At 46.1% G+C, this 72,089-nt stretch overlaps 1 protein-coding gene across 1 annotated transcript; it reads right to left on the bottom strand.

The window, feature by feature from the left end:
* Positions 1–16,407: 16,407 nt before the first annotated feature.
* On the bottom strand, positions 16,408–68,510 carry MREG (melanoregulin). Its single transcript, XM_045855869.1, has 5 exons — positions 68,089–68,510; positions 54,602–54,761; positions 21,437–21,527; positions 19,724–19,887; positions 16,408–18,523 (listed from the first exon to the last, which is right to left on the bottom strand). Exons 1-5 carry the CDS (start codon positions 68,181–68,183, stop codon positions 18,395–18,397), a joined length of 639 nt encoding a protein of 212 aa, XP_045711825.1. The 5' UTR covers positions 68,184–68,510; the 3' UTR covers positions 16,408–18,394.
* Between the last annotated feature and the right edge of the window lie 3,579 nt (positions 68,511–72,089).

The following is a 72,089-nucleotide window of genomic DNA, read 5'->3' as shown; positions in this document are numbered from 1 at the left end:
AACTGGCTGACTGCAGCGTATTTCCTCCCAAAATATTTAGCAGCGTGGACACAGGGAAAAACGGAGCCCTGAAACAGCAATCTGAAGATTCGGGTCGGTAGGTTTACAATGGAAAGGAGTCTCCTCGAGATGATGACAAAGGTCAAAGTTCAACTGGAAGAAGGAAGCGTGAAATCAAGGCAGCAACTTGGCTCCTCTACCCGGCTGTCCTACAAACACTGCAAATTGCACAAGTTTCAGCAAAAATCTTGACTCTCCACATAAAAGTCTGTACAAAAACGTTCATAGTAGCAATATACATAATAGCCAAAAAGAGGAAACAACCCAATTGCCCATCAACTGATAAATGCATAAATAAAATGTCTGTGCAGTGGAATATTACCCAGCAATGAAGAGGAGTGAAATATTGGTACATGCTACAATGCGAATGAGCCTTGAAAACATCTTAAGTGAAAGAAGTCAGACACAAAAGACTGCACCGTGTGTGGTTCCACTTACGTATGCTAAGTGTCTAGACTACATAAATCTGTAGAGACAGAAACTGCATTAGTGGTTGCCTAAGTTTGGGGTAAGGGGATGGGAGCAGGTGTGAGGAATGAGTGACTGCTAACGGGCACAGAGTTTCTTTTGGAATGATGAAAATATTCTAAAACTGATTCTGGTGACAGTTGCCTAATTCTGCGGACACATGAAAATGCATTGAATTACATACTTCAAATAGGGGATTTGTACTATCCATTACATCTCCAAAATATGTTGCTAATTTTGGCCATTTGGTCTCATCTTCACCAACTCTACCCTAGTTTAAACCGCCACCTTCTCTCCTTCCTAACTGATCATCCTTCCCTTCTTGCAGCCCTCCAGTCTGCTCTCTATAAACTGCAGGAGTGATTGTCTTGACAAAGTGAACTCAGACTGTGGCTCTCCCTGGCGCAAACCCCTTCAGTCGTTTGCCCGTTGCAGGGACACAACAGCCTCCTGCCCCATGGCCTGCATCCCACCCCTTGTGATGCTCCAAGTGCACTGCTATCCTTTTGTCCCCGAACCATGCCACCTCCAGGCCTTCACACTTACTGTTCCCTCTGACCAGACCAGTCTTCCTTCACGTATTTGCATGACCGGCTCTTACTCACCCTCTAGGTCTCGCCTCAAGCGTCCCCCTCAGAGAAGAGGACCCTCACTGCTCTATGTAGAGGGCTCTGGCCCAGTTCCAGTCTCTCTCAGCCCAGGGTTCATTTGTATAGTTCGTGTTGTACAAAAATTTGTAGTTGCTTTGTCTACTCTCACCTTCCCCATTAGGAAGTAGGTTTAATGTTTTCTTTATATTAACTATGAATATAAACATTTGTTTTTCCTGAAATAGTACATGAAAGCCCATCGGAATCCTACATTTTGAGATTTGTTAGAGAGGGATCCAGCAAAGGAGACAGGAAAGGAGCTATGTTTCTGAACATTTCACTAGTTAAAAAAAGAAATTAATGATCATGGGAAAAGCAGGTTTACGGAATCCCAGCGACACTATGAAAGACCTTCCGATTGCGGTAGGCAATCAGACAGGCGTGAGCAGAGCAAGGACGATGGGCCAGGTACGGAGTGTCACCAGGGCGGAAAGCGCTGGGTGTCTAGCAACAGGCAAAACTGGGAGAAGAAGGACCGGCCCCCTTCCGCTCCAGACCCCCCACTTTCGTAACCTTCCTCCCCTAGCACAGTGCTGGTCCTGCAGTTCAGATCCCTGACTTTTCATACGGCTAGCCATGCTGTTCGGACTCCCCTGCCCACCAACAGTTCCTCCCTTGACATGTTGCTAGGCATGCTGTGGAGAGAAAGACCTGAAGCCATTTTTAGAGCATGCGCAGTACAGATTAGACTTAGAGAAACAACCCCGTGGCATGCACATGACAGCATGGCAGACAACATGTGCTTTTTTGAAGGATAACGCTGCCCTTTCCGAGCTTGCGCAGTAGAGCAACACAAACCACACATGCCTCTCAAGGTCACACAAAACGTGTGCAAATCGGAGCCGATGTATACAACACGTGCCTACTGAGACTGAGGAGAAAAACATGTGCTTACCCACATTAAGAAAAGCACATTTACGAGACATCGTGCAAAATCAACATGACTGTGTAATGAAAAGAAGCTTGCAAGCAGAGGACTTCAGACCATGGACGACACATCTGGAGAGCGAGTCACTTTGGAATGTCCCGCACGTTCTGCCTCCAGAGAGAAAGAGCTGCGCTGAGCTTCTGTCCCCCTGACTCTGCCTTGAAAGACGCCAACTGCTCAGCTCCGTTGCCTTCTGAACTCGGACCTGATCAGGACTCTTGGGACTCAAGTAATTATTATTGTTATTAGCTTAGTATGGATTTGGGTGGAATCTGCATTAATAAAAACTGAGTGAATGGCATAGACTGACCTGCATCGACTCCCTGTTATTCCTCAGTGTGGGTGTCACCCATGGCGCTGGAGGTCACACAGGCAGCCCAGCGCTTCTGGTTCCTGAGGCCCAGGTCAGACAACCCGAGCAGGGACCAAAGGCTGACTTATGGGAAAGACTATATTGCAAAACATAAACTCATGACACATGCAGCAGACCCCCTTGGAGGAGGAACAAGGGGCAAAGAGTGGCCTCCTGTTGCTCCCATGTGGGCCCTTGCGTGACCACTCCCTTCAGCCTGAAGCCGTAGGGATAACATCTAGGTCTTCAATGTGTTTCAGCTCCAGGCCCAGAAAAGCAGCAAAACCAGGGGAAATGACACCATGGCTGACATCAGGATCAGCCTGGTGACTCATGGCCCCTCCCCTGGCACCTACCAACCAGTAGAGACCAGAACTCTGAAAGGACACACCTGGAAAGCTGATGAATATTCTATTGAGATCCTCCTGTTTGAATTTCACATAAATACCCTCAAGATGGAGAACCCAGCGCACGCTCTCTAGGGAGCATGCCCAGCCTTCCCCCAGGCCTCCCCCCTCCACCGGCCCAGCCGCCACCCCCCCACCCCCCCACCCCCGCACAATTTCCTTGCCTCTTTCTTCCAAGCTCCAAAGGCCCTTCTTTTATCTTTGTAACTTGTTTCCTGGACCCATTTTTTCTATGCCTCACTCCTTCTACTTCTGTGTCTTTCTAAATAAACTTTCTCTTACAGTTTGAGCATGGGCTCTGAATTCTTTATTAGCCATAACTCAAGAGCTGAGGTTGTTGAACCAAGGTGCAACCGCTGCTCCTACTCTGGTGCCATTTCCTTGCCAACAAAATGATTTTTATATTTACTGAACCAAAACGATAGCATATAAAACAAAAAGATTATCAGTAACATTTCATAGAACTTAAATTCATAATAATGAGTGTGGTGTAATTAATTTCCCCACTTATTATCCTAGTTTGAACTCAACCCTTGGAGACTTCCTTCACACACAAGTTTAGAGACACTTATAAAGTTCCGTTCTTCTTTGCATGCAGATAATACGAATTAAAGAGGCATTTTTCTTGTGGGTGTGGTTCTCCATCCAAAAGTGAGATGGTTTTCTAAAACTGAACATGTCAGAGTCTTTGAGTCACTTTTCCCAAGTTACAACTCAAAAAGGCTAGCAATTCGTGGGTGTTCTTCCAAAACTCTTACTGTTTCGGAAGAAGAATACAGAGCATTACAAAATCCATTGTTTGGAGATATCAATAAGAAGAGTTGCCTATACTTCAGTTAAATGCGGGGCAAGGAATCAACAGTTTGGGGGATGGGGGTGGAGCCGTTGGGTGGATGTCCTGGAGGACTCAGATCTGAGGTGGCCAAGCCCCCACTTTTCGTCCCTCCACCACACCACATCCTGCTGAACTGTGAGCTGTCTCAGGGTTCCAATTCAGGACGTCTTCAGAGAGCTCTAGAGATCCAGAGACACTCTGACCTGATGTCAAATGTGGAAAACACTGCTGTAGGCCAAGCACTGTGAAAAGACTAGGTCACGGGATACAAAGGTAACCACACTTTGGTGTTACCCTACAGAAAGTCTTGTCTGGGAGTAACGGGTAAACATGTATTTCAGTGCAATATGATAAATGCTCGAAGCACATTGCCATGAAAATACAGAAAGAGAGAGTGTTGTCTCCAAGTCAGAAGCACATTTGTTCTGAAAGGATGAGGGAATTTTGAGAACTAAAATGGAACAAGGACTCTCCAATGTTGTTTGCAACTTTCTGTGTTTCCAGACACCTAAGAGAAAGGTATTCCCTTACCCACCCATCAACAGACCACCCACAAACAGACTATACAGAATCTCAAACAGGTCTGAACGGGCCCATGTTCCTTTAGTGCTTGGTTTGCTAAAATACTATTACTACCACCAGTAATAATACCGTACTAATGAAAGAAAGCTTAAAGAACCTGACAAGTTATTTAAAGCCCCCTCTCAGACAGTACGTGAGTTGAAGGGAACTTCAACTTGCCCTGGTGGGCCTGGGGGGCTGCCTGGGGTGGCTGCAGCAGGAACCGGGCACTTGAACAAGACAAAGAAGCGGTACATGGTTTTGAACGTGGAAGCCGACGGACTCTGGAGCATGAGAGTTAGCACAGCGTCTGTTTAAAAACATGCGAGTCCTTGGATGTAGTGAGATGTCTCACAGGGGTGCTTCCTAGTTGGAAGTGCAAGCTGGAGGGGACCTCGTGCTGCCTTTGACCTTTACAAACATGTGCCAGTTTATAGCGTGCAAGGGATCATGAAGACATTCCATTTAGTGCTGAATTCTTTTGTAGAATGAAATGTCTAAATGTACACACACAATATGCACAGCTCTTATAAGTCTAGCTAGAACTAAATCTAACAATAAATTGTTCTCTTTAGAAGATTCCTGCCAACGTATTTTTAAAGCTTTTGAAAATGTATATGTGGAACTGGTATTTAGAAGAGACTATAGCTACTCAGCTACGCACACGGGTTTGGTAGAAATCAAATTGAAAAGTAGTGTCAGGAAAACATTTTAGAGACAAAGAGAATTGGGGTTTGAAGCAGACGGACCCATCCATCAGCTGTGCCAATCTGGGCAGTGACTTAGTCTCTCAGATCCTCCATTTCACTACCTTTAAATAAAGATGGTAAAACCTGCCTGAGAGGAAAATTAAATAGGTGATTACATAAAACATTTGGTCATGTTCAATGTGATAGGATAGGTTTATGGGGTTCACTATACTAGTCTTTATACTGTTGTGTTAAAATTTTCCCAAAGTAAAAAAAAAAATTTTTTTTACATAAAAAGCCAGTAATGGAGACTAAGCTATGGAGACAACAAAAAGTGAGTGGTGGCCAGGGGTTAGCAAAGGGGAAAGGCTCAATTAAGTGAGCACAGGGATTTTTCTTTTTTTGGCAGTGAACCTATTCTGTGGGATAGTGCATAATGGTGACTACATGTCATCATGCATTTGTCCAAACCCATAGAAAACCCAACACCAGCAGTGAATCTAACATGAAATATGGGCTTTGGATGACAGTGACGGGCTGTGTGAGTTCCTTGGCTGTAACAAACGTACCGCTCACAATGCGGGCGCCGGTGCTCGCGTGGGGGCGGGGGACACATGGGAAATCTCAGTACCTTCTGCTCACTTTTCTGGTGAACCTAAATAACTGCTCTAAAAAATAAAGTCTGTGAAAAGAAAAAAGAAAAAAAAAAAACACCAACCACCTGGCCTATTGGGAAATAAAGGCAACCATTAGCATACATTTGTTATAATACTCAAATAGATGCCACAGATGAAAATAACCTGGTATGCCACAGCACTAGGGAAACAAGTAAGCTTGAGGGTAACTTGAATCTTTTCTCGGGCAGAAAGTCAGAGATACAAAAACGATCTTATTTACAAATCTCCAGTGTAAGTTAGTTGACCTTTCTCCTTTAAGAAACATTCATACTACTTCCTCATTTCATTTTCTGCCGATTGTCAAATGCTCTCTAGGAAAAGACCATCTATAAATTTATTTTAAAAATACACACAGAAACCTCTATCACTAAATGAGAGAAAAAAATTAATAAGTCTTTGTACATCCAAGCTTTTTTTTTTTTAAATTGCATTTCCTCACGGAGAGCCAGGGAAAGCTTGATGCTAAAGACAACAGTGAGTCAACAGTGACATCTAGTGTTCAACCAGATCCTTTCCCCTGGATAGAGAGAGGAGGATCCTCCTCCTAATAGAGTATGCAAATATGTTACTCGTGACCAACCAACTGAGATCCTTCAGGCGCACCCACCTGAGACTCATCTGTGGTGCTGCCTCCACAAATAGTCACAGGGAAAGGACGCAGGTTGTCCTAATTCCACAGAGACCCAACATCCCCCAGCCTTGGTGCACACCTGGAGTGAAGGAGTTGGTTCCACCCCCTCCACCTCTCCTCTATCCCAAGGTCAAGACGGGATGATAAACCCTACAGGACAAGAGCTCTGGATGATTGTCGAAGAGCCTTCTCCTTGGGGTAAATTGAATAGGTCTTGTTAACGTTGGAAAATAACCCTGGTTTTGCATTAACCTTTTATTGACATCCTCAATAAATAGTGAATTCTGGGAGAAACTTAACTTACCGCCTTCTATAATCAAGGGGCTATCTTTTATCTATATATGCCAGTAATTTTCAACATTTCTTTGCTAGAGTTTACAGTGGAACTCTTTAGGGAGGAAATGAAATAGTGCTTGGACTGACAATGTTACAAAGCATGGAATAATTTAGATAAAAAGAGAGTAGATATAGCTGCTCTATTTAAAGCACAGCTAGGTAGAATAACTGCAGACTCATCTCTCAGACTTCCTGAACCCTGACTTTCTCTCACCCCTCTTCATCTCACTCCCCACCTGCGGTGCCCCCCTAAATCATTATCCCAGCCCCGCCCTGTTTCTGAGACTTCTGCGGAGCCCTAGCTCCTCCCAACACAAGCCTTTCAAACTTGCATCTATTTTCTTCAGGTGATCATTGGCAGAAAGGCAGCCGCAGACCTAACTAAGCAAAGGAGAGAGGAGCTTTAATATAAGTGAAGATGTAATTTATTTAACACAGGAAGCCACAAAAAGCAGGAGGCTGGGCAGCATTTTTGCAGGTGGAAAAACAAGTGTCCCTTTCTCTCTATATCCACGAAGGTGCCCCCCCACCCTTCACATCTCCTTGCTGATGGCATCACATCTGTGGATGAGGATGCCATCACATCCGTGAGGAATCCTCTTTGCCATTCTTCCAGGAAATGTTATGCCCTCCTGCTCCCTCCCTGGGGCTCTCCACCTGTCTTCTCACAGGCAATGCCAGCACAGATCTGAAGGCTTGCTGCACGTCCAATCAGTGGTCAGGGTCCCAAGGTTGATTTCGCAGGGCCGCATCCCACTAACAGTCCCATGTTTCAGACCTGCCTGCAACATGTTGCCAAAACTGTGCCTTTGAGCTGATTTCCTCTATAATTCAACATTTATTTACGTCTTTAGCCACAAAGAGAACATAAATGAGCATCTTCCAAACCATCCAAACCCAAAAAAGAGGCATTTGTATGCTTAGAAGTCACTTATTGTTCTTGATTGTAAAATTAAAAGCATCTTCTAAGCAATCAACTGGTAGCTATAGCTCACAGCTGACACGTCATGGGTGTGCTTCCGTCAGAAAATGAGAAAAACTCCTCTCGGTCCCCTTCACTTGGTCAAAACAGGCATGAGCACTCGGTCAACTGTACGTGACAAATGCACTGTCTCTCCTCCTTGCAATTTATTACTGAACATTCGCACTGAGCAATTGCCATGAGACATCACTTCTTCTTCCTACCACATCTTAGGAATTCTTGGGCTCAGCACTGTTGACGTTTTGGACGAATCTTCGCTATGGGGCTGTCCTGCGCATTGTAAGACATTCAGGGGCATCCTTGGCCTCTGTCCACTAGGTGCCAGCAGCATACCCCGTTAACCTTTTGTTGACATCCTCAATAAATAGTGAATTCAAAAAGAGAAACAAAAAATGCCCCCAGAGCCCTGTCTGGCGTAGCTCAGTGGACTGAGTGCGGGCTGCGAACCACAGTGTCGCAGGTTTGATTCCCAGTCAGGGCACATGCCTGGATTGCAGGCCACGGCCTCCAGCAACCGCACTTGATGTTTCTCTCTTTCTCTCTCTTTCTCCCTCCCTTCCCTCTCTAAAAATAAATAAATAAAATATTTTAAAAAAATAAAAAGAAAATGCCCCCAAGACATGGCCAAATATTCCTTGGAGGGCAAAACTGCCTTCATCCCCACAGAGAACGCCACCTGATACGAATTTATTATGTAATCCTCACAAAAATCCCTGTGGATGAGATGATCTTTCTTCTCCTATTTTACAGGTGAAGAAACCAAAGATCAGCTAAATCCCCCAATTTCACACAGCTAAACTCAGCTGACGGCTGGATTGCCCCAGAGGGCGTGCTCTCAACCACTCTGCTAACACATCCGCCTCTAAATCCCTCCCCCAGGGCTGCCCGGGAGCAGTGGGATTCTCGGAAAAGCTGATGGTGTTCTGGGCCCTACCTCAGTCTCAGGAGGACTGGCCGCCTCTCCCAGGGGCCCGTGCAGTCAAATTAGATCCCCTTCAGGTCTGCCCTTCTGGGCGACGCTGTTATTTCTCAGGCCCTGCCAGCTTAGAGGTTACTGCAAAGTTTCGAGAGCAGTCACAAAACAAGATTTCTTTACCTTCATCTCAACTCACGGTGGAATTCCACCCTCCACCTTTAAATTCTTTTCAAATTCTTCAAGTTCCTGAGTGACTCTGGGGTCTCAGCTGGAGCCACCACCAGCGGGATCTTAGTGGGGGTCGTTCTAACTTGCCCAAGGTCACCTTGTTACAGGCTGAGATCTAAATGTTGAAACCTGTGCTTTTGGCGGGGGGGAGAAAGAGAGAGAAACATTGACGTGAGAAACATTGGTCGCTTGCCTCTTGCATGCACCCCAATTGACCAGGGACCAAACCTGAAATCTAGATATACGCCCTGACCGAGAATCAAACTGGTGACCTTTTACTTTGCAAGATGATGCCTGCTTTGCCAGATGATGTCCAATCAACTGAGCCACACCAGTCACAGCAAAATCTGTGCTTTTAACCTCTAAGCTAAACTGCCCCCTATGGTCACCAGTCTTTGTGGTGAAATTATAGCTCCTCATCCCCGGAGCACCCACCACTCAGCTAAGACTTTGGCCATTGCTGTAGAGGGCACCCACGTGGCACAGATGATTCATTCTAATGCCACTGTCAATGCCACTGGTGCCAACACTGCAAGCAACTCCCAGGGTCCAAGGAGGGACACAGGACATAGCTTGTTTAGTCTTTTCCTTTTCCATGTGTCTTCTCACTTTGAAAGTCAGGTGTGAGCCCATAGTGGCAAAGGAAAAGGAAACTCAGTGATGGACATAGGTAGACTCAGAAAGTCTCCTGTCCGTCACTGATCCTTTGTTCTACAACCAAGCCACGCCACCCGACTCTGGCTTCCCTCAGGACACAGGCTTTCCTCATTCATTCTCTCAGCCAGTGTTTATTTCCTCTCTTCCATACACGAGCCATTCCCCTAGGCCCTGGGAACAGAGTAATGAGTGGAGAGACATGCGGTGCCTGCCTGCTTCATGGAGCTTGCCATGTACAGAGCAGACAACCATTCATCTAATAATCACATAAACACATTCGAGGTGATGGCTGCATTAAGAGCCATGCAGAAAAAGTGCACGGTGCTGCAAGATTATGTCTATTCTAGTGGGCCCTAAGCCAGTCTGTGGAGTTGGGGAAGGTTTTGTTGCTGAACATATATTGAACTGAAACATAAAGGCCTGAAGAATGACTGGGAGGGAGGGGCAGAAACCAGGTAGGAGGGAGAGGGCGTGCAAGTACCTGGAGTGTGTTGCAAATAAAGAACCAGCTGACCACTGTGGCTCCGTTGGTTGGGCCTCGTGAGAGTAAGTCCGGCAGAGTGAGTCAGAGGAGACAAGCAAGGTCCAAAGTTGGAGGATCCCATAGGATATTTTTATTTTCTTCCTAAAAAATATTGCTTTAAGCAGGAGGGGACATGAACCTATTTGCATGTTTTAGAAGACCACTTTCATGTGAAAGAACAGACAGGGGAAGGAGGCAGAGAGATAGGGACCTATTTGCAGAATATAAATTCGTCCCTGGTGGCAGCTCCCCGGAAGCACATACTGCGGGTTGCCTACCCAACAGCCTCACGCCCCTACTTGCTGCCTCACAGGATTGTGCCTCACAGGATTGTTCAAGGTGATTACGTGCCCAGTTCAAGGTACTCACCTTCTCAGACTCCCTTGTGTTCATGGTTGGCCCAGTGACCCAGCTCTGAACCAAAATATTTTGTAAATAGAACTCGTTTTTGAAAGCGACAGGCACAGCCAACTTGCTCTTTGTTCCTTTGGCCACACACTTTCTCTTTCCCCGGACGTGGATGCTCAGTATGGAGGGAGCATGCTCTTGTGGGGCCAAGCCACCGGCTGAGGACGAGGAACAGGATGCAAACCTCAGCATACACGACTGCTGGAGGGAATGTCCGTCGCCACACTTCTCACTGGGCAAGGCAGATAAGACCTGGCATGCCGCGCTGTTAGTCACAGCTGAGCCCAACCCTTCCTTCACTCACCAATCCCTCGGGCATCTGCAGACACGTTTGAATTGCAGAGTGAGCACACATCCTGTCTTCCTCCTAACGTGCTCCAGACACTGCCTGCTTCAAAATATCCTTATGTGGGGAGAGTTAAAACTGCAGAGTCTCTCAGCCAGGTGATGAACATCGTCATAGTAAGTCATGTTGATTTATGCACGCTTCGTAGGATGGGATGAAAATGGCGCTTTGCCTCTGTGTTCTTCTTCTCGGTCTAATCATAAGAAAAATCAGACACATGCCAACCGAGGTACATTTTATGGAACCGTGTACTTGATTCTCAAAAACAAGGGAAGTCCGAGAAACTGTTGTGGCCAAAAGAAGCCAAAGACATGACAGCTAATGTAACCTGGCAGCCTGGCGGGGGTCCCAGAACAGAAGAGAAGCATCAGGTAAAAATCTAACTAAGGACATGTGATTAGAGTATGGACTTGAGTTAATGATAACATATTGATATTGATTCACTAGATGTGATAAACGGATCACACTCAACATAAGACGTAAGAACATGGGAAGCTGGGAGTAGGGTATATGGAATTTTCTGTGCCATCTTGACAATTTTTCTATAAACCTAAAGCTATTTGGAAATAAAAAGTCTATGAAAATGAATATCCCCAGTCTCCACGCCGGTCCCACAGACGTACACTGTCTTGAGTGAGACCCAGGCACCCGCATATCTAACAAGACCCTCAAGCTTCAAAACCACTACTTTAGACCTAGCCCGGACATCTGCAGCACTGGAAAGGCAAGGCTCTCCGGGCCGCCTGCTGAGCCGCCACAAAGACCCATGCAGACCCTTCCACAGAGAGGGATGCTCAGGGTGTCTGAGAGTGCAGGCTCAGCTTCTAGAACAAAGCAGGCCATTCCTTTGTTGTATTTTATTCACATCAAATGCCTTTGGATAGAAAGCACCAGTTTAATGTTTTGCCCCCAAGTTGAATTTGAACCTCTGTAGTAACGATGCTAATGGAGTTACCTCTAATAAAATAACTGGACTGCATTTTTGTACTTCTTTCACGAACAAGGTTAAATATTTGGTGATTTTTTTTGTTTGTTTTACTTCTTGGCTCCATTACCACATCTCTTGAAATAAAAGAGCAAGAAAACCAATATTTATAAAGGTTTTCTATGGCTCTATGGAAATTTTTCACCAGGCTTGAAAGAGCAAAGTAATTATTTTCTGTAATGGATTTCAGACATAAATATACATAAATGCAGTCAGCCATTCATTAGCTGAATTCAGATATATCAGGACCCAATTCCATCGAAAATGTAACCATACACGCAGCTCCACAGGAAGGCACCATGATGAAATAGAAAAAAAAAATTAAACTAGAAATCAGAGGCCCAGGTATTAGACCGTGATGCAGTTACTTGCCAACCTAAGCGACTTTGAAGAAGTAACCAAAACTCAATTTCCACATTTGCAAAATGAGCAGTTTGGAATATAGCTTTGAACACCCCTCTGAGCTCTGCAGTTCTGAGTATGGAATCTCAAAGTCTAGACCTAATTCTTGCCCCTAGTATCACAGTAACAGACTTGGGTTCATACACTCAAAATATGTTATAACTAGTTATTTAAAGACTAATCATAAAATGCAAGTATAAAATTTCAGCAGTCTTATTGCTTGAGAATTGTAGACCACAAAATGAATAAAGGTGTCAAAGGCTCTTTAAGCATGCCTTTTTCCCTGGCTGGCATAGCTCAGTGGATTGAGCTCAGGCTGCGAACCAAAGCATCACAGGTTCGATTCCCAGTCAGGGTACATGCCTGGGTTGCAGGCCAAGGCCCCCAGCAACCGCACATTGATGTTTCTTTCTCTCTCTCTCTCTTTTTCTCCCTCCCTTCCCTCTCTAAAAATAAGTAAGTAAAATCTTTTAAAAAATACATATTTAAAAATAAAAAATAAATAAAGCAGAAACTTGTGGTTACTGCAACAATTCTTTAAAAAAACAAGATGCCTTTCAATCCATTTTGTCTCTGCTATGGACGCTGCCATGTGAGACAGTGAGAGACCCGTGGACCAAAGCTGACAATGAGCCAAGAAAAGAAAAGCCCCATAAAACAGATGTTTAAAACATGAAGCAGGTGTTGATGTTTATTTCTATCTGACTGCTACATAGATTGACATTGTTAAAATTTCATAGTAGTTCTCCCCACACATAAAGAACACGGGAAATAGACAAATCACAAAAGAAATGAAAATGGTAAACAAGCATATGAAAAACAGTTCACCCAAACGAGTAAAAAGACGAGTTGCCTTTTTTTTCTTTTCCAATTTTTTTTCCTGGTATATATACCTCAGCGATGACAGAGATAGGATGAAAGTATGCTTTCATCCATCACTGCTAGAGAGAACATAAACTGATACAAACCTTTTGGAAAATACCTGATGTCATTAAACAATGATGTCAGTATTCACGCACTTTGGTTCTGTAATTCCATTAAGAACAGAGGACATAGCAATATGCATGGAGATGTTCATTGCACAGAAGAATGGAAAACTACCTCTAAATGTCCAGCACAGACGAAAGATTGCAAGATGTGTAACATCTACTCAACTTTGTATCATGCAGCTTTGCAAAACAGACGCTCCAGAGGCTGCTTACTAACAGAAAACGTCTATGACCTGTGCAATGTGGGAAACTGTCAGTTCACGTATATATCTTGGGCTTACACAATGTTTTAAAAACTTTTAGCCAACATTTATAAATTGTTAAAAACTTACATAAAAACCGTGTTTGTTTGGCACTTGTCAAAAACTCAGAATAACTGGCAAAACTAGACCTTTTGCATAACAATAATTTGGAGCTAAGTAGTAATTGTTCCCTTTAGTGTGAGGACCACACAATACCCTTGGATCAGCAGTCCTGACTCAGTGACCCTTGAAGACATTTGAATTCATGACCCCTGACCTACATTTAATAGGCTATAAAACTGTACATATAATTTTAAATATACACATGAAAAAGAAGTAATCCCCCAAAATGTTACGACTTGGTTGTATTAGAGTTCTAGTATTATGGTTAGTTGTCTTTTTCCTATTTTAAAATCGCCTGCATGATTTTTATATTATAAAGATGTAAAGTGTGTGACCTTTCAACCAAGTCCCAGTATTTTAGTAAATATCAAGGATTTTCAGCCATTAAAAGAGAAACGGGAGGGCCCTACGTCTCCTCCCCCATAATCTTGCCACCAGGTGCTGCATTACAGAACAATGAAAATGAGTCCTGACACAGATTCTAAGCAAACACCACTTGTTAGCCAGGAATGACACAGTTGCTCCCTGTGATCCCAGAGAAGTCCCCCTTGCTTTTCTCAGGACTCACAATATTGAAATAAACATGTGAAGGATACTTGAGTGACAGTTTCACTCTAAGGCAGACGCAACTATATTGCAATAGCAGAATCGGACAACACAGTGCCGGGTGTGTGAAGCAGGGAAGGGAAAGAGGAGCTGCAGGCCGTGGGCACTGCCCTGCCGGGTGGAACGCGTTCTCAAGCCTCCCTCCTGCAAAGATGACGGAGGAGAAAGTCGAACCACTTATCTCGACTACTACTTATTTCGCAAATGGAAAATCATTTCTCGCGCCCTTCATGCAGCTTAATGAACCTTCTGGTGTCAATTTTGATAAAGATAATTAAAATGATTAAACAATCATCTCTGTAAAGTGGATTGCTGATTAGGATACTTCAAATCCTGGATGTCTCTAGGATATATGACAAGGTTTACTTATCCATTTCGTACCAATGCTGAAAAAATTTTAAAGTAAATTGCTATTAGAAACCACAGCTGTTGGTTTTTGAAGAAGTAATGAACTATAGGTCTGTGCTTTATCGAGCTATTATGCGTCGTAATTTAATTTTTGTTTTTATAACACTGTTCTTTCCACATTTAATCCCACTAAGTACTTAGAATATAGATGAGTAGCAAAATCAGATAAACCCCATTTAGTTACAAACGATCAGAGGATGAGGCTCGAGCTAAGACCTGCTCCCGTGATTCAGTTCTCTCAAACACAGTCTTCTACGCCTACGTTAAAGGACTTGAAAATTGAAAAATAGAAATGCCAAGTGTCCTTTGTAGTGTGTTAAAACAGAATATGGAATGATACTCTGGACGCAAATGATACCACTTCTTGAGACACTGTAAATAGAAAGTTCAAAGTGGCTGGCCATTTCCACTCTGTACATAGTAGTGATTTGGAAATTAAATATATTCCTCTCAATTCAACTTAAATTTACACACATTTCTGATATTAGTAATAGAAAGAGATCTGAGGAAAAGAATAAAGGTACTAATCTAATGGAAAAGAAGCCAGGCTTGAGCCTTCCAGTTTTCACAGAGGCCAGAGTGGCCAGTCATATGGAATTAGGACCGGGACCCACACTCCTGCGTCCTTTAGATCTCCCTGGGATGCACGCCGCCTCCCTGGGATGCAATGCTGACTTCGGTTTGCTGTCTCAGCCGCGGGTGGAGCCATTTCAGAGGCTTCCGCTTAGCTCTCCCATTAGGACAGTTTTTAACCCACAGGCCAAGAAACAAATGGTGGTGCTGACAAGTCCCAGACACGTTCAGCTCAGCAATGTATTCTGAAAGAGGAGAGATGATCCCTGGGTAGATCCATGGACCCGATGGAGCCACTGTTAGTCCTGAGATATGTCTCCATTTAGTATCTGAATCCCGTATGCCCCCATTCTTAAAGGCACACTGCAATGAGTCTTGTCCCTGAGTATCAGTTTCATCTTGGATCATGTATCCCACGTCCTCAGAAGGCTTGGGTCCACTCTTTCCCCCAAGTCACCCGAGGAAGTAACCACAGGTCCTCTGGAGGAAGGGGCACCACTGCCCTCTCCACTTGCAGTGGGGTTGCAAGGGCCCCCACTTCTTGGACAACCAGCCTTCCCTTCAGTCAGCAGCTTCTGGGTCTGGAGATTCGGCGAGAGAGCGTCACTTTGTATCAGGGTGGCTGTGATATCTCCCATTCACCTCTCCATCCTTGAGATCCGTTGACGGCACAGCTTGAGGAATACTCTCATTAGCTACCTAGCTTGCCCCTAGGGATGCCATGTTCTACTAACCACCTCTAAATCTCTCTGCAGATACCCCTCAGACCCACCCACTCGTCCCTGCATCCACTATACATGTGACAGTAAAACACAGTCACCGGGCCCCTCTTCTTCCACCGCCATTGTTGTCAGCGAGCCCTCTTCTGGAGCAGCATCTGGCCGGCAGGGCCACCACAGAGCCCTCCGTGACGCCGGCGGCCCCTCACCGGTGCGTTCCGCCCCACTGCAGTCGGCGTGCCCACCGAGCCTTCCGAAGCACTCCCTTTGAAAAAGCATAAATACGACAAGTACCATGTGCTTTCCACATATGTGGAATCTAATGAGCAACATAAACTGACAAGCAAAACAGAAACAGGCGCATAGAGGACAAACCGACGGCTGTCAGAGGGGAGGGGGGTGGTGGGGCTGGGAGAAAAAGGTGAAGGGGTTACGCAAAAATAAAAAAACCCAAAACCCTCACAGACACAGACACCAGCATGGTGACGACCAGAGGGAAAGGGGGTGGGGGGAGGTACAAGGGGGTGAAGGGGGGATACACAAGGATGGAAAGAGACTTGGCTTGGGGTGGTGAACACCCAAAACACTATACAGATGGTGTGTTCCAGAAATGTGCACCTGAAACCTGTGTAACTGTATTAACCAATGTCACCTCAATAAATTCAATAAAAAAGTAAAAAATAAGATAAATAGTTTATTATTTGCTGCAATAATTAATAGCCATTCATACGAAACAAGATGCTGAATCTTCTAATTAGAGTTTTCCTCTTGGTGTACATTAAAATAAATAACTATTAATATGAAAATTTCCATCATCTACCACCCAACATGGCCTTGCATTCCCAGATAACCTTTGAGACATACTACAGTAGTCAACGGGGAGACGGCCACGGAGCCTGGCCCGGCTGAGCACCTGGTGGCTTCCAAAGTGGCCACTTCAGTCACCCTCGAGCCTCTCCCGTGTTCTGCAGTGGCCACGGAACCTGCACACAGAGCCGCCCCTTCACTGGCTTTCGAACGAGGACAGGTCCTTAAACCCAGCCATCTCTCGGCTTCTTCACCCTTTAATTTAAAGGGTGCATGGAGAGAATATCTGGTCCTTCTTATTTCTTGGAAATATAACACACATCCATACGAAGAGTGAACATGGAAACCTTTGACTTCCTTTCAAGGAAAATTTCCTGGATAATCCCATGGGTTTTTATAACCATAGCGACGATACTATCCTTAGTCATTCGTTACCAAAAATAAAGACTGTGGTTACACTTCCATCTCCGTAGATGCAAACAACCTCATCTATTTTGACACTGAACAGGAAGGAAGACAAAACACAAATTCTGAGGAGAAAAAAAACAATGCTTTTTCTTTTTTTTAATTTATTTTATTGTTTGTTTTTTATTTTGTCTGTTTCACTGTTTGTATGTTTATCTTGCAAGAGCCCAGCGAAGGGAGGGAAAATATCTTCAGGCTAATTTTAAACCACATGAAAGGGATTAGGCACTAAATAATAAAAAAAATAATAGGGCTTTTAGCTTATTGTGAAACTAGGGGAAAATTTTCTAACGGAATCAGTTAAATTAGTCTGCAATTCATTAATAATAGAGAACATGTGTCTCCTCTAACAAATAATTTAAACATTGCATACACCACCAGAGAAACTATTCAGGGTATGGATATTTTCAAGTTGTGATTCCCTGGGTCAGACTACAAACAGTTACATTTTAGCCTACAGTCAGAAGAGCAAACTCTGTAAAAGTGACAGTATTGCCATTGTTCTCAGCAATCTACTCATGAACCCTGCAAGTTCTGAAAGTCTGTTCAATAAAATGAACCCTGATTTCTTGGCAAGCTCCTTGCTTAAAGGGCAAGTCACTTTTGAAGGAAAGAGAGGCCAAATGTTTCTGTTTATAGATATTATCCTGGGTAGAATATCAAGAGCTTTTGGATTGAAAGTGGACAGTATGCAAAGAGGAGGTAACCAGACACCAATCGTGCTGGGGATTTCAGAGGTGTGTACCATAACTGAGGGCAGAGTTTCTTACATGCAGCTGTAGGATGTTCTGCTTGGGATCATTCTGTCTGGAACTCATGTCTGGGAAGCACTTTTAGACACTGCTATTATCTGGTACATCTGTATTTCTAAGTTACCACAACTGATACTTAAAATGATGCCTCTGACACTCTCCCAGGTTCTGTAGGTATTTTTCCAAACTAAAGAATGGCCACACAGTGCCTGGTACTATTTTGGTATTAGCCTATATGTATAACGATTATTTTAAAACTGGTAATCCATATTGGGCTCAGTGAGAGCTCTCTCCACTAATCTTGCCATTTTACTAACCAGAATATCCCATTCTCCCAATAGGATTAACAATTAAGGCTTATCACACAACCCAAACCAGAATGAGGCCAGTGGGTTCTTGGAATCCAACCACGCGTGATGAAATATCCCATTGACCAACTCTTTGATGCAAGAATTGCATCATCAGGGTGTTTTCATGCAACCTGAACATCTCACAGAATAAAGTCCTCATGAAGACCAGATATCCAAATCCTCGGATTTTGGTAGGATTCAGATTTGTTTTTCACTTAGCCCTCTACTTGCCCTCTCTTATCTACACTCATCAGTCCAGCTCTGGTTGGCCATTGGAGTTCCAGTGGAAGAATTCCAGCTCTGCCCCCCAGCCTCTCCTCTAAGGACTTGGAAGGCGGTGCAGTTCTTTCTGGTCATCCGCCAGGCACGGCACCCCAGGCTTCTTGGGGTAAGTTCGGCAGGCGGTTTTGAAGAACTCTTCTGCAGCATCGAGAGCAATGAGACGGTCCTGCCAAAAATTAAATACGAAAATGTCGTCAAGATGAAAACCGAGCCCTATTGATGGGAAAACCAATCTAACAACAAAACCCACCCTAGAAATAATAATGAGGAAACATTTATTAATTTTTTCTCAACAAATTTAGAGGCACACCTTAATCCTTTCATTATCCACGAAACATTCCACCATTCTTAGAATCCTCTCACGTTCTTTTTGTTTTTCTTTCTTTTTTAAAGATTTTATTTCTTTTTAGAGAGAGGGGAAGGGAAGGTGAAAGAAATGGAGAGAAACATTAATGTGTGGTTGCTTCTCATGTACTCTCTCACCAGGGACCTGGCCAGCAACCCAGGCATGTGTCCTGACTGGGAATCGAACTGGCGACCCTTTGGTTTGCAGCCCACGCTCAATCCCCTGGATCAGACCAGCCAGGGCTCAAAATCTGTTTCGATCTTAGGTTATATAAAAAATATTTCTCACATCTCTGACCTAAAAAGCTGACTATACAGCAGAACTGGTTGAAAAACACAGATTCTTGAGCCACAATCCAAGCCTCAATAGGTCTGAGTGCCATCCAGAAATCTGAATTTTTATTTTTGTATTTTTTATGGGTAACTTCTGAGAAAGTGAAGGAGTGTGCCCCTCTTTGTCCCTTCCTGCTTTCTGGTGGCTGGAATGGCAGCCACGTGGCAGCAGCAGCCAGCACAGACCATGGTGGAGCCACAGAAGGAGGGACCTGGGTCACGGACGCCGTGGGGTGCTATTCCAGCCCTGGACGGACTGCCTCTCCACTTCTATGACAGAGAAAATGGATGTCAACTTTATTGAAGCCGCTGCTTATTTTTACTTCTAGTCAAATCTTATCAAAATAAATCCTTCCACCTTATCCATGCAAGGGGGATCGTTTCATTACACCAAACCAATTTATGTGTCAAAAACCCCCTTCTAAAACCCGCTTGCCGCCCTTGGCCTGGGGTCCGGTGAGCTCGAAAGCTCTGCTGCTCCAGACAGAAATTTGGCTTTGCGAGCACCCCCGCCCCCACTGGTGGCTCTGGTGCTGCCGGCCACTGGAAACCAGGGTGCAGGACGCCAGCACTGCCTGCTCCCTCCTGTGGTGGTGGTGCCAGTGGTGCCAGAAGAAAGATACAGAATCACAGAAAAGCAGAAACTGAAAGCAAAACCAGGGCAGATGAAAAGAGTGCATCCACTTACCACAACGAAGAGATACCTCTCCGAGAGCTGCCACCCTGCTGGAAAAATCGTGGTCTCTTCGGCCAGTTTCAACAACATCTCTCGCGCTTTCCTGGTGTTCTCAGAATCACTGATGGTGCTGAGTTTCGTCACCGACAACAAAGAGTCTGCTTCCTTTTGAAAACCTAAGGTAGAAGAAGTGTACCCGTCATGGAGAGAGGTTGCGGGAAGTGACTGCCCCGCAGCAGGGCCCCGGCAGGAGACGAAGGGACCCACACGTGGATTCTGAACCAATACCAGCAAACGGAAGCCACAGGCACCCCTCGCTCTGTGCGCTGCTTCCCAGCTCAGGGGGGCTTGCTGGCACTGTCTTTCATTAAAACTCGTTTGATATTTCTTCTTCTTTTTTTTTTTAACTGAAGTCATGACTATTCTTTTTATTTATTTATTTAAGATTTTATTTATTTATTTTTAGAGCGGGAAGGGAGGGAGAAAGAGAGAGAGAGAGAAACATCAATGTGTGGTTGCCGGGGGCCGTGGCCTGCAACCCAGGCATGTGCCCTAACTGGGAATCGAACCTGTGATGCTTTGGTTCGCAGCCCGCGCTCAATCCACTGAGCTACGCCAGCCAGGGCTTGATGTTTCTTCTTGTTTAACTTTCTTTGCTAACTGTTCCCTCGGAGTTAAGCCTCAGAGACTCATCCATTGCCTGCTTTGCTCTCTTCTGGTTGCAAACACCCCTCGCACTCTCTATTCTCCACCTCCTCCACTGCCCCCAGAATTCCCACCTGCCTCTGAGGCTTGGAAGCCAAAGAGCGGTCCCTTCCAAGTCCCTCCTTCTCCAAGCCCAGGTTCCCTTCACCAGGGCAACACGGGTGGCTGGTTAAAAGTACTTACCCAAAGTGACAAAAGACTCATAGATTCAAACCTGCCGGGAGCAAGTTAGATTTTTAAAAAGATGACTATTAAATAAAGCCCACCAATGCTGGGTGAGTGAAGGGGGCAGAAGTCCACCCCATCCCACTGCGTCCCAAGTAAAGCAACAGGGGCTGGCAACTGGGTGCCCGCTTTCAAAAAGTTACAATGCCACAGTGTCCTGCTCTCTTTCAAAGAGAAGGACTGCAGACTTCAAAGTCATACATTCATTGTTTAAGCATTAAGAGGAGCTTATTTTGTAACAGGAAGGCCGTGTGTATCATATCACAACCTTAGCAGAATTAAGAAAAGTCAATACTCAACATCTACTCTAAGGCCTCAGGGGTTTTCGCCACCTTCGAAGCTTTTCTGCCTCATCATTCTTCTGAAAGTTCACATGAATTTTGTTGTGCTCTTACCAAAAAAAATGCTGCTTACAAAAAAAATCTCTCTCCCAACCTGCCTCATCTCATAAAGCTATTATTCATGGGTCCATTACTCCCAGCTAATTCAATCAATGTACTACACCCCAAAATTAGGTGGCAGTGCCCATATGATCCCACTGCCCTGGGCTACTCGACACTGAGGACAGATGGAGTAACACACGGCCAGACGTGGCCTCAAGACACCAGCCGGTGAAAACAGGTCAGATGTTTGCACTGGAGGAGGCGGGAGGGCAGGCTTGGGGAAATACTTCATACCGGTAGCCCTGAGCAGTCCGTCACTGACACTCCTTTTACAAAAACCACGGCGAAGAACGTGAAGAGGGGTGATCCCAACTGCTTATCTTTACCATCTCATCGTCACTCTCAGACTCACCTAAATCTTCTAAAATGCGTTTCCATTTGTTTCTCACTTTCCGTCGCATCTGTCGCAGGGTGTAGATATCGTAGTTGAGTTTCTGCCATTCCTGTAGGAGAATGAAAACTCAGTTTTATTTTTACCCTTTGGCCTAAACATCTATGCAAATCCCGCGCTTCAGCTCTTTAAACACGTGCTTCTCCTCTTCATTAACCTTCAAGGTGGATCTGGAAGAAAAGAAGGAGATGGAGGAGACAAGAGTCAAGAGGAAGACACAGGCCACCACTTCTGGAGACTCTGCTATGTAGCAGGAGGTGTGACCCATTACAGGAATTATCCTAATTAAACTCTTCAAAGCACCTAGTCTCGCAACTTCAATAATCTCACCTGTAAAGTCGGGTAACAAATGTGAACACCCCATTTCAGACTGTTGTAAAGATTACAGGTCTATAAAGCACAATACCTGCACACAAAGGGCACCAATAAAATCCATGTATTATTAAAGCCATTTTCCAGATGGAGACACTGAGAGCCAAAGAAGTTAACTGGCTCATCCCACATCATCCAGCTCATAAGTATCAGGATTTATACTTGAATCCAGGTCTGACTCCAAAGTTCATGAGAAAAATGACTTAGAAAGAATATATAAGTAGACCTAGGAACCCTGAGTTTCTTGCTTCCCAGCCAATGTTTCCTTCATCATGTCTCAGCGTGGTTTTCTCTCATTCATATTCTCACAACACAAGAAATCTTTCAGACACTGAGCAGAACTACCATAAGGTTATCATTCTGAAAACTTGCCTTTTGGGTCATAGGCCATCATATTGACCCTGAAATAGAACCTGAATCTTTAAGGAGCATTAGACTCTTTACTGAGCTAAAGTATGTCTTTTAAATGTCATAGAAATTGGTTTTCAAGGAGCTCTATCTAGATGGAACAGTCATTTTGCAAAATATACCTTTTTCTCATAGCAAAACCATAACCATCCTAAAGCACAGCTTAAAAGAGTATCATTCTAAAATGCTCAATTTAAGACTCAAGGTATATGATATTTTGACTGCTCTCCCTGAAAATGTTTCAATGATGCTATTATTTTCCTACCAAGCCCCTCTTAAGGTTTGCCTTGCTCACTGCTAATCAACTTGCATGACTGGTTAAGGGGAAATCAATTTAGCTGCCATTCAAAACATTTAAAGATACCACTTAGAAAAAGGAAACTAGCAAAATACAGTGTGTTTTGTTATGACTGCGTGTTGGATCTGTATCTGAGGGTACGCCACAGTGAGGTCAGGGATTTCAGCTATGTCCCAGAAGTTCGGAAGTGGAGTGAGTACTCTTTCTGTTTTGTTTTTGTTTCCAACAAAGGTTTGCACACACATGCAGGTGCTCTCGAGTGTGGTGGCTGGGGTCAGGGATAAAGTCTGTGGCCCAAGAAGAACGTGAAGTTAACTGAGTCATCTCGGAAATACGCGACCCGGACCTTACATGCATCATCATCATGTTAAAGCACACCTGTACCATTCCCCGGAGACTGCGTGAGTCACCAGGGGAAAACCTCAAGCACCGTCGCTTTCACTGCCTGGGCCTTATCATACTAAATTGACCATTCAGCATGTAGCTTCATGGAAAAGAGGGTGGGTGCTAGAGCCAGCTGCCCGGGCTTAGGACCCAGCTCCAATATTTATTAATTAAGAGCTGACTCTGGGCAAGCTCATAACCTCACTTGCCTCAGGGCCTCCCCTGCAATACAGGATTAGTAACACCACCTCACCGCATACATGTATTGAGAGGATCAAATGAGTTCATGTCAGCCCAGAAAATGGGCATTGTCCTCCAAGTACTGTGGACATAATCAGGACACAATCCTGCCAGACTCGGTGGTTTCTACTATGAGGACTGAGGACGTTACACAGTGCAATGTGCCGTGTCTCGTGCGTCCCCCAGAGAAACACCGCTCTGCTCTCGGCATCCAGTACAATGTTCCCTTTCCTGAAAGTTACTTCGTCTTTCTGGACATCGTGAGTTTTGTAAGTGATCCGTTCCCACACTTGCATACAGATGTAAAGCCATTTCATGAAAAACTCAGGGGCACTTTTGAATTAATCACAATCTTTGTTTATGTCCTTATTCATGTTCGTTCTCTCTCTTATCTTCTAGTGTGCGTTATCCCACTGCATTTTCATGGAAGTTGCACTAATTCCTTTTTGATAAAAGGAGGCATGTAAGGAAATAAAATATTTCACAGAGCAGCGCTGTGCTTATTCTCAACGACGCTGACCCTCCTCTTTGCCAGATAAAAGCTGTAGGACTCTTAGTCCCAGTGATGAGAGCCCCACTGTATGTCCTGAGATGCATTCACACAACCTTAAATTCTGTGACAAACCACTAGGTGGCTTCATTAACTTACGATTAGAGGTCTCTGCTAATTTTTCATTCAGCTTCTTAGGCTTATTTACATCTTAGACCTGTTCCCTCAACTAAGTGTAGCCAAATCTCTATTTTTCAGAGACATAGTCATCCTTGGGTGGTCCAGGCTTCTCACGTCTTCTTTTTAATCTTTCTCTTCCTGCTGGTCATCTAGCAGTTATTTCACTACTCCTAGATACCAACACTGAATGTTTTACACATTCAGCATCTGTGACCCTGATACAGTGTTTGATGGAGAAGCAGCAGTGTGACATCTACAGTGACTAAGGATGGACCCACACAGGATGCATTGACTGGCCGGCCCAGCAGACGGGCTTGTTCAGATCAGTGGAAGGAAGCTATGCATTTCTCTCTCTCTCTTTTTTTTCTAAAGATTTTATTTATTTATTTTTAGAGAGGGAAGGGAGGGAGAAAGGGAGAGAGAGAAACATCAATGTGCTGTTGCTGGGGGCCGTGGCCTGCAACTCAGGCATGTGCTCTGACTGTGACACTTTGGTTCGCAGCCCGTGCTCAATCCACTGAGCTACGCCAGCCAGGGCTAGCTATGTGTTTCTTATATCCACATGATTACTGTCTTCTTTTGACAGAACAGACGTGGATAATCATATGAAAGTATCTGGAAGTTTGGTGCAAAATTTAAAGTTCTAATACCAGTAGAAGTTTGGGGAGTATTTTACACCTAAGAATTGGGTTTTGGTAAAATAACTATTAAGAGGGGAATTTTAATTCCCTTTTAATGCTTAACCCCAAAGAACAGAACCTAAAGTGACAAATAAAACATGGTGATTTATGAAATCTGCCTCCAATGTAAGAAACTAACTCACCTTCCCTACTACTAGAGAAAAACAAGTGACATCCTTCTACAATTTTTGAATTGTAACAATTTGTTTTTAGACAAATAATTTGAAAGTAACCATTAAAGACCAGTTAAATCCTCTTCACCAGTGAGGTGAAACTCAAATCTATTAGACATCAAAAGTGAAAGCCTCCTTTTGTAAAATAAACTTTTGTTTTTCTCCTAATTTCTGAAATAATACATCATGGCCCATGTGACGCTGTGGCCCACAACTTTAACAATGAGTACATGATCAAAGGGGAAAGAAAAAGAAAGTGCAGAATTAGTTTCACAAGATAACTGGGAACCAGGACAGAGTGAATAACATGTGATTGAAAATGAATCACTAAAGATGCTTATAGCTGAATTCTTGAGGTTTCTCTCCTCGCCAGTTGGTGGCCAAATCAGATTAGGGCAACTAGATAAGAAGGCTGAGGCAACAACGTGAAAGGCAGAGCGAAACTCCAGTCTCCTGCAACCATCCATATAGCTAGTTGTCCTCCAGCTTTAGATCCCGTGAGCTGGTCTTGACCTTGAGTTCCTATTTAAACTCCTGGGATCATTTTATGCTTGTCTATACTACATTACTGTGAGGTGGAGGGCAAAAGGCACAGAGAAAAAGCACTACTTACTTCTTGTTAAAAAGGTGATTTATACAATTTAAGAAACGTAACTACAGATCACATAACCATCTTAAGTTCTTAGGAACAACTTCAAAAGGAATCTATTTTTAATTACAAAAATAACATAATCACAGAAATAAAAATTCAAAGTGAACAGATAAGTATAAAATGAAAACTAAGTTTACTTTCCTATTTTCTTCTTTCTTGCCTTATTTCTCAGACATAGCCATATATGAATTTTTCTTATTCTCCCTCCCCTTCCCCTTCCCCTTTTTCCCTTCTTCCTCCTTTTCTGGTAGCTTACACTACCAATTCCTCCAGTATTATTTTAAACTGTCTTTGTACTTTTTGCTATATAAAAAGAGTAATTTACCTCTGCCTTTTCTCTACCCCACCTCTCTCCCCAAGGGAGAAGTAGGGAAACAGATTATTAGTGGTATTCATGATCTGTCCCCTACAGCTGCCCCAAACCAAAGCTGGGTTCCGACAGCATGGAAGAAAGGAGGGATCCAGACACTGGGGCAGCTAGCGTGTCTGCAACTACTGTGTCTGCCACCAGGAAGCATTTGATATTTGCTTCCCCCAACACCTACATTCCTCTTCTATCAATCTGGGTGTCAAGTTCACCTAGATTTTCCTTTGGAGAAGTTACTCACATTCTTAGCCCTTAGTGTACACTGATTGACTTAAGCCAACAAAGTCCACTTTGGTTGTATATTAGAATCATCCAGAGAGCATTTTAACATACGAGTGCATGGGATCCACCTCCCAAACCAATGAAATCAAAATCTTTTGAAGGGGTTCCAGATTTGAAACCCAGTAACCCAAGCCAATCGGTCTAATCCCATTGGCTCAAGTGCAGACCCATAACTCAAGCCAAGGAGATGAAACAAAAATCCATGGGGTTTCTGGGTCCAAACAGGAATTGTGTTCTCTCTTTGTGTATGAGGTACAAAATCTAGAGCTATTCCCATCACGTTCACTGCCCTGACAAGAGCCAGCCTGAGAAAGAAGTCAACACTCGGAGGAGGACAAATATGAAAGAATCACAGAGAACACAGTCAAAGGACATACTGGATCAAACCTCTTCCGAAGCCAATCCTACTTCTAGGGGCTCTGTTATCTTAGCCAATTCCACTTAGTTTTAGAGAACTAGAGTTCTTTTGCTCGTCCTCGTCATGTTATAAAGTCTGCTAATTAAGTACATAAATCAAAAAGAAACTATAAATACTGCAGAAAATATTAGTCTTATATTTTCTTACCTCTGGTCCCTAGGGTTAGACAGTATCTACAACTATTTAGCTGGGGATGGATATGGTTTGTAGAGAATACAGTGTTAATGGCTCCGCCTGGGTCCCTGTCTGTCTGTCCCAGGAGGGTCTTAGGCAACACAGACATAGCAGTAGTCCTTTTCTGTATCCAGGAATTGCTTGATGGTGCCCCGCTCCCTGAATTCTGTCCATCAGAGCCAGAGTTTCTGATTCTCACAAGCCTGTTGTTATAACAGGGGAGAGGAGATGACTTATATCCAATCGTCTAATTTCCTATAAAGATCCAGGGGGAAAAGTTCTTTCATTGGCTTAACTACTCAACTCCCTTACTTGCAAAAATATGTTGAATCCACCTAACTGGGTCTAATGACCAGTTCAAAGTTAACTTTGACTCAGTAACTATGAGCCAAAATCTATTCACCACCTGAAACCCAACCATTAGGATGACCTTTCTTGTCTTATATCTTTCTTAAATGGTGAAAAGCCATCTTCAAAGAAAGACATTCTTAGATAGGTTAAAATCTACTTCCTCTTCTTCGTTCCATGCCCAAGATCTCATAACCACAAACTGAACCTTAAGAAATGGTTCTTCATATATCTGATCTGCATAAAAAAAAACAGTCAAGAAGGTCTTTCTGAAATTTTATGTGAAGTTATATAACTTTCCCCATGCTTGACTGCTAATAAATTCAAATCAAGTCCAAAGCAACACACCCTTTACAATAAAAAAGAAAAGAATGACAACTTATTGTTTCCCAACCCAGCTTCTTTTTTCTTATGCATTTATTGTTTGCTTATTTAAGTTAGGTAATATGCTTATGTAATTCACAATTCAAAAATACTAAAGGCTCTTTCCCCCAGGCACATGAACTCTCTGCAAGTAATAAGTGTCACCAACTTCTTCTGTAATCTTCCATTTTTTCTGCATAAGTGGTAGTATACTATATCCTGTACTTTTCACTTAATAATATATTTTAGCAGTCTGTATCAGAAGATGCAGCTCTAAACCCTTAACTTGACTGTGGACCATCTGGTACAGACAGAAGCAGAATAATTATAAACATATATATCTGCTTTATAGAAAATGGTGCCCTAAAAATTACAATATTAAAACTAGAAAATGCCTTAAGACTTTTTGCTTCTTAGTCATCCTTCCTAACAACACCATCAGAAAGTAGGAAGTACCCACATGTGTCATGTGCTATAAACATCACTTTAGAAATTTCCACTTCAACTCCATGCCAACACTAAAAGAAGACACCATTCACCTGTGTCTACGACAACACTGCATTACAAAAATTATCACCTATATCCAGGAACTACGAAGGAAATTGTAGCCAAATAATTTTATTTCGAAGTGACAACGTCTTGGTAAAATGAATTCTCTGAACATTGTAACTGTTATCTCTTTCCTTTTACTTTTTCAGCAATTTACATCATCTTATGCTACTCTCTCCTTAAAAATGAAGAGAGATTTTCTACAAGACAGAAAAATCGTCTTGAATGCTTCTCCAATTTTCTTACATTGGGTATGCAGTGGAAAACACCTGATAAGTAAGAGAAAGACATGCAGCATCTGGAGGGGGACCTGGATTTTAACAAGCCTGTAACGGATTCGCCCGCCTTTGCTTTTCACGGAAAAATGTGAGATGGATAATGCAGAGCAGTGTCGTTTCGCAGCTACTGAAGAATACTCACAGCGGTTGCCGTCAGTCTGGAAAAACGTATCTAGTAAGGCACCAGAGGACTTAGCTTCATCGTTTCTACCTAAGGAAGTCAAAAGTCACAAAAGTAGCAGAGAGCCAATATATGGAATGAGAGAACCATGATATTTGATATTTGACCTGATAAAATTTCAAGATTTGAAACATATAACAAATTAAGACCTATGAAATAAAATCTACATGTCAAAATGATTAGAAATAAATAAAAATACATCCCACCTATTCTTGGTTGAAAAAAATCAACACAGTCCAAGCACCAGATGCCGGGACCGGCCTACACAGCAGTTCATGTGAAAGGCTGGTTCGTTTTAGGGGAAGTCGTGAGAAAGAAGATCAGTGTTAGAAGAAGCTTCCTATTTGGAATGAAATCTTTGTAAGATAATGAGCCCTCCATCACTGGAACTCTGATAATTTATATAATTTATAATTGCTAGAAATACAACGTCTATAGAGGCTCTTTCAACACAATATATTTTTCTTGTATCACCTGACAAAATCCAAAGAGGATTTAAAGACATTTATAAAAAAGAGAGTAAGCCCTGGCTGGCGTAGCTCAGTGGATTGAGCGCAGGCTGCAAACCAAAGTGTTGCAGGTTCAATTTCCAGCCAGGGTACATGCCTGGGTTGCAGGCCATAACCCCCAGCAACTGCACATTGATGTTTCTCTCTCTATCTCCCTCCCTTCCCTCGAAAAACAAATAAATAAAATCTTTAAAAAAAAAGAGCGTAGACAGATAGGTAGACAGGTGCAGACAAACAGGTAGATGGATGATAGGTAGATATAAGATTTTCAGAGTATTACTACTTCCTAGGTTCTACTCTAAGCCCTTTATAGGTCCTTAGTTAATTCTCATAATACGACGTGTTACTCTACACGATGGGTATTATAACATCTTCACAATAAGAAAACTGAGGCTCAGAGAAGTGAAGCAACTTGCCCAAGTGCGCACACCCACAAGCGAGAAGCTGGGACTTCAAACCCAGCCGGCCTGGTTGTGGAGTCACCGGACTGTGCCACTGCCCACGCGCCTCTTCAAACAGGAAGGGAGGGCGGGTGCGCCAGGTGGGGAGGGAGGAAAGGAAGCAGACGGAGGGGAAGAGGACGCAAAAGCAGCTGACTACAGAAGAAGCCAACCTGAAACCACAGTAGCTGTGCCTGAGGAGGAACTAAGAAATCACTATTTGAAATCGTGAGAGAAAAGAAAACTTTTCTACAGGCAAAGGACTCCCAAGCCAAGAATACTGCTGAACCCAAAAACATCCTCAAGGGTTGGCTCTCTGGGACACTGTGTCCAAGCCTTCTCTGGGGGACTTCAGTTCTTCCCTCCTCAAAGCAGGTGAAAGGAGCCCAACCGCTCCCACTTTGCCACACTCCCCCACACTCCCTGCTGTCTAGCTGGCAGCTGCTTCATCCCTGAAGAGTGAGACACGAGCAAAACCATTCCCTTCAACACACGGGGATGATGGGTGGTGAGGAATGGCAGAAGCTGCAACGTTTTGAGACTCTGAGGACCCAGGAGAAGAGATCAGTATTTTGGTCCCCGCTGTGCTTGTCTGCAACAGACAGCTGTGGAACTCCCCGTGCTTTTCTGTAACGATGCTGCAGGCAGCACAGCTGAGCACACCCTGGGTTTCCTACCTTAGCTAAGGCACTTCCTCTGCTCCTCCCTCACCTCTCCTCACCCCCACCGGGGAGCCCCACCTCTCTCTTCAAAAAGACACCAGCAACATTATTTTCCTTTCCTTGGAGGAGTCCCTGGAGGCTCGCAGCCCTCCTCTTCCATGTTTGCAAGATGACAGAGTTCCAAGAAAGCTGAACTGAGAAGCCCAGCCCAGTCCTGCATGGAGCTCACATGACAACCACACTTTCGCTGGCTCACATGATAGGAGCCTTCCTCCTCCCACAGGCAATCAGCCAGCACCTCTGAGCAAACACCAAAGGGTTGGAGCCTCACATGCCAAATCCAACAGAAAAAGCGTTTTCCAAGGAACTAGCTCCCTCTTCTGAAGCGGACAGCGGGTTTCACTGACGCAAGCAGCCATGACGCCCTTGAGTGATGCCTTCTGCTTCCTCAAGCTCCACGCCATTCTCCACCTCTCTCTTCACTGCCCCATGGCTCGGAGGGGGAGCTTCCACTTGCTGTTCTCACTTCCTCCTCACCCTGTACTCACCAGCCCCTGACAATCAGCCCTCCTCACATCCACTACCCACGCGAAGTCCTAAGGTGCTTTCCCCACCTTCCTCGTGCCATTGGTGACCAAATGGGGTGTCTCATAGTCCCTTCTGAGGGCGCTCACCTTTTGTAAAGCACTACATCCTGATGGCCACTTCTTCTGAACATGCCTCTCCAGGTGGAGAGGCATTCTGCTGGAAACGGAACAAGGAATGAGCATCTATTTCGGACGCACTCAGTGCAGCAGGCCTGGACAACTCCACCACCCTGCCAGGCGGTACTAGACTCCCCACGCAGTGGAGGCAAGGTCCAGTATCTCACCCAGGGGCGTCAGCAGCAGGTCCAAGATTCGGGATCTGCCGCGCCCCCCCCCCCACCCGCCCCAAAGTGCATCCTCCAGCTGATCTCCCTCATGCCCCTCCCTACTCTGCAGGCTCCCCTTCTTCTGTTCATACCATCCTCTCCCAAGGCTTTCTCTAGTGTCTTTTCCTCATCTCCACCTCCGTGGATCATTTCCCCTCGTGCTTCACGCTCTGTTGTCACCCTGCAGTCTCCGTTGTTTGCCCTGACCCCCAGCCTCAGCTTCAGGTCTCACTTCCCCCCTTCCTGCTGGGGATCTCCATGTGGACAGGCTGCTACTGGGGCCACTCAACGCAGTCTGACTCCCACACCGGCCTCCACCGGCCCGACGTCTTCTCTCTCTTGTTCCGAACCTGGGCATCTGCGGCTCACTCCCCTTCAATCTCACCTTCTGTATTCGTATCCGTCACTTAACTCCCCCTCCCCCCACCACAAATTCCCCTTTTCTGTATTCCCACGGCCTCAGGCTTCAGTGGCTGAACAGCTACAGTGCAGGTCCCTCTGCCTCACAGGCCAATGTCTCCGCTCTCCTCCCAACCCGCTGTCTTCCTGAAGGTGAAACTGGGCCATTTTTCTACCAGAAATTGTCAGTGGTCCACACCACTTACTGAATACTGAATAAAGTTTCAGTCTGGAACAGGCTCTCTGTGGTCTGGCTTTCCAGTCCCCTTCCGATGAGGTCCCTCCACTCACAGTGCGCCCCTGCCACATGGGACCACCAGCCTGTGCTTGAGCCTGCCTTGAACTTGTGTGCCTTTGACCATGTTCTCCCACTTCCTCATTCCACTGCCACCTGAATCCTATCCACTCCTCAAGGCTCAGCTTACATGCCACCACCTCAAGAAGCCTTCACCTTTCTTACCAGTCGAATGCAAGTGCTTCTTCTTTAAATTCCTCAGCCCCTTTACGAAAATTGGGGCAGAATTATTTACTGTATAGATATTGCTCTGTAACTATTTGCAATGGCTCCTTCACTACTGGATTGTAGGTTCTGTGGATACAAGATTCATCCATGTCTTACACAGTCTTCTGCAGAGAGCAAGTGTTCCAATGGGCTTTCTGAGCTCAAATGAATACGACAATTAACACAAAGGCCACATTCTGCCAATGGTTGCGTGCCTACGTTAAGTCTAGAAAGCAGCACAAAATCTTATTAGAAAAAGCCACTTGGGTTTGAATTCATGTGTATCCCGAACAAGGCATGTTTACATAATCAATATATTTTAATTCCCATATTTTTGGGAAACAATGCATTCAAGAAAGATGGAGTAACACAAAATGACCCACTGAGCCAGCATTTGATATCTGAAAAGCACTTTCCACATGTCTCTTTAAATAGCACTAGAAACTGAGGCTGCACTGCAGCAAGCACGCCACACGTGCCACTCCAGCCATCAGAAAATCAGAGGACATGGGCCCACTGATTTGTTTCTACAGAGACGTTAAGTGTCGTTCTAGGAGGTTAAACAACTCAGCTGAGATCTCAGAGCTATTAAGTGGGAACCTAGAATTTATTTTTGTTTGTTTGTTTTGGGGGGGGACCTAGCATTTAAACTGGGGTCTGTCTGACTCCATGACCCACACTCCTCCCAGCAGCCTGAGCTGCATTCAATTAGGCGCAAATTTAGCCCACTACATTGTCCTTCCCTGTCACCAGTGTGGAAACTGGGACACAAGGAGAGAAATGGAACATAACGGGCAGGGACTTGCATTCTAAAAGTGGCTTCTGGCACAGCCACTCAGGTCCAGAAGACAAAGAGACCCTCTTCTCCGTTCCCCCACTGCCCCTCACTGACACGATCCCCACTCCTGCAGCAGGATGGGACAATGCAAGCACCAGGGCCAGGGGCAGGCCAGTGAGGCTCGTGGCAAAGGGAGGCGAGAGTCCATTACACAGAGGAAGCTCAGAGCTTCCTTTACACACAGCCGATCAGGACACCATCAAGGCCACCTACCCAGGATGGGCATCCTCTTTCAAGACTACAAGAGCCTATTCTCTCCATCCACCAGACATGGCCTACAAGTGGGAAAGATAGGGTTGTGTTTCACTGTTCCTAGACAGCTGGTCCGCTCATTAGCTCTCTGCTTCCACCGAGGCCCAAATGGCACAGGATCCAATGACAGGGCAGAGGAAGTCAGTGTATCAGAGGAGAAACAGCAGACTAAAGAACCTTGGAGGAGGAGCTGGTAGGGAGTAGGGGCTCCAAGACTCAGAGGGCCTGCTTCTGCCCAGACAGCTCATCCCTCTGAAGCACTCGTTCTAAGAATGGTCTGTCTGTTGGTAACTAGGGCCTATGGAACTGAGCCTTTTTAGTTGGGCAGATCAAACTGTGACGTGGTTGTCTCTCTCCTAGCCTCACCAGACCCACCAATTCAGTGAGATCAAAACAAGCGTCAAGGTTACCGACTCACATCTGAGTCTCCTCCCTACTGACCTTTCAGAGCTAGGCATTTGCCCTTTCTTTGAATCCCAGGTAAAGCTAAGTCTCAGCGGGGCTGGCCTGCTGTGCTGACCACTAGGCCCCGAGTCCCCACCCCAGGTGCTCTTATTCTTAACAGATAATAAAAGAATGGGCAACTTTTACCAGGTCTGGCACCTTGGACAGTTGGACTCCACATACCATGCTGAGCCTCAAACCCCAAAGGTCACCTTTTGAGTTCCTGGAGTGTCTTCTTGGAGCACCTTGGAAAGGCACTTCCATACCCTGGCAGCTAATGCAGTCCCATTGCCCTCTGGGATACTCCTGTGTTTTGACCTAGAACTAGAGCAAGAATTTTGACCTAGAACAAGTCAAATGCAAATGCCAAGGAATGCTTTTCCAACTCTCCCTGTTTATTTTTATTCCACAGCTCTGCTGGAGTTCTGGAAGCAGACTGCTTTGCAGCCAGAAGCCCCTGACCTAATTCTTTATTTGGTTTTAACCAGATTAAGCCAAGCGATAGCTCACAGTGGCTCCTGCTGGGAAGTGTGCCAACAAAGCTGCGGAATGGGGCTGCTAAGCAGTGAGATTTCAGATCAGTTTTGTCTAACTTGGGGGGCTCCAGCCCATGAACAGCTTTAGTATCAGGAGAAGGGCCAAATTTTGGATTTGGCTAATGCAGTAGGAAGAATGTGACATTGTTATTCCCAATCAGCTAGTGGGAACCATCTCAGAGTCCTGCCGCTCCAGTCATTGCAGGGAACAAGGACAATTAGTTGCTGTCACTGAAGGCAAAGGATAATACCACTGAATTCCTGGGCACAGGCAGGAAAGGGGGGCTTGAATTTCTGGCAAGGTAGAAATAGCCAGTTCATTCAATTACTCTGTATCGCGGAGGAAGGCTGCTTCTTCAACATACCGAGGCAAGTTCAGATTGAACAATGGGTTGTGTGAATGAGCATGACATCTCAAAGATCCGGCTATCCCTCCGCATCTGGCCCTGTGCTGGGCCAGGCAGCAGCCACTGGTCACACAGGGCTACAGAGCACTTCGAGTGTGGCTACTCCAAATCGAGAAGTGGCTGGGAATGTAAAATACACACTGGATTTTGAAGACAAAATACAAAAAAATAAAATATCTCGTTAACAGCATTTATATTGATTACATGTTTAAAGTGCTACTGTAGGTAGTTAGCTAATTACTAATAAGAAAGGGGGGGGCAAAGGGAATTAGACATGGAGTTTAATAAACTGGGGAGCATAAGCCTGTTTTACCAAGAAGCTACAGCCTCACACACTAGGGGATTGCAGCATTTCTCCACCAAGGGGATTAACACTCCTCCCTTCCCCCCTCTGGTACTGGATAGTTGGTGGGGGAGGGCATGGCACAGGGGGTGGCACTTCACCACAGAGGACTGTCAATCTAACTAGGGGGTAGGGATCCATCCAAAGCTGCGGAAGCTTGGGAAATTAATTGGTTATTTTAAAAAAGTACCTGGTTCGGCCCTGGCTGGCGTAGCTCAGTGGATTGAGTGCGGGCTGCGAACCAAAGCATCGCAGGTTCGATTCCCAGTCAGGGCACATGCCTGGGTTGAAGGCCACAATGTGTGGCAGGCCAGCAACCGCACATTGATGTTTCTCTCTCTCTCTTTCTCCCTCCCATCCCTCTCTAAAAATAAATAAATAAACTCTAAAAAAAAAGTACCTGGTTCATCCCAAACTCAGGTTAATACAACCCCACAAAGACCCTCCCAACCCCCCATCTCTAATACCCTCCCTCCCTCCCTCCCTCGCTCCCTCTGTTTCAGCAATGCACTCGCCCCATGTGTCTGCATCCTCTCCTGCCCAGAGGCACATGTCCATGTGCGTCTAGCAGCTACTGGTGCCCGCAGCAGATGGTAGGGGCTCCGAAGAACTGAGCTTTAATACAAAGCAGAAGCTCCAGACACTGACTTTGGTTCTGGCCTCGCTGAGGACACGGTTGGACTTCTTCCACGTCAGGGTGGAGGGAGAGGAGACACTGGAAATCCAGGGGCAGTTTTCCTCCTGAATAAACCATCTTGCCACCGACAGTCTCCTGTGTGCGGGTTCCTGGAGTGCTTTCCTCGCAACCCTGTGCAAGAGCCTGATTTCCATCGGCAACAAACTGAAACTGCTTTGGATATATTTAGTTACAATGGATTATTAAATTTAATTTCACCTGTTTACTTTTACTTTTTCAATCTGGCTCCTAGAAAATTTGAAGTTACTTATGTGCCTTACATTATGTTCGTACTGGATAGGGCTGATCTAGAGAATACTTATACCTAACTGTTCAACACCCAAGTGGGGCCAGAGCTGCAAAGGGACGCCTGTAGCCAAACCCCACCAGAGCATACTCTGCGGGTCTTTAAGTGCTGCAGGTTCTTTCCAGGTGATAGAGTAATAGTGCTTATATCTCAGGGTCAGATTATGTACAGGTGACTTTTTTTTTCCTCCTATACTATCCAAATCTTCCATAATGGTTATGTATGTACTTCTTCTATAATCAAAGCTGAAACTTTAAAATCCCTAAGAAGGATTATTTGTACAGCTTCCTCTGTTAACATAACCTAGTGTCTAATTACCTCTAAAATGCAAGAGTCTTCTTATGGGTACTATTGTCATTTGAATTTATTTAGACAAGTCGTTCCTGCTTTCTAATTGGCATCACACAGACCTTAGCTCACTTGATTTCAATAAACCCTGTTAACTGAAAATCCTGTTGATAAGTTTGTTTAAGTTCCTGCATGTGTCCCAGTGCTGGGGTGAAAGCACTGTTGCCTGTGCGGGGCGTTTGCTCGGTCTGCATTCCAGGATCCCTGCCAGCCTCACAGGGAAGGAGGAGGAGCAAGGGGACACGGCAAGGACAAAGCGATGACCACAAAGGAGTCCCAGTCGAGTTGAGATCTTTTGGGAGGGAGGTGAGGGGAATGGGCATTCAGCAGAGCCAGTCAAAGACACAAACAGGAACAGAAAGACAGAAATTAGGAAATTACAATTTGCTTCCATAAACAAACAACCCCCAGGACCTGAAAGTTTTCCTTTTTTTTTAATTAACCCAACTACTTCTCATTGTAGCAGTAATCATTTTTGTAATTATTCTTGTTGCATAGCTTGTCACCGGGGACCCTACGTACAGTTGCTCTTCCTTCATTCCAAAGCTGTCAAATCGTGTGTTCCTGGCTGACACTAAACAGCCCCAGTGCTTTTCATCTTCACCCTCCAGGAGGAAGGAGCTAAAGCAGCTGGCCCCTGATTCAATCATTGTGTGGGGGAGGGTGGGGAGGGGTGGGGAGGATAACCTCCCAGAAGAAAGGAAGGAAGCAGGTGCCCCGCTCTAATTTCCTTACCAACTGAACCTCCCAGTAACTCAAGGAATGCTGTTTGCTAGGAGGAAGAACCCTTATTTACAGAAGGCCCTTAACAAACTGTCTCTGGTCAAAAGATTACTTCAACCCAGGTACCCAACATCCTCAGGACAATGTCACTGTACTAAAAAAATGATGAGGAGCTACGCAGTGGAACTCTTCATAATATAAATGGTTTCGACTGTGTGAGATAACCCAGTGAGCCTCACTCAGACTCATCCAGCACTGAGTCACAGGTGCCTGTCCTGAGGCGGGGCAGAGCCTTAGGGACACATCCTCAATCTCCCAGACCTCTGCCTGTTTCATCAGAGGCTCTCAACTGCCTGTGTCTTTGAAAGTATCACCAAAATCTGATACTGGGAAAGATCGATGGTCCATGTGAATCTGCTCTGACAATGTGTTCTGCACCCTCCACCTCTCTCCCCATCACTTGCCTCCAGCTTGATACTTCCTCCGTATTCTTATTGTCTACCGCAGACCTCTAAGTTATCGACACCCTTTTAAAGGCACACAGCTGCAAACCAAGCCACTTCCCTAATCACACCAAACCCATCTCCAACCCAAACTCACCCTGAACCTTCCACAAGAGGTACAGATGCTTGTTCACGACAGGGTTCCTTTAAGAGCTGGGAGTTGTTATTTAAGGTCAGGTCTTATAAAACCTTTTTCCTTACAATTCCAGTATCTTACTCACCGTCCATTTTTAGTCCCCCCACAATCTTCAACTGAGCCTCCAGATGCTGCCTCCCCCACTCAAATATTTGGAAGTTACTCTAACAAAGCCTCGAGCATGATACAATGCTACAGCCTCAAGGGCAAATTGTCACATAAGACGAGGCAGTCCTGTAATTTGCCTGGACATTCAATGATTAACACACTTGTGTGTAATTACTCCAGACTTTACTGGCTACTACGACACATGGATGACCCTTTGCCAAGCCAATTACGAAGCCGCCTGGTGAACCCTGAATCCGGCAGCCATGTCCAGTTTCCAAGACCTTTGCCTCATCGATCATCTGCCTGGTTCCTTAGCACTAGGACGAGCTCTCATTAATTCAAACAAAGCCCCTAACACAATTTCTGCACATTTAAAGCCCAGCATGTAACAGGAAAACAGTGGTGTGCCACTAATCCGTAGTACATTTAACATGTTTGGGAATCACAGTGTATATAGATTGTTCTACGGTCATTTTGGGGAAGAAAATGTTTTGCACCCATGCGTAAAAAGGCTAGAAGAGTCTCTCAGCTTCTAAGGAGGATCTCTTCTTCCGAAGGATCGTCAAGAAGGATCGTCAAGTGGCGGGCACAGGAAGCCCTCTTCAAAGGGACTGGGGATGGGTCCTTTTCGTACGAAAAATTAAACCCACATAATTAACTGAGCCGAGTCCACTGGGCATACAACCAAAGGCAAGCTCGGAGGAGAGCCTCAGTCAGACAGCATTTTAGGGTTTACAAGACATAAAGTCTCCACCACAACTAATTATCTGTGTCACTGTAGCCCAAAAGCGGCCAATGACAATGAGCAGACCAATGGGTGTGTCTGTGTTCCTGTCCAACTGGATTTGACCTGTGGGCCACAGTTGGTCTGGAACGTGGAGAGAAATGTGGCCTTGAGGGAACCAACCTACTTGTTTTGCTCTCAGAAGGACCTCCAATCTTCATTCCATGCATAGTGCACTCGTTTCATTCAAAGGGCACCCGGGAGGTCTAGCTAAGTCCTGAAGATACAGGTGCCCGGGGGCATAACACGTAATGCTTCTCGGGTTAAAAGCCGCGTCACTTCTCCGTAGTTCGCAGGCCTTTAAATACGGGGACTTCTGAGATATGTCCTCCATACCTCCCTCTGTCAGATGAGAACAACAGGCCCAGAGAGACTGAATGGCCTGTCCAAGGTCACCCAGCAAATTGGCAGCAGAGGGAGGAGACGGTGGAAGAGCTGGGCCGGAACCCCAGGAATCCTATCTGCGGAGCCACACTCCTCCTGCTGCTCTGCGAAATAAACATCTGCTTTGCTTTTTACCACCTACTGCCATGGCCCTGGCAACAGAGTGAAGAAGATGAGCTTTCGGACTTGGAGACTTCATTTTTTCAGGTGATAACTCACAGAAGCCCACAGAAAATAGCTGTGAGAGAAAGGGTGCCCCTCTCCCGCTGCCTGGTCCCACTCAAGGTCTGCGGGACACCTTGAAGAAATCACAGGGATCCAGGAAACCAAGTCGTTCCAATGTGACTGACTTGATAGTCTACTATCATCTCGGAGCCTCTTATTTCTAGGAGCCCCCTCTTCTTTTTAGACCTGTCCAATGGCCCAGGACCAACACTGCAGGGCCCTCTCCCCCAGCCTCTGCCTCCACACCCTGCAATCAACCTTATTGGTCCTGGATCCCATACCTTTGAAAAACTCAATTGTGCTGACCTGTTAATGATGGGCAATTTTGAGCTAAGACACAACCAATCAGTCCCTGATAAGAATTAATGTGTTATTGCTCCCAGTTACCAAATTTGAGTTTTAAAGGGACCTTTTAGTAGCTCAATACAGTGTTTGTGAAATGACCTTGGCTGGCTTTTCTGAAGATGCCTGCAGGGTGGCCCTTAGATGGAGAGACTTAGGTTTTCACCCCTACTTCAGCCAGAGCAGTTTCACATTTCCTAGTAGGTTCCCTTGGGGCTGGCGGGGAGAGTTTCAAAGATAACAGAAAAAAGTTTAAAAACCACAGACATACACCAAAGCATTGACCCACGTTCAAGATCTCAGTCACGATGCCAACCCAGAAGCTTTTTTAAGGGTCATGTCAAGAACTCTGAAGCGTCTGAGATTTGACTCTTTTACAAGGTAAAAGGTTCTCCCACTCTAGTTTCATGGGTGCTGGTAAAAAACACGAGGGCACACCTGGGTCAGAGACGAATGACGCAGCAGGAGTGGATGAGTGTGTTTTATGACAGCTCTCGAAGCCCGGATTCCAACACAGTCCCAGGAAGAGAACCAAATAACACCCACACACACGTGCACTAGGCTGCATTGCAAGAGGGGAGCCCCAAATTTAGGAGGCCTGAATCTTTTCCAGTGGGCAGTAGGCCTGCCTGCCCTTTGCTCTGGAGAGAGACCTACACCTCCTAGGACGTCCACTGTGCGCACATCCTTGAAAAGACTCCCCAGAAGGAAGGGCAGACAGTGCTCAGCTCACAACATGCCTAGAGACCAAGAGACCCATGGAGAATTCTCTCTTAACAGGGAGAGAGATCCAGGCCGGCTCAGGACTCCCAAGGACTATGAGTGTCCCAAATTGGGGATAACAGGGTGTCAAAGGGAAAGAACAAATTTTGCAATGGAACAAATAAGCATCTTCTACTTGTTTAGTTCAAAAGCGTATCCTTCTTAGAACAAAATTCAGAATCCTCACCATGGCATACTGGCCTTCGTGATCTGGTCCTCACTAGTCTTCCCACGGGCACAGGTACAGCCTTCTCCCTCACTCCCTCTGCGGCTGCCACGCTGGCCTTCTTGCCACGTGCACTCCTGCCTCAGAGCCTTCGCAGCTGCTGTTCCCTCGGCTGGGAATGTCCTTCACGAGGCTCACTCCCTCACCTCATTCAGATCTCCACTCCCCAGCCCAGAGTCACCTTCTGTCCCCTCCTATTGTCTTATTTGTCTTCAAAGTGCTCATCACACCCTACCTTGTATTAATTCACTGTCGGTCTCCCTTCAGTAGAATGTGAGCTCCCTGAGGGCAGGCCCTTTGTTTACTGTGATACCCACAGGGCTACATCTGATCACCAAATGAAACAACTACTTTTCATCCTGTCAATTGCATGTCTACCATTATGAATTGAATTGTGTTCCCCAAAGTTCATATACTAAAGTTCTAAGCCCCAGAACCTCAGAATGTGACTCCTTTGGGAGATAGGACCTCTACTGGGGCAGTCAAGTTAAAATGCAGTTGTTAGGGTGGGCCTTAACTCAGTATGACTGGTGTCCTCATGAAAAGCAAGGTGTCCGCCGCCATCACTAGTTAAGCAATACGCAGAGTCAGCTGTTATCCAAGCCTGGAGGCAGTTGCATAGCAAAGCAGCACTCTGAAGCATTGGTGTAGGTGCTCTCTCAGGCTGCCACAGACCCAGAGGTACTTTCTATTTCCTAACCGTCGTCGCTTTAAAGCAGGCTACAGACAAATGCTGTGTCATGGATTAAAATGTTAAGGTGGAGACGGAGGCATGCTCTGTTTCTGCACACTGAACAATCAGAAGCCTGGGTGCATATGAGCCTCAGCACGCACACAGAGACAAGCAGAGACAGGTGGAAACATTCTAGCAAGCAAAAGGAAGGAAAGGATGGATGAAACCAGCAGAGGGCTGCTTGCTTCCCTCCCCGGTTGTTCAACACAGCCCAGCGCTCGGCTTTCTGTGGCTGGAAGAAGAGTCCAAGGGGACTGAAAGCAGGAGAAACAAGAGAGGAAGGGAAGACCTTTCAAAAGTAGGGCAGAGGAACAGGTGGGGCAAGTGTTATGAAGGGCGGCCAGTGTTTCCACACCAGCTGAGGCTCCACAAGCCAGAAGGGAGATCATTTCTCAAATGCCCCCGCCTGACCTAACCCCAGTCCAATGGGAAAGACATCAGGTGCCCCCAGTTAGTTATCCACATTCCTGGTCCACTCGAAGATGTGCTCGATGCTGAGTGCCGGCTCAGGCCAGGGTCGCCCCTTTAAACAATTCGGCCTTTGGGCCCCACAAAGTCCTGGGAGATGAGAAACAGTCTGGCTCATCCTGTGTGTTGCCCTCCGTCCTCAGGGTCCTCATGCAGGACCCTGTCTCCCTCTCAGGAATACTGGATCTCAAGCTTCTGGCAGTGCTTCCAAAGTGACGAGGCTGCTCCAATGCCAATTCAGGAAAGACCAAAACAACAGGAACAATATATAGGAACCTATCTGGAGCCCCAGCAAAAAAAAAAAAAGCATGGAGCTGAGCTAGCCTCTTTGCTCAGAAAACCTCTCCTCTTTCTGATAGTTCACCAACTATAATGAATTTGGGCTCACAAGTTCCTCTATCAAATCATCCAATGAATTCCTCTGGTTCTGTCCTAATTCCTGCTCCTTTTTTTGCTTCCAGTTGAACTGAGCCTATTCAGAGTAAACAGACACTTACTGGGTGAAACGATGGATGAAAAAGGTGCAGGGCGGGGATGCTCAGAGGGGGAGAGCCAGGCTCAGTGAGGAGCCAACCAACGGGGATGCAGGCAGGGGGTCACACAAGAACCCTGGAGGGACTTCCACAGGATAAGAGTGGGGGCCAGAAAGGAAGGGAGAAGAGTTCTGCATGCAAAGGCTGCCCGTCTTGCTGGTCACCAATGCATCATCCTTGGGCAGCTCAGTCCTACCCCCAACAGTCTACCTCATCCGGACACATCAGCCACTCCCTCCAGACTTCTGCCTGGCGAGGCAGAGCAATAATGGCTTGAGAGTATGTCCTGTAGTCATTCTCCACTCAAAGAAAAACCACAGAAACCACACTGACTTTAGACAGGTAACAGCATGTGTGGTAGAAGACAACACAGGGAATTTTTAAATTTATTTCTGCATACTGCCAAGGTTGGGCAGAAAGAGCAGGCACCCTGACCAGTCAGTCCTCGGTCTGAAGTCTCTCTCTCTTCTCGCAAGCTGTGGCCGTTTCCACGCCAAGCTTTCCTGGGAGATCCCCACATTTGAAGTGATGGCTGGAAAAAAGATGGTGCAAATGGATAAGGGACCCCATCCCGGAAGCATGACCTGTATTTAACAACAAACTCGATCGCTGTGAATTCTTATTGTCGCCACTTGCACTTGGTTTCCAACCTTCCTGGTAAACTCACCAAAGGTGTGCCCCCCTCTTCAAGAAACAGTGACAATGAAGAGCAAGCTCAAAGAGACTGAAGTGCAGTCAGCCATATAACTGAACCAAAAATACCTGGATTGTCTGCAGAAGGCCCATCTGTTACACTCCCCCCTCATGACGGGCCCGATACCCGGGCCAGTTAATGGACAAGAGCACCCGGCTCTTCTGGCTCTTGGTTGAAACACGTGACCCCACAGCCAGGACTGGCAACCTGTAGCCCAAACACACATTTCTACTTTTTACAGAAGAAAGAACCAGGTTTCTTGTGACTCAGGTCCACTGAAATTCACTCCAAGCAGAGTGCTTTAGTAACTATGACAGCAGCAATTGGGCAAAGCATTGTGACTGCCCTGGGTGTGACTCAACCTCACGTAACTTATAGTTTAGCATGACGATTGCATGACAAGTATGTCTAGAGCGCGGACCCAGTCCGTAGTCAGCAGCCACAGGGCCTGCCTCTGAGATTGCGAAACCGTCACCAGGCACAGCTCGCTCCTGCTCTGTAAATAGAACGATGGTGTAACAATTATGCAGCCTGGGACCGGGCACCCAAACGGAGGGGTGGTTTCATGTCAAGAAAAACAGTGTCCTTCCAGAACACTTTGAGGGTTTCAAGTCTGAGAAGTAGCAGATCTGGTCCCACATCAGAACAGGGTGGGTGCTACCATCTTCCCCATGGGTTCAGTCCAAACCAGAAAGCAAGCCAACTTGTTCTTCTAGACGATGTCTCATCAGCCCTCGGAGATTCCCCAGCTGAACACTTTCGCATCAGGAAGTCCCTGCGCGCCAGCATCCAGGGCTCTCTTGGGCTCCGTGCAATCAAGAGCCATTTTCGGTTACACTCACAACGAGAAGACAAAGGGGTGGGGCAGGGCGGTAGAGAAGGCGGGGATGGGGAAGATGCCCACAGACGCTGCTCTGTTCATTACCATATGAATTCCCAGGCCCTGGGAGGGGAAGCCAGCTCCTGAGAAAAGAGCCTGATTAATCAGAAGACCCACTGACTGAGCTCCAGAGAAAGAGCCTGATTTGTCAGCAGACTCTCACAGCCTTGAAAAGATAAATGCCCACTGAGTGCTTTTCGAGCATTCTGCCTCAGTCCATTTTGGCAGGATTCCTCCAGGCTTGTTCCAGCTCCTCCTGAACTAACTTTCCTTCTCTCTCCCTTTCTCCAGCACAGCCACAGTAAAACAAAGCCAAACAGTTCAGCAAGATGCAGGGAAACAGCCAGCCACCAGAGAGCTGTGAAATAATAGGCAGAGAATTGTATTCTGGTGAAGTATGTGTATGAAGTAATAATACACGCACATGATCTACAGTTGGTTTTAAACAAGACCAGAAAAGTAAAAGCTCCCTCCCTCCACTCACTTCTGACTCCCCAGCAGTCACCATGGCTAACGAGTTCACAGGAAACCTTCCAGAAATTGTATTATGCTTTTATATAAATGGGCTATTTTTACGCAAATGGGATAATACTATACATACCCACTTAGCAAGAGATCGTAACTGTCTTTCCAAGTCAGTACCTATAAATTCTGCCACATTATTTTTTTAAGCTGTAGAGCATCCATTAGTATGGCTATTTACGATATATTTAACCAGTGCTTTCACCTCATATTTTTATTTCCAGATTTTTACTTTACAAAGCAATGCTACAAATAACATTTATCTTTGTTTAACCATGTGAGGATATTCCTGGGATTGAAGTGCCAACAGAAAACGGTTGGGCTAAGCTACTTTCATTTAGATTTCACATTTAGGCTACTCCACCTTAAAAAAGAATTTCAAAGTGGTGAACGGAGCCAAAATGACTGATGAGGAAGCAGAGGAGCTATTTTGATCACAAGGGATACCATTCTGGGGCGACCACTTCCCGTGAGTCCACTTGTTTCTCAGCCAAGAGAAAAATGTAGATATTTTTACTGAATGCTGGCACTGTCCCTTCGGGCAGAGATTCCTCAAACCTCAATAGCCTCATTGGTTTCTGTGTCCTCAGTCCAGCTTTAAGTATTAAATAATAAATCAGGAAAATGAATGAGCCTTCAATTGTAGAAGTGTCGCTCTCTATGGGCACAGAGATGACATCATTATTTGATTGGGAGAATAGTGTCAAGAAGTTGCATAGGAGAAAATGGGATGGTGGGACTTGCTGAGTCTTGGCAGCGTGACATACAAACATATTACGCTCTGTTTGCAAAGACCTGTGCGCTTCACTGGGACCGCAATGTCTAGGCATCCCTGCCTTCCACACCTGGTCTGCTGGCTCTCATTGGCTATCTGCTTAGCCTCTGCATACAGCTGAGTCTTCATCTGCAACACCGCCCTTGCTGCCTACCCTCCCAAACCCCTGCTTGTGTCCAGAGCCCCAGACGACCATTCCCCTGGAGGTGATTTCAGAAATATCTTTCTGCCACCATCCAGGGGCAGAGTGTCCTAACCCAATGACAGGAACAGAATATGAAAAATACTTGGAAAGGCACCTGGTATAGGGTAAGTGTCAGCTGTCATTGTTCTTGCTGTCTGACTCCTTTCACCAAGCCACCCTCTACTGTAGTCACTGGCTTCCCTTATAGAATTTACTATTGGGGAGAGAGTCTGTGCTCCCCTGCCAAGTCTATGGTCCACCAAATGGTTACATGCATTTGGGTTTACACGACTGTCTCTTGTGAATTTGCTTAGTATTAGTAAAATCCTCTACAATGGTTAATTTTATGCGTCACCTGACTGGGCCACAGTGTTCAGATATTTGATCAAACATCATTCTAAATGTTTCTGGGAGGGTGCTCGTGAATGAGATTAATATTTAAATTGGTACACTCCCAATAAAGCAGATAACCCGCCATTATGCAGGGTAACCTTACCTAATCCCTTGAAGGTTTTAACAGAACAAAGGCTGACCTCCTCTGAGCAGGAAGGAATTCTGCCAGCAGACTGACTGTGGACTTGAACTGCAGCTCACCTCTGATTCTCCAGCCTACAGGTGTCTTACATCAGATTTTAGATTCACCAAGACTCCTCAACTGCGTGAGCCAATTCCTGAAAATAAATCTCTCTCTGTAGATGATAGGTAGGCAGGTAGGCAGGTAGACAGGTCAGTCCTGCTGGTTCTTTTTCTCTGAGAACCCTACCATACCTCCCTAAGTTCAAATAGCTGTAGGTCCCCTGAGAACACCAAGAAACCTGCAGAGCTGGCCGTGAGATGGTGGGCAGAAGTGCTATCACCCATGGCATCGCCAGCCTGTGCGCTTTGCATGAACAACCAGCAGCCTCTCTCCGGGACACATGCATCACGCTGACTTAAGAATAATTGTGGAACTAGAAGTGGGCCCTTCCAATGATGAAAGTGGAAATTCTAACTTAATGACAATATCAAGCATTTAGTTCTCACAGTGAGTTGAGAGGTGAGGTATCTAAAAAGAACCGAAAAAAATTTCCTGTATCATTGATACTAAATTAGCATCAGGGCAAAAAAAATATTAACCTTTTGGGTGTACGAAGAACTGACAACACTCTCATTCCAAACCAAACCTGCCTGATTTAGCATGACATCAATCACTAACAAAATGAACCAATTAACACATACATCAGGCAGAATTTGAGCTTTTCTTATAACACATCGTCAAATAGATATAAGAATATATTTGACATGCAAGTATATTTGAATAGCCTATATACCTTTGAAAAACCAGTAACACACTAGAGTTTTCTTTTTTAAAAAGCTTTTATTTATTTCTGTTTAGAGAAAGGGGAAGAAAGGGAGAAAGGGAAAGAAACATCGATGTGAGACAGAAACACTGATCAGTGGCCTCTAGCACATGCCCAGACCAGGTACCGAACCTACAGCCCAGGCAGGTGCCCTGACCAGGAATCAGCCCAGTGATCTTTCACTTTGCACGATGATGACCACCCAACTGAGCCACACTGGTCAGGGCACACACTGGAGTTTTCTTAAGAGAGTAATAAGTTGGACAGTGTCTTACATCTTTTCTGTAAAGTTCTATGACTTTAAGCTTATTTTTTACTACCTGGTTGTTCCTATTCATATTTAAAATAAAGAACAAAGAAAACCGTTCAGCCTTCTGTCCTAAGTCTTCAGAACCTTGTGGCTTTTCATCTCCACTCCACAGTCAAGGGCATTGACCCCTGAGTCAGGAGCCCACTTCTGTGTGGACACTATAAAGAAGTCACTTCACCTCTGTGTGTGTCTTTCTCTTTAACACACAGTCCATCTACATCAAAAGACTACTGCGAGAAGCCAGGCAGTGCATATGGGAGGCAACCTGTCAGTAGCATAGGCAGGCATCTCTGATGATCTCATTTGTTCTAGGAGAGCCCAAAGCCAACAATGAGTAAGGTTACTGGGGGATTCACTTGACATTAACCCCTGGTGTTTCAGTGCATAAGCAGTCAACTTTAAAAATTTAAAGCAGCTTTATGGTTTCAGTTTCTTTTCAGTTCCAGCTGTTTTATTCAAGGTAAAAAAAAATACTAATGGAAAGATACAATTCCTGTCACATGCTTGCCAATAAATGCATGGCTTTCCTTCTGGAAATTTCCACCATCACAAGCACTAAAACTCAGGAAGCTCAGAGGTGCTGCAACCTGCTGCTGTGGCAGTGGAGTTCTGGGTATGGAGAAAGTTGGCTAGCTCCCCACTCTTCTCCCACACGCACTGCACTTTTTTGGAGGCACCCAACTTATTGTCCGCCCTCCTATCTCACTGGCCCATCAGTACTCTCAAGGTACACAGTCTGCTGGCTTGCATGTATCTTTCTGGGATCCAGTGCAAGGAGGCCAATGAGGACAGAGTCTAAAGAATAGTAAAAGAAAGAGGCCTGGCCATTACATTCTAGTATATGGACACCCAGAAGAATAGAGTACAACTTGGGTACAGAAAGCTCCCTCCGGTTTTCTGTTCTCTCCGTTTCCATTCCATGGCCAATCAGCTCAGAGGCAGGCTCTGCCAGACCAGACATCAGTCTCTTCCCGGTTTACATCCCTAATGTTGACGTACACAAGTCTGTCCGGAAAAAGGCCAGCCATTATTAATATAACGAGAATGGTTGACGTGACATCATTATAACCTGGGAGCCAAGGAGAGTGGACTGGAATGCACATGTATGAACAACAATGACCTTGCTGTACCAGTCAGTGGGGGTGGTAGACACTGTTGAGTGAGCACGTATGTGGTATGGCCATTGCATTCAAAATGACTGAGCAAGTAGAGCAACAAATCTGCATCAAATTCTGCGCTAAGCTTGAACCTTCCTCTGTGAAACTGTTTAGATGATTCAGAAGGCTGCAGCTATGGGCAGCTGGTGACTGGCAGCTTCGTCACGACAACGTACCCACTCATGCATCATGTCTCATGCAGAGTTTTTTGGCAAAACATCGAATCACCCAGGTGACTCAGCCTCCTTAGAGCCCAGAGTTGGTGCCCTGAGACTTCTGGCTTTTCCCAAAACTAAAATCACTTTTGAAAGGGAAGAAATTTCAGACCATCAGTGAGATTCAGGAAAATATGATCAGGCAGCTGATGGTGATTGGGAGAACTGTGTGAGGTCCCAAGGTGCCTATTTTGAAGGAGACAGAGGCATCATTGTCCTATGTACAATGTTTCTTGTATCTTCTTCAGTAAATGTCTATTTTTCATATTACGTGGCTGGATACCTTCTGGACAGACCTCATATATACGTAAGGGACAGGGTAGGCAAAAGTAGAAAGAAGCGTCACAAACAGAATGTCTTCTGGTGTGGTACAATGGGCTGTCATATTCAGAGTGCTGCCAGAGGTGTTCAAAATTCCTAAAGCAACAGCATCGGAAGCGCACTGCATGCGGCGCCCAACACAGGTTGACAATGAACAAACACCAAAGCCACTCTGTGATTTGGTTCACACAGGGTGAGTCGCGGTCAAAAATACACAGACCAGAGTGTCCACGCGAGGCAGAAAGTCAACATCCATTTGGTAACTTTCTCTGACCACAAAGGTGCCACCGAGGCCTTTCCTAAGTTCACCAGAGAGACCACCGGGGCAGTGTCTCCACTCACACAGGCTTCTGCGTCCTACAGACCCAGGTACGATCCCAAACCTCCCACTCACTTTCTCCGACGCCTCATACAGACGACTGACAGCCTCTGCAGGCTTACTGTGAGGATTCAGCCAGCGTCTGGAGAGCATGCAGGGTGCTGCCTAGCACGTGGCACAATACTCAAGAACAGCGTTACCTAGAACACAGAGGGTAAGATCACAGACTCATAGATGCAGAGCACAGACTGGCAGATACCAAAGGGGAGGAGTGGGTGCTGGGTGAAACAAGTAGAGGAATTAAAAGAAAACCCTCCAAGACGCAGAAGACAGTATGGTGAGCACCAGAGGGAAAGTGGGTGGGGGAAGGCAGAGGAGGGTACAGGGTGGGTAAGTGGTGACAAAAGGACACCCAACCTGGGCTGGTGGACACCCAGTACAATATACAGATGCTGTATTATAGAATCAAATACCTGAAACCTATATACTTTCATTTTTAAAAAGATCACTTGATTCTCAGATCCTAACAAGTGCTTTTTATTCTGTCTCCCTCTAACCCACAGTCAGAGAATTGTTTCACCTTTCCACTCTTAGTTTGATCCTTGGTGCTCAGTGTAAAACCTGCAGTCCCATCTCCTGCAGTGACCCACGTCCACATACTTGCAGGGCGGCCCTAACGACAGAGCAGATTTTGCCCAGCGCTTGGAGACCAAAGACAGAAATGCAGACCCTAGGTGGATTATCACATCTTCACGTGCTGCCGAGTTCCGTGGCTGGTACGAGATCCATTCCACCCTCTCCCCCTCCCTCACATCCTCCCACCAAACACCCCAGTCAGCTCTGTTCCGTTCTTTCTTTCCGTACTAGGGATATGATAGGCTAAGTATAATCCAGACACTGCAAACAACCCCTGGGAGGGTCTGTTGCTATTTGAAACACTTTATAGGAACTGTTTGCAATGCCTGGCAGTGCTGCGCCAGCAGGGAGTCCTCACGCACAGGAAATACAAATTGTTCGTTGTAAACCAGCAAACGGTCTACGGTGTTGCCTCTATAATTTTAAAAAATAATAACATTTGGCTGTTCCCCAGGGTTCAGCAGAGCGTAGTTGCCGCAGGTTCACTCCAGCCACACAAGCACCTGTGTTCCCGGGGACCCTGCATTGCTCAGTGACAGGGATGCAGGCACTCATCAGGACAACTCCATGCACTCCTGAGCCTGTAATGATGGCATGACTTTTAAAATAAACATAGAATGTCTATCACCAATTACGCCAAATAAACATCACTTATTTTGAACCAAATTGTGCTTAATTTGTATTTCTGAGAACAATTTGATTCTTAGCATTTATTCTCTTAATCAAAAATGTAGAAGTCTTCTATAGCAGAGTAAAAATGTTGACACCATGTGCAAAGCACTAAGGAAGCTATTACTAAACCATCGGAAGAGACACCCATTAGCATAGGTCAGAGACCACACACTAAACAAAGTGAAGAAGGGAAGGAAAGGAGAAACATGAAACACCCCAGAGCTAATGGAACAGAAGCTAGAGAAGTGTGTTAACAGGTTGATCCACTAGTGAAAAAGCCTGACTTGGAGAGATATTACATTATAACCAGAACGTTTCCTGAAACAAGTCCAGCATCTTCCAACCCAGCACAGCTCTCACTGCCCTGCGGGGAGAATGCCTCTTCCCATCATTGGCATCGACAACTGACAGAAACAGCCATTGGACAGACTCTGCTCATGCACTGTGACATAGGCAATGAATCTCAAACAGTATCTGTTTTTCTCTTACAATTTCATTCATGGTGCGCGTTATATATTATATTTCTGAATTCACAGAGCCTAGTTTCAACTCCTAATTCCACCCTTTCAGCTGTGTGGCCCTGGACAAGCTGCTTTAAGTAGAAACAATGGTACCTGACTCGCTGAATTGTGAGGAGGACGTAGTTAATACATGTAAAGTGGTTGGATGATGCCTGGCACTGTTTTATTATGATTGGTATCTTGGAGGATGATATCTTTCCATATAATTATTTATACAAATAAATGAGGTGTGTTGATCCTTCACTAACCATTATTAAGCTCCCTAGAACGGGCTGTGTTAGGTGAAGTACAACTAGCTTAATGAGAATAAACACAGGAATAATGATTTAATGCCATGACTGAGGCTGTCTACTATTGTTTAGTCAAATTAAAGTATTTCACAACATCGTTCAAAGACAATGTTGTAATTTTTCCACCACTTGGAGGTCTGCAAATGCCTCATTTCTTCTGCTGAAAGTCAGTTTTCCATTAGCTTTCGAAGGCTTGTATAAATGAAAAGTGGATTCTCTTAGATTTAAACAATGTGTCTCTTTATCTCTTCTGACACTGCGAGTTACTTTAAGTTCAGCCTTCGCTTCATCATTCACTCTGCTGTGTGTTTTCTTCTCTGATTTTTGTTTTCAATTTGGGAAAACAAATTTAGCCTTAACTATTGGTTGCCCTTCCTCTACCAGCTGCGGATTCAACAGGGGAATATAAGTAGTACACGCACTATTTTGAAATTATTTTTCATTTTTTGAGAATTCCAAATATGGATGCTTCTAGGTCTTCCATGTTATTATTGCTTCTCAAGGAAAAATATAATGTCCTGTTTTAGTACCTTCCTTGAGCTTCTAAATTATATCATGCAAAACATCTAGGGTTTCTTGTTTTTAAATGGAACTTGTTTTTCTTTCAAAACTAAAATCCTGCCATGATGGGCATGGCTCAATTGGTTGAGCATCATCCCACAGAGTAAAGGGCCGCTGGTTCGATTCCTGGTCAGGGCACATGCCTGGGCTGCAGGCCAGACCCCAGTTGGGGCACATGCAAGAGGCAACCAATGAATGTTTTTCTCCTGCTCTTTCTCCCTCCCTTCCCCTCTCTCTAAAAATAAATAAGCAAAATCTTTTTTAAAAAACAAAAACTAAAATCCTATTTTATTAAAATCTGTACCAATTTCATTCTGTGTAAAAAAGGAAATCAGCAATATCAATAGATATGTAACTTCTTCAAATTTAAAGCACTCCCACCAGCTTCCCAATTCTACCCTCTAATCTAAATTAACGGTGAGCTCACTTTTCAATCACGCTGGACATAATAGCAATAATAATAATCAGTGGCAATCCTTGTTATAAATGTTCTTTATAGATCAGTAGCCCATAAGTATATTTTGTTCAGTTGACAGTTTTTTAATGAGTTATCATTTAAAAATCTGGACATTTTATACATAAATCTGGATTTTCAGTTTCTCCTAAAATGCAAAAGTTCTGGCAGTTCCGAATCCACATTCTCAGCATGGCAAACAGGTATCTGGAGCTCAGTAGCTGCTCCCCTTAAACTCAGAATGAACTTCCAATGCTATTCAGTTCTGGACCCTCAAGTGCTTTTCCGAGGTTCCTCCAAGAAGGAAGCCACTGAAACAATTCCATTTTAAATGCACATACTCTTTGGTCCAGAAAAAACGACAGAAGTCATACAAATACACGTGGATGTTCACCGTGGCATTGCTCCTAAAAGCAAAAAACCTGAAACAACCAGCCATTACTAGGGACTGCTTGATTAAATGATGGCCAATCCATCCCAGAGAATACTAGAGGGCTCTCAAGAGCGGTAAGTTAAATCCAAGCATACTGAAATGAAAAAAATGTCCAAAATGTATTATTAAGTGAAAAGAAAATGGCTAAGAAGAGTCTGTAATGTGCAATCCCATCTGTGGGCAAAATGAATGGAACTATTTATACATACTTTTATATGCACTTCAAATATGGAGAAAATATAAGAAAAATTTTAAACTACATATAGTGTATTATAATACATATAAGTACCTATTAAATATACATATCGTGTGTGTATATATATAAAAAATATATGTTTTACACTTAAAAAAGGAAGCACCGTGAACGAAGATATTTCAAACCATTTCACGTATAATTATCATCGCATCTTCTTATTATCTGATTGTCTGTCTTGGTTACAGAGTTCCTCTAGAGGGGAGCTTGGCTTCATTTCTTAGGCAAGGAGAAGAAAAACCCTTCTGGATGCCCCTTCACACAGGTCCAAGAACAGCCCAGAAATGACAGCCACTTGGGAGCTGTATCTATTCAGAATGCTTGCAGCTCGTGTTGCCCGTGCTACCGTCTTTTAAGAGTGAAAACGAGCCCTGGCTGGTGTAGCTTAGTGGATTGAGCTCGGGCTGCAAACCAGTGTCGCAGATTCGATTCCCAGTCAGGGTACATGCCTGGGTTGCAGGCCATGACCCCAGCAACTGCACATTGATGTTTCTCTCTCTCTCTTTCTCCCTCCCTTCCCTCTCTAAAAAAAAATACATAAAATCTTAAAAAAAAAAAAAGGGTGAAAATGAACAGGCCAGAGAAGCAGGAGCTCCTCCTGAGACAGCTGCTAGGCTCAGCTCTAAACACCCCGTCCGGCCCCTTTCATGGGGGCAGAGGCCCTGGTGGTAGGGGAGGCAGAGGGATACCACACGTCGTGGCCCTATTGCTGTTACGGCTTTGGGCAGAGCGGGAGAAGAAGAAGAAGGAAAGAGACTAGTTAGTTCTGTTCTCACCAGCAGAAACCCTATCTGGTCAGCCCAACACAGTAAAGGACTGGCTCCTCTTCTCACTAACGAAAAGGAAACACTTGCCTTCTGGTCGACATGCTCAGGGAGGGCGGCCAGGGCACCTGTTCCTGGCTGCAGCAGACGTGTGATGAGCTGCAGGTATTACTACCCTTCAAGAAGAGGACTGTGCTGGACACATGGAAAGCCAGGGACAGTGCAGAGCAGGACACTAGCAGGACACTGCCATGCCCCTGAGTTACACCCTGTGACGGCTACCTAGCAGAAGCTGTCCCCATCAGCACGCCACACTCAAGAATGGACACTCATCCACAGCCTCGGTGGGACTCTCCAGCCCAGCCTTGCCCCAGGCCTCGAGAACCAGAGGCAACTGTCAGCCCTTCCCCCTGCCTTGATCCCACCTCCATACCCACCTCTAACCCCCTACAAGGGCATCCAAGCCACACCAGAATAAAAGAACCAGGATATATGTAGCACTTTTAAGTTATCACCTCCTGCTAAAGCATGGTTTGGGGAATGAAAAATAGTTAGCAATTAATTAGCAAACATAAAGAAACCTGCAGAAGGAACACACAGACAGCGCCCATGACCCCCACCCTCGCTGACCTACACACACCCCCGCACGGGGTGCTTCCCTTGAGAGCCAGAGTCCGATGTTGAAATAACCCCATTCTTTCCCATTACTGTAAGATACAAAGAAGCACGCAATCTATAGATAGTTTCACACAGGCATCTACACAGGGCTAACAGATGTACACAGAAGTTAGAAAACCGAGGCTGTATTATTTGGAAAATGATACTCACTACTACATTATACTGTATTACATATGTAATACTATATAGCACTACTTTTGAAATAAAAGATAAAATAAAACACGTTCCCCGCTGCTGTTTTCTCTTAGGCCCTCTCCTTTTCAATATTCTATGGTGTTCCCATACCACTAACTTCGGATTAAGAGTCCATTAGGCTGGGTTCAAGCCTTATCACAAAGGTCATCTCAAATATGGCGGATATGCTGCCATTTGATCAATTTAAGGAGCTAGACATAGGAAAAAAATAAAACTACTTCAGGCCCCAGTAATTCACAATTAGTGATCCTGCAATGTACCCTTCAAAGTTCAACATGAATCTTCTAGCCACAGCTTGCTAGACACCTGGAGAGGCGAGAGATGGCCTGGTTAAGGCACTTAAGATGACAGACTATCTTCACGATCTTCCTGCCTGGCTGTTTCTGGACTCTTGTAATTTGCATCATTAAGGTAATACTTAGAAATAGGTCTTACCTGTTTATCAGGCAGGTCTACCAAGACCAGCTATCATCAGCGACCACATGCGGTTAAAATACCTTCACGTCAAACATCTCACCCTTCATTCTTCTCATTCAGGCCGGCCTTCTCGGTCCTTGCCGTTTCTACCGGACATGGTCACGCACACACGGCACCATCTGCAAGGGCGCTTACCTCTGAGTCTCTGGCCTGCTGATTGCGGACGACGATCAAATTGTACAGGATTCTGTCATCGTCCGCCTCTGTGTGGGACGCGTCGTGAGGCATACTCCACAAGTTCTTTTCATCCTCCCGCTCCAGAGTGGCTCCAAAGGAAGAGTACGGGTTGGTGTCACTATGGGATAAAAAAAAAAGCTGTATGAGGGTTTTGTAACATGTGTTACATATACATTGTATGTACGCAATGTAATATAAATAAAATAAACAGGGTATATCACATAGCATATAATGGACTATGTAAATATATATTTCTTACAAAAAGGGTCTGTACGGTCTCTAATAACTAAGCATAACACAATAGAACAAAAAAAAAGTGGCGTTAAAAACAACAGAGAAGAGAGGTAATCAGACACCTGGGCAGAGGCAATTTTACTTTGTGTCAAACATGAAATGTAGCACTGAGTACCCCACAGCTAAAACCAAACAAAAAGCGGGGTGGGGGGAATTCCATGGGGACTAGAACTTGCATAATTAAAAGAAAAAAACAATATAAAGAAATGAAATTTTTTTTTACTGGCTCTGAATTCAGGAAGCATTGTAAATTTAAAATGCGATAGCATATAGTATCTATCAATTCCCTTACAACAAGAAAACTAAATAATAAATATGCATACCTGAACAGTTCCAGTAAACAATGCGGGATGTTGACTAAGAACCTTAGCAGCCCCATTTTGCACATTGGTTTTACGATTAACCCTTTATAAGGCAGTCTCCCCGCTTAGGCTTAGGGAGATGAGTGGCAGAAGTCATACCTAGGACACACCTGGACAGAGTCCCCATTAATTTCCGTGGGGCCAGACAGGCAAGGGCCCGCTGGGGCGACCCCCTTCACCTGATGATATATATGAAGCACCGACTCCATGCTAATGACGGAGCTCCATAAAACTGCAAGTGACACAGATAGGCCCTGGTCCTTGGGCCTCACTAGAGTCTAGGCAGGGAAATGCATTAATAAATGATCAAGTGACCAGATGATTAAAAACTGTGCTAAGTGCTATAAAGGGGGAGTTCAGGGATCCTTGAGAGCTGATGGGAGGTCGGCACTGTGAAAAAGGGGTGCTTGAGCTTTATGATGAAAAATAAGAACAGGGTTCCAGGCGATGGAAAGGACATGTTCAAAGGCCCTGGGGAGAGAGGGAGCAGGGCGCATCTGAAGACGGGGGCCATTGGCCCGAGAGTGAAGAGAGGCTTGGAAGATGGCGGAAGCCAGACCCACACTGATTTGTGGGCCATGTTTTCTAACGTTCTTCAGAAACATGGTCTTTATTCCTAACGGCAAGCTAGGATGTAGACAGGGTTTAAGAAAGACTGTGGTGTCATACGAACAGTAGTACAACTTTAAAGATCTTCCCAGCTGAAGTGCAGTGAATGCTTGAGGGGGGGGAGCGGACGTGGGGATTCACTGGCACGCAGCTGAGGTAGCTCAGATGGACAGGATAGGTATCAGGGCTCGAATAAAGGTGTGGAGCTGAAGAAAAGGACACCGCTCAGAAACACGCAGCAAGTGCATGCTCCCTGGCTCCCCACCTGTAGGGTGAAGGATGCCATTCCCTGAGCAGCGAGAATGCCCCTTGACCAGGGGGTGCAAACACACCTGCCGGGGTGACAGGAGGGAATGGGAAATGAGGACAGGTGGAAGATGCCCCGATACACAGACGGCATCTGGGAAGGAGGACGGGGGTAACTGACAGGTGGGCTGAAGGTCCATGTGAAGATTTAAACAAACATGAGCTACCCGGTAGTTGGCACTGAGAAACCTCGCCACAGGAAGCAAAGTCTTAGTCTCCACATTGGGGTTCAATGGCAGGAACCTTCCCACGGCCTCTTCTTGAGGATGATGAGCCCATGACAGGTGACACACCTGATGCCTCTGTGTCCTGCCCACTCGGGCTTTAGGGAGCGTGTCAAATTTACTCATTCCTTCATTCAGTTATTTGTCTACTTAGCCAACATGGAACTGGGTGCCTGCTGCATACTGGGAGCTGGGCTGGGTGCTTTGGGAACTTGAAAATAAATAGGACACTGTCCCTGCTTTTTGTGACTATAATGCAATAAGACAAGGGAATTGTTTTCAAAAAGTATGAACAGAATGCGTAGGAATACAGAAGGAGGGACAAATTCTGTGTTCACATGAGAAGGAAGTGCCAGGAAGGTTTCGTGACCGCGACAACATCTAACCCAGACCTGAGGAATACATAGCTTTTGACCAGGAAGAGCAGCAAGGGGAAAGGTATTCCTGGCAGAGGGAACAGCACAGTCGCAGCGTACAGAGGCTCAGTTCCCACAGAGCTGGGACTTCCAAGTGTCCAGGCAGAGCTACACCACACGGTGCACAGAGGGAGGGACGTGCAGGGCCGCGAAGAGAAGGGGCTGGGGCCAGACTGAGCACGGTGCTGGAGTTCAGGCTTGATCCGATGCGCTGTGGGAAGCTAACAAGGGGATTTCAGGCCTTGTCAGGCCTGGGGTTTCAAGAAATAACTCTGCATGAGGAAGGAACAAGAAGACGGCTCTGAGGCTGCCCCAGGAGGGTAGGTGTGGTTTTCATTCCACGCTCTTTGAGGACCGAGTGTTGGGGCCTGGGGGGTCTCTGGGAACAAGTGGAGTGGAAAATGGGCAGCCCCCCCACCCCCCGGCAGAGAGAGGAGCCCACAGACCACCACAACCAGAACAGTTGCTCTGTCTAAAATCTTATGGTTAGAGAGACAAAGATTTCTTTGCAGCACAGAAATGGTAGAGTTCTACTGCCAAATAAACACATGCGTGATGCTAAACGTACTGAAAGTCTGGTTGTGGTAAGAGCAGATGAGGGTGCGGGCTAGGGAAACAGGGGTGGGAAGGGAAACCGAGAGGGTGGATTCCAGCAGCATCTGAGAAAGGGAAGTGGCAGCCGTGAGACCGGTGACAGCAGCAGAGGTGCAAGGAGAGGGGTCAGACAGAGCTGGCTGGTGAGGATGCCTTTATGGGACATCACAGAGGAAGCCAAGGCTGAGCTGGGAGCCTGCAGGATGTTCACGGAGAGGAGGGGTCTGGGCTTACAAGCAAGGGCAGGACCGGAGATCTGGACCTGAGAGAAAGGCACCTCGGAAGCCACAGCATCAGAGTGGAGGTGAGGGAAGACCTCAGGGGAACAGCCAGGCCGGAGGGTCAGGGGCGGGAGGGAGCTGGAGAGAGCAGGTGAGAGCCAAGCGGCAGAGAACACTGGGGAAACAAGGAACAGATGTGAAGTGTCAATAGCATGAAAAAGCATTGACTCCAATTTCTTTTTTGCTTGAACAGATTTTGCGGCGACAGCAAACCACCACTGCGCAGTGCGGGGCAGGGCTCCCACACTCCACCCTCCTGTGACACAACCATCTGAGGTCCGGAGGGTGGCAGGGCGGTAGCCCTGTCCCACTGTGCAGACTGGGACCAGCCTAGGGAGTTGCTTGACTTCTCCTGGGTCCGGCAGCCAGCCGAGGTCAGTCCTCCCAGCACGAGCCCCTGACGGAGCTCTCCAAGCAGCCACATGAGACTGGACATCCCAATGCTGTGACGGGGCACACCCACAAACAGGACGGCTCAGACAACAACTACACTATGACGTGCAGACCAGCATATTCCTCTGGGGCTTCTCCTCCAGAGTGACCCCATAGCACAGCAGTTACCAGGAGCTGGGACCTTGGCTGCCAACGCCAGTGCCACTCAGGCCAGGAAACCCCCGCTCTTTCCTGAAAATGGTGTTTGCTTTTTCCCTAAATTTGTTTTGTTTGTGTAAGTCTTAACTTTTCCACAAGTTGATGAGCTCCCTAGGGCAGGGATTGCATCCAGCACTTCCTTTACACCCCAGGGTGCCCAGCGGGGTCAGGCACGGAGTGGTTGCTTTAGCAACACTTGCTGAACGGAGCACACTGAGCTGGGGCCCCAGTCTGCTGAAGAAAATCCCAGACACAACACATGGTGGCCACTTGTTAAAGACTTTCCTAAGGTAGGAGGTTTACACATCAGCCAGTATTTGCCTGAGTGAGTAGTACTGACATTTGCCCGTGCATAATCTGGCCACTTTCTGTTTAATAACCCACACGGAAGACTACGACCACTGCCTCCCCGGCCAGTCCCCCTACCCTCTTACAATCTCAACCTTTCTCCCTTTCTCCCCCACCCCTCTTTGTCTCTAACACACACACACACACACACACACACACACACACACACGAATGGGCGTGATGCCAGCCAGTGTACAACACGAGGCCCTCTTCCTGAGTCTACAGGCTGGAATCAAGCTCTCACCCTCCTGGAAGGTCACCACCGGGCCTGTTCAGAAGTGCTCCTATCTCCAAGCAGGTGCTGCCTCCCAAGTTCTCCCACGTCTCCTCTGCCCTCATTAGGGGCCGTGCTCCCCTGGCGCCCCACGAGCCTCAGGCACTGCCTCGTCACTGACACCCAGGGGACCCAACCTTCTGCCTCTGGGTGAGCAAGGACCCTTCCCGGTGCTGGTTGCTGGGAGCACCCGCCGCCTCCCAGGCGCGGGAGGGGTCTGGCCCGCTCACCTCTGCAGCGGGGCCCTCTCCTCTGGCTCTGCAGCTCCTCCGCCTGGACCTCCTGCCTCCGAGTTCTTCCTCATTAGAGTTACAAGCCAGGTTTCTTTGGGGTATAGTAAAGGTAGTTTCTATCACTAAATATATCACCTGATCGATAATTTTATCAAAATCTTGGTCAAGTCAAGATGAAAGTGAACGAGGGGGTGAGCTCACTCAGCAGGACCTGGCAGACCCGGCCTGGCTCGCGGGATCCGGGTTCTGTGCGCTGGCACCCGTGTCCCTGCCCCGCACACCCTGCGCCACCACCCAGGCGAGGCAGCGATCACTTTGCTGTACAACTTTAAACCCTCAGGCGGAGAGAGCAGAACAAAGAAAAGCCTAAACCAAACCACTGGAGAAGCAGCTTGGGAGCCTCCGGAGACTGTGGGGGACCCCGGGGCCTAAGGAAGGAGAGTGCAGTGCAAAGGCCCAGGTGTCTGGGCGTAGAAGCCCAGGAAGACAGAAGGAGCGGGGGGAAGGGGGCGCTGGATAGGGAGCTCCTCTTTCCCTCCGTCCCCTACATAATGATCACTGAAAGGCACTGAAGAAAGTGAGAGCAGCTGTTTTGCCCCTGGCCACCATCTGATGACGATAAATATTTTATTAACCTCAGGCACTTGAGAGGCGACTCTGAAGTTACGTTAGAAGCAGAAGCTGCTTTTACTCCCCAAAGGGTAGGATGAGATGAGTCTCAGATTCCATCCCCAACCCCACCTGGGGCACAGGACCAAACCGCGGGGGAGTCTTATATTTCCATAGGGTCTACAGTTAGAGGGGGACTCAAGCCTCAGAAACACTGGACCCCCTGCCCGGGGCTTCGGAGCAGAGTGCTACAAGGCGCAAAAGTGTCTTACAAGAGCTTGCCTGTGAGTGGTCACCACCAAGGACCGTGAGCGAAGACCTGAGAAAGACCCACGAAATGCCCTGCACACAAGGCTGGCTGCCACCGTCGGCAGTCCCAGTGACCTCACTGCTATCCCCAAATGGCCGTGTGCCAGCGATCACTGGTTTACAACTGAAGCTATGAACCAGTGAATAAAACTTCCTGTTAACAGCAGCCAAAGCAAAAACCCGACCTCAGAGGCTGTTGGTTGGGTGCCACCCCCTCACTCCCTAAGGCCTCTTAGTCTGATTCCCCACTAGGAACGGGCCTGCCTACTGGGCCCCTGGCTTCCAGACCTTTCCCTTCCTCCCTCTGTGGGAACCTCCCGATGGATGAGCAGGTGAATAATCTAAGATCCTTCCTCTTCTTCTTTCCCTCCCTCCCTCCCTTGCGTCCAAGACAGATAGATACTCCTGCTCTGTTCAGTTACATAGTCAATCTAATGTTTAAGTTATTTAACCCCAAGTTCAAATATTGTTGCATACATTCTTGGAGCTTTCTCGGCATTCAAGCACCTGGCTCATGACTTCCTTCAGCACTACAGGTATGGCCTGCCTCAATGTGCAGGAAGGAAGACACCGGAACCTCTTTTCTGGCCCCGCTCCTTGTTCTGCACCCACCCTTCATGCCTCCCGCTCCCTGGCGGAGACAGGGCCTTGTGTGACCGTGTGTCACGCATTCCTTTGAGTGCTCTAAGGCTTGACGGTGGTCCAGACGACAACCCTGGGGAGCAGGTGGGGGAAGCATTATTTTGTATTTCTTCTGCGGGGGCTCACAAAGATTAGACTCAGTCTTGGGTCCCTCCTCTGCTCAGATTCACTCCTGGTCACTTCATCCAGTCTTATGGCTTTAAATGCCATCTTTGTGAGGAAGAACCCTAAATCGGTACCCGTATCCCCAGCTCAGACCGCTCTGTCAAGTGCCAGAGTCCTGTATCTACCCAGCTTCTTCCCACGTCAACGTGAATGTTCAACAGACAACTCAAGTTCAACACAGTCAAGGCCAAGCACCTGAACTTCCCTGCTAACCTCTCACCAGCAGTCTTCCCACTCAGAGGGTGGGGCCCCATCCTTCACATTGCTCAGGCCAAAACCCTTCAGGTCATCCTTGGCTCTCTCATTCCCCACATCTAATGCATTGGAAAATCCTATCAACAATACATTTCAAAACATCCACTCTGCCACTACCGCCAGAGCCAGGGCATCTGTGTCTTGCATGAGAATTCTTGCAATAGTTTTGTTTGTTTTTTTCCCCACTGATCTACCTCTTTCTACCATTGCTTCCACCAATTCTATTCTCACTACAACAACCAAATCCTTTAACACATAAATCATACTATATCAGCTCTCCCTCAAAACCCTCTAGGGGCTCCCATTTGACTTAAGAGTTTAAGCCAAAGTCCTGCTGAGGAACTTAAGGCCCCACAGGACACCCCAGCCACTCTGGCCTCTGCTGTGTCCTGCGCCCACCAGTCACAGGCCCACGTCAGGCCCCGGCACTGGCTGACGCTTCTACCTGTAATGTGTTCCCCGTGGATATTCACCTGCCTCCCTCCCTCCCCACCTTTAAATCTCTGCTTAGATGCCACCTCCTCGGTGAGCCCTACCCTAACCAATCTATGTAAAATGACAAGCAAGCTCCCCGGCCGCCACTCAGTCTTGCCTTTTTCCTACACACCCATGTGTCTTCTAATTCACTGACTGAGGTTCCTATGTGGGGGCCTCCCCTCTCCGCAGTAAAAGCCCCAGGAGGGCAGCACCTGTACCTACTCTGGTCTAGTGCTTCAAACAGGACCTGGCACTTGGTAGATGCTGGCAAGTATTTGCTGAATGAATGAACTGTTGGTTCCCCAGTGCACAGGGCTCTGAACAGTAGAAATGAGGCCGGAATCCCCATCTCCAGTCTCACAGACAAACTCCTAGCTGTTTAAGTGTATGAAGGTGGGGCTGGCTCTGAGTCTTGCAGGAGGAAGCAGACAGCAAGCACATATCTTACGTCAGGTGGGAATCAGGGCTCTGAAGGCATCCACGGTGAAAGAAGGGCCAAGGGAAGGGGCAGGGGTACTGCTTCTAAAGAGGGTGGTCGGGGGAGAACTTCCTGATGAAATGGCTTTGAACAGGGACCTGAATAAGTAAAATGCAGGCATTACCCACGCATGTAAGCCAAGGAAGACCACTCCAGGCAGGGCGGGCAAGAAGCACAAAGGCCCTGAGGCAGGGGCACCCTTGGTGTGTCTGAGGACCCAGAAGGAGGCCAGGGTGGCGGAAGGATGAACGATTTCACTTTAAGTGCTGACCTTAAAATCTCAACCACACGGAAGAGCCCCACACCGGAAACCACCCAAAAGTCCACCGACTGGAGGAGGGAGCACAGTGGAAAGTACTGTGAAGCCATGAAGACCACAAACTAAGCTGCACACAGCGACTTGGACGGGTCTCCCCAAGAACACACACAGTTTGATCCCATTGACGTAAAGTTTAACGTCAGGCCAAACTAAAGTACCTGTTCAAGGTGCACACTTGGGTGGTACAGCTATAAAGAAAAGCATAACAATAACCATCCCAGCGGTCTAGATACAATCGGGGGTGGGGAATACGGGGCTGGAAACAGCAATCTCTTGCCATGGGTGACGGTACAGTACTCACTTTATAGTTGTTCTTTACACTGTACATGCTCTTGTATGTTTTTAGTCTGATATCACATGTACCCACACGCATTTTAAAAAATTAAAGGGAAACAATATGTGAGAAGCAATGCAGGAAACCCTTACCACATGTCAGGCAGTACAGAGGTTCATTAGACAGACACTGTCTCACCAATTATGTCCCTAAAAAAGCACAAAAGAGTGCACAGTATAAAACTGGCACACAACAAATATTTATTTACCAGACAAAAAAGGACTTTAACCACTAACAGACTAAACTACTTTACCTAACATGTACACAGAATTTACTTTTTAAACAGAAGTATAGCAATAAGCTCACCTTGCAATATCTAGAGAATAACAAGTTCCAGGAAACCTAGATCACATGACGTGTAGGAGAAGGAAAGTTCATCATCCTGGGAATTTCCAAGGTCACTAAGGCTGACTGATGCAAGTCACAAAAGCAGGGAAGGGGGACAGTGTGGTGCCTGGAAAGGAACCTTTAAAAGTCACCCTTCCATGAACTTTGAGAGGCTGGCATCTTGGTGAAAGCACGTACCCCAAATTCATTGGACTGGAGGCCCTGTTCTGAGAACAGCAACCAGACCCTCCCCTCTCTCTCCTCTGTCCTTCAAGAAGGTAAAACCACCAGCCTCAGACCGGACTCTCCGAGGAGAAACCAGGAGCTCCTTCTTGTAGCAGAGGTCCTCAGTGGTGCCTCCGCTGTCCCTTCCTAGGAGTCAGCGGCTGGCCCAGGGCTGCAGGCTTCGGAAACCGCAGGTTCTGCGGGAGGCCCTGGAGACTGGTGTCAGCTCAGGGAAGCCGGCAGCACCTTCTGGGGAAAGGAGTCAGGCCGTGGGGGCCCTGTCTGAGCAGTAGCCAATGTTATTTTAAAGCCCTTCCAAGGGCAGAAAACAATTGGATCTGTTCAGGGGTCATGTGAGTTCACATTGTGAAATGAGAAACTCCGCACATGTAAAAGATTATTGTCCTTCTAGGCTGGGTGATGATGCTCTTTTAAGTGTCTCAAACCCACCAGCCTTCTTTCCCACCGGCACCTGGTTTCACCAGCCATCTACAGAAATACGGGGACAGTGTTTCTCAGCCCCCACTGTCACAGTGCAGAGCAGGTCCCGCACTTCAAACACAACTTCTAGCACAACCACACAAACAGCATTTACACGCCTCCCTGCACACGAGGAGGCTGCTGCTCTTTCTATGGGCCTGGAAGATACTAGGATTCGAACCCCCGTTCAGCCATCTGGAAGCTACTGAAGCTCTTGTGCCTCAGTTCCTTCACCTGTCAAGAGGAGATAGAGTCATAATTACTGTCGGCCCTCACTACTTACTCCCAGATTCTGTATCCGCAAATTTGCCCACTCACTGCAATTTCTCCGTAACCCCCACATCAGTCCTCCCGGTGTTCTCGTGCGGCTTGAGGCCCGAGTTCCCTGCTGAGGTCCAACACGGCGCTGCTTTGCTGTTTCAGCTTTCATACTATAACCACGCGTCCTTTTGGTGCTCTATTTAGTGCCACTTTTCTTGGTTGTTTTTTTTGCATTTTTGTGCTTTCTGTTGGTGATTTCACTGTTTAGAAAAGGTCCAAGCATGCGTATGTTAGAAGAGCTTTATTCGGGCCTGAGTTACAGTACTGTTGGCAGCAAGTACAACGTTACTGAATCAACAGTATGTCTTAAATTAAGTGTCTTGAAGCATAAACACACATAAAACGAGGTGTGTATTGATCAGCCGACGAATCAGCTGGCAGCAACCTAACCCTGGATTTTTCCCCTTGGAGCAATGGCTCGATCCTCTTTAATGCAGTATTTGCAGTGACTAATAGAACATAACTACTCTGCATAACGAGAATCGACGGCACCTCATGGGGTTACGGCAAGGATTTAATTAATAGATACAGAGCACTTACGATGGTGCCTTGTACACCATAAGCACTAAGTGCCACCTACAAAGGTTCAGGAGAGATGGGACAGGGGAGGGCGTCTGTCACCACTTCAGCCTCTCACCCTCTTCTGGATGCTGGATGCAGCACGACTCACACAGACCATTTCTTCATGGTCCGTGAAATTCCGTTCTGGTGCCCACACTCACAGGCCCGGTCAATTCCTTCTCAGAGCCGCCCCTCTTTGTGGGGATGAAACAACCATCAAGAATAAACTGAGGGTTTATTTTTTTTCCTTAATGAAAATTCCAGGCACTGGAGAAAAATAAAACACTGATCTTCTGTTCTCCGTTCACTGTCCAGATATGTGCGGAAACTCTGTTATCAGTAACAGAAGCTCCTGGTGGGCATGGAGGAGAGCAGGGAGCAAAGCAGTCTGAAAGCTCATTCTCCGGTGGTTACTTAGGGGACTTAAGAGAGAGCCGCCGCAAATAAAAACTTAACCCTGTTGTTACTTCTCTCCCTTTCTTCTTTGGCTTTTGAACGACTGGGCAATGGTGGTGCTTATCAGTTATTTACAGCCAATAAAAATTACAGAGTGAGAATTTATACTTCTCTGAAAAAGTTCAAAAGAACCACGTGAAGATGCTTCAGCGTGTCACATTGACACGGCACCTTTTTCACATTCCACCTTAGACTCTTTCAGGCCCGGTGTATGTGTAGTGTGTCATGTGACAGCAGACTCTACGGTGCCAGGGCACGTGGGCATCTCTCTGCTTAAAGGTGACTGACTGACTGCAGGTGTGCCTCCCACATCTTAGCATGTCCAGCGCCACAGCTCATGCTCAGGTGGGTCTGTAAATGGCAGTAGCATGCTTTTATCACTGATGAGAAAAACCATGCTCTAAAAGTAAAAAACAAAAACAAAACCCAACAATGCTTTGAATGCAAATATTTCCCCAAAAGCACCTTGTAGTAGGTTGGATAGTGTCCCCTAAAAACTTCTAGGTACATAATCAAAAAAAGAAAAAGCATATGCACACACAAATACTTGTACATAAACATTCATAGCAGCATTACTGATAAGAGCCAAAAAGAGGAAACCACCCAAATGTCCACCGACTAATGAATGGATAAATAAGATGTAATATATCCAGACGACAAAATTTTATTCAAATCCAAAAAGGAATGCAGTACCAACACACACTACAAGACGGAACTTCAGACCATTGCGCTAAGGGAAAGAGGCCAAATGCATCAAGGCCTCATAGTGTGTGATTCCGTTGACACAACGTGTCCAGAAGAGGCCAGCCTATGAAGACAGAGAAGAGGTTAGTGGTGGCCTGGGGAGTGGAGGAGCAGGGAGGGGACGTCGGCCAGTGACTGCTCAGGGGTCTGGTGTCCTTTTGGAGTCATACAATGTTCCGAATTAGGTAGTAGCAGTGACGGCACCACTTTGCTAATATATTAAAAGCACTGAACTTCACACTTAAAAACATAAAAACAAACAAAACAACGTCTGAAACTAGACCTTATGAAGACTTGGGCGGAAAGAACATGAAGGTCCCCCCCGCCCCCCAGCCCACACACACATCACTGCCCCACACGCCCACCAATAAGCTGCTCTTCCCAAATACTGTCCCACTGAAATGCTGCCGGAATGACACGGAACCACAAGAGACCAGTCCACGCATACACGCTCGGAAGAATAACAATAATTAACGATAACTAAAACTTATGGAGTGTTTACTATGTGTCAGACACTCTACTAAGCACTTTATGTGGAGTAGCCCATTTCATTTCTCACGGCAACCCTTTGAGGTACATGCTATTATCATTCCCATTATGCCTGTGAGGAAATTAAGACACAAATAAATTTCATAATTTGTGTCAGGTCACCCCATCCGGATTTAACCCCAGGCAATATGATTCATGAGCACTGTGCTATTCTGTCCCAATTGACTCTGTCGTCTTAAAATCACTAGCAAAATTCACTGCCTTCCCACAAAAATCAAGGCAGGAAAGGGTGGAGATTTTAAAACAACCAAAACTATCGACTCGGATAGCAATCCCAGACAGAAAATAGGAAAGACCAACACTCTGAGGATGACACTGAGCTGAGGGCCACATTTCACGTTACTATTTTCACAAGTTGAGGGTGCAACCCACGTATGAAATTCTAGATTTTGCCCGCTACATTTAAAACTCGGCGTAGATTACCAGGTTTCTCCCCATTCACAGTAATCTGATAATCTACGTGAGTACCCCATTACAAGTGCAAACAAAAACACTGTGTGTTGTGTGTAAGACCGTTCACACATATTTAAAACATGACATAGATGTTTACCTATATGGGTGCTCACTAAACCGTGAAGGGCAGATGGTTAAGTTCTAAGTCCTAAATCACAGGAGACAGATGAATAAGGGCTAAGTCATCAGAGAGGACTGCTTGAGGGGGTCCCCGAGAACCAGCATTTAGGAAGGGGCGGGAAGGACCAAGGTCACTACTTGAGGCAAGTTCGGGGAGAACGAAAGTGTTGGGTCGCTCCTAGAGTGGCAAGGATGCCTGTCTGATTAAATCAGAGAGTGCGTGAGGTTCAGTGTCCTGGAAATAAGAGAGGACGGGCAGGAAGGGATTACGTAATATCCCAAAAGTCAAGGGCAGTGTTTGGATTTGGTAAAATAAGAAAAGGTAAAGGGTGCTTTTTAAGAAAGTTGCAAAAGCTTTACCATATGGTAAGAAACACTGGTTTCTGTATTTGCTTACCCAATCCTGGAATTCCACCTTACAGGCTTTTTCCTAATTTCATTTCAAATATTCTGTTTCTCTCATGTCTACCCCCAGGGCACAACCTAGTGGAACCTTCATTTCAGCAGAGTTAAAGGGAGATGACTGAGAAGTGCAGCCCTGAACAGACTGTGTTGTGAGGCCCCTTCGCGGAGCCACTTACCGCGTGGTCCACGCGCACTAAATTTTCTCACACGGTAATAACCTGCTGATAACATCCTACTGATAAAATACACATCTTTAAAAGTGAAAAATGGTTCCTTGTGCTCTGTCCCTGAAATGGTCTTCTATTGATAAAAGAATTGAATGAGAAAATATCCAACTTTCTTCCCGGGTGAAATAGAAACTCACAGTTGCCTACATCAAATATAGAGTCAGTGGCAGTTGTATTTAATCGGATCCCTGTGCGAACATTCTCCCCTGCCTGGCAACTGCACCCAAATTCTTGACACTTTCCACAGGGATCCGCCTAGGTCTCAGGTGTCTCTGAGGACTTGGGCTTTGGGGCAAAAAAACTTACCCAAGGAACAAGATATCCCATACGGAGGGATCCAGGGGCTTAGGTTGTGCCTCCCTGTAACCTTAAAGCAAGCCCACATCCCTAACTCAGACAAACACGGAGGTATCCCCACTCCGCGACACTCCGGATCCGGGCCAGGGCGCGCACTCACCTGACTAAGGGCTCCTTCTCGGACTCGGCAGGCTCCTCCAGGCACTTGCACGGGCAGCAGCAGCACACGGTCCTCAGCCAGTCCTTCAGCCCCATGGAGAGCGAGCTGCCCCGCTGGCGCCGGCAGACTCCGAGAAAGCCGCGGGGGCGAGCGAGCGCGGCAGGGGCGCGGCCACGGGGCCGGCATCCAGGTGCGGGGACAGTCGCGGGCCGGGCGTCGCAGGCCGGTCTGTACGCATCACGCCGCGGCCTGGGATGCGGGTGAGGCCAGGGGAGCCTCCACCGCCCAGGCTCTGCAGGGCGGTGCGCTTTCCTCCACTTGGGTTTTGTTTGGCGAGCGTGTTTTGTCGGAGCTGTTTTTTTCTCCGCTTTTAATTCCCCAGGCGCTAATTGGGGCGCATGCGTCCCCGAGACGCTCCGCTGCTGCCCTCTAAGGAGGAAGCAGGGACTCCAGCCAGATGGCAAAATACTAGGGCACCAAAGCCGACCCGGGCTGGGAAAGCACTCGGGCCACCGAGCGAGCGCGCGGTTGGGCAGAAACTATTTATACGTTTTATTGGCTTCACTCCGCCTTCCTTCCCACCCCCAAGCCTTTAAAGCAGAGTTTAGGGCATTTTTAACATGTCAGTCCCGCATAGAGTAAAAGTTAGCAGAAGAGTATGGATCTGCGTGTTACAGAGGTGGGTTTCTTTTTAAGATAGTGTATTCACAATGATTTTTTAAAAAAATTGTTTTCAAGTCTCCCAGTTTTTTAATAATCCCCTCAAGGACGGCAACTATTATCATTAGTTTCTTGCGGTTTTCCGGAGCTATTTATGTATTAATTTATGTACAGACTATTCCCTTTTTACCCAGCCAGTGGTGTACTCCACACATTTCTGCACCCGGCTGGTTTCACTCAGCTTATCATGGAGATGGGTCCATAGCAATATATACACGGTCTCCCGCTAACATTTCAACTGTTGCATATTATATAGTCACAGGGATGCCAGTATGTTATTTAGCCAGGCCCCTGTGGATGGACATTTAAGTAAGTTCCAGACTTTTGTTATTAAAATAGGGATGCCATGAACACCTTGAATTATGTGTTTGGACATGTATATCTAATTGAGTAAATGTTTGGCAGTTGACTTGCTGGGTAAAGTGCCTTTTTAAATATTTTTTGGCTCTTGCCAAATCGTTCTGCAAAGAGGTAATTCCAGTTTACACTCTGACCAGCAACACATGAGAGTGTCTGTTTTCCTCTACACCCACCGATACAAACAGCCCATCTAATTTGCATTTCTGCCAATCTGTATCATTCAACAGAAAATTACTGAGCATCTGTTATGTGCCAGGCGCGTTCTAGGCTCTGGGGATACGGCAGTGAGCAAAAGAAACAGTGTGTGCTCCTACTCTCCTGAAGCAAACATTCCAGTAGGGGTGGTCAACAAAACATGCTCTTAATTGTGTCAGAAAGCAATACTAAGTACCGTGGAGAAAAATACAGCAGGGAAGGGGACAGAAAATGCCAGGGAAGGGTGCGTGTGTGTGTGGGGGGGGGGACTGGAAGGAGGGGAGGTGCCTGTAGTTTTTGATGGGGTGGTCAGGGAAGGCTTCCTGTTACGGTGACATTTAGACAAAGACAAGAAGGAGATGAGCAAGGTAGCCCTGGTATCAGAGAGAAGAGAATTTCAGGGAGAGTGAAGACCGTGTGCAAAACCCCAGAGGAGAGAGAATAAACTATAGCATGTGTGAGACACAGCATGGATTTTGGGGCCCCTAGAGACGTGCGGGCCAGAAGGAAAAGAAATAGGAAATGAGGGAATATGGGACCTTGTAGGACATGTAAGGACTCTGTAAGGATTCTGCTTCATGCAAGTGAGTGACACTTTAGAGGTTTTTGAGAAGAGGCTATGATAGGACCTCCTGGATGGCAATAGCATCCACTGGCTGCCTGAGAAGAATCTGGGTGCCAGCAGCTGTTTTAGAGGGATGCAAATGAAAGTCTTTGTAATGATCCATGCCAGCAGTCCCCTTCCTTTCTGGCACCAGGGACTGGGTTCATGGAAGACAATTTTTCCATGGTCCGGGGATAAGGGATGGTTTCAGGATGATTCAAGGGCATTACCTTCAAGCTCACCTCCGCTGTGCATCCCCGTTCCTAACAGGTTGGGAACCTCTGATCCATGTGGCAAATGACAGTGGTTTGAACTAGGGATATAGCAGTAGAGGTTGTAAGAAATGGTTGGACTCTGGATGGAATTGGAAGTCAGGGCCAGTAAGATTTGCTAAAGGGTTGGAAGCGGGTATACAAACAAGAAAAGAGGACTCCAAACTTTTTGGATTACAAACTGTGAAGGTTAAACGGCCAACGACTGAGATAGAGAGAGAGCATGGGACGAGCAGGTTTGCAGGGGTGAGGAGGAGGAGCAAGGGTTTATTTTCAGAAGTGTGAATTCTCATGGGTGGTGTATTAATTTTTAAAGTGTGTCACTCCGCATAAGTCTGTCCTGCCCTGGCTACAGTAAGAAGTCAAAGGAACAGATCAAGTGTGTGTGCGCCAAGAGGCTGGCTATTGAAGGCTACAGAAGAATAAGAGTATAGAGGAGGTCCCTGAGGACTCTGACTTAGGTGGGGAGATATAGACCTGTCTTGAAAAGTTCCCCGGACATGACAGAGGTCCAGCTGTCACCAGCCTGCGCAGGGCTGTGATAGCAAGCTCCACACCATATCAGTTACCACTTGCAACTCAACCAGGATGTAGGCTGAGTGTTGTTTTTGACAGCAGACCTCCAACTGGCTGGCAAAGTCCATTTGGGAGAATGCACTATGTTCTGAAGTTGGATTTTGGATTTGAGTCATTCCACCCAGGTTCAGGTAGAAAGTGGGTAGAGGTGGCTGCAAAAATGTGAACTCATCCAGCAAGAAGATAAAATTTAGGATCTGACAGCTGCTATTAACTACTGGAGTGGGACTTGCCGAAAATAGAGGAACTAGAGAAGGCATTCAGCTTCTGGAGACTGTAGGTCCTCTGCCGCTTTAGGGACTTTGATCTTAGACACGTCACTTAATTTTTCTGAACTTCAGTGTTATACTCTGCAAAATGGAGATGCTGAGTCCAGCCCTACCTACTGGGCACAATTGTTAGACTCAAATGAGATCGCTTGAAAACCACAGAGTACTGTAGAAATACCACAATTCAGTGCTATTGATTAACTCTAAAGAACATAGGCCTGTCCGGCAAATGCCAGTTCCAATACTACCTGGCCTACACGTGACATTTCTTTTCATATTTGTACCTCTGCAATGTGTGGGCATCTTTTACGTAGCCTGTATCAGGCAGGACATTTCTAGAAAGCCCTAGAACCACATCTATTTAGCAGACTTGATCAGGAAGTTAATGCCCTGCCTTACAAAGGGTCATGTGTAGTGTTAGCCTGCTCTAACAACTATTCGCACTTTTCTTTCAAAGTTAATTATAAGTTTTAAAATTTATAAATGACACATTCCTCTAACAGATTGAAATATTGCCATTAAAGCTCCCTCTGTCACAACCTGCAGCCCTGTCCCCTTTCTGTCCTCCCCAAGGTAACCATTCTTAGCCACGTGGCACAACTTTTTTCTGGACACCAATACACGCGTGTGCCCCTGTGGTGTATATATAGTACCACTGTGTGTCATTTTTTAGTAGTGAGTTTTGTTTTAATGAATGTAAAAGTGCTCCTTAATCTATCTGCAAGCTTTTTCCGTTTATGTCTGGGAGACCTTTTTAGTACATCTCATTCTTTGTAACTGATGTATTCTATTTCTCAGTTTTCTAGGGATAACTGGATGTGTTTTTATAGTGCTCGTCTTCCCGGAAGTTGAATACCTTCATGATTTTCCCTGGCTTTGGGTAAACTGGACCTTTGGCAGGAGGAACAACGGCACCCAACCTCGTGGCTTTGGCTTCTGGACAGCTAAGGCCACGTTTGGCAACCTCATTTCCTGTTTCATTCACAGGGAGGGCTGCGAGCATTT

This window comes from Phyllostomus hastatus, unplaced genomic scaffold (assembly GCF_019186645.2).
Source record: "Phyllostomus hastatus isolate PE091 unplaced genomic scaffold, TTU_PhHast_1.1 phas_contig_137, whole genome shotgun sequence".
In the NCBI taxonomy this organism is placed as follows: domain Eukaryota; kingdom Metazoa; phylum Chordata; class Mammalia; order Chiroptera; family Phyllostomidae; genus Phyllostomus; species Phyllostomus hastatus.
This window is presented reverse-complemented; position numbering and strand designations above follow the sequence as displayed.

Coding starts and splice junctions, on each gene's coding strand:
- MREG (XM_045855869.1), bottom strand. CDS start 68,183: ATGGGGCTGAAGGACTGGCTGAGGACCGTGTGCTGCTGCTGCCCGTGC. Junction 54,762..68,088: donor GAGAAGGAGCCCTTAGTCAG/GTGAGTGCGCGC, acceptor TTTATCCCATAG/TGACACCAACCCGTACTCTT. Junction 19,888..21,436: donor ACGCATTTTAGAAGATTTAG/GTGAGTCTGAGA, acceptor CTTCTACCTTAG/GTTTTCAAAAGGAAGCAGAC.